At 51.5% G+C, this 71,320-nt stretch overlaps 1 protein-coding gene across 1 annotated transcript; it reads left to right on the top strand.

Annotated features, from left to right (window-relative positions):
* The first annotated feature begins 22,496 nt into the window (after positions 1 to 22,496).
* Positions 22,497 to 54,866, top strand: Muc2 (mucin 2, oligomeric mucus/gel-forming). The gene is made up of 48 exons (XM_037209050.1): positions 22,497 to 22,582; positions 23,381 to 23,642; positions 24,747 to 24,861; positions 25,240 to 25,330; positions 25,425 to 25,534; positions 25,658 to 25,868; positions 26,056 to 26,181; positions 26,424 to 26,541; positions 26,625 to 26,763; positions 26,957 to 27,067; positions 27,155 to 27,224; positions 27,419 to 27,556; positions 27,667 to 27,831; positions 28,378 to 28,472; positions 28,694 to 28,820; positions 29,169 to 29,424; positions 29,639 to 29,691; positions 29,811 to 29,911; positions 30,290 to 30,444; positions 30,715 to 30,853; positions 31,510 to 31,617; positions 31,699 to 31,878; positions 31,995 to 32,234; positions 32,914 to 33,070; positions 33,296 to 33,427; positions 33,864 to 34,011; positions 34,589 to 34,632; positions 35,070 to 35,348; positions 36,735 to 44,171; positions 44,803 to 45,081; positions 45,698 to 45,978; positions 46,299 to 46,473; positions 46,931 to 47,178; positions 47,787 to 47,970; positions 48,254 to 48,470; positions 49,216 to 49,394; positions 49,593 to 49,662; positions 49,792 to 49,889; positions 50,020 to 50,051; positions 51,240 to 51,417; positions 51,732 to 51,836; positions 52,041 to 52,081; positions 52,201 to 52,323; positions 52,591 to 52,689; positions 53,341 to 53,469; positions 53,635 to 53,674; positions 54,109 to 54,235; positions 54,498 to 54,866. The coding sequence occupies exons 1-48, from the start codon at positions 22,507 to 22,509 to the stop codon at positions 54,706 to 54,708; spliced, it is 14,199 nt and encodes a 4,732-aa protein (XP_037064945.1). The 5' UTR covers positions 22,497 to 22,506; the 3' UTR covers positions 54,709 to 54,866.
* The last annotated feature ends 16,454 nt before the right edge of the window (positions 54,867 to 71,320 follow it).

Raw genomic sequence — 71,320 nt, 5'->3', positions numbered from 1 at the left:
ATAAGAAACAAGCTGAGTAAACCAAGAAGAGCAAACCAGTCAGCATGTTGCTCCATGGCCTCTGCTTCGGTTCCTGCCTCCAGGTTCTTGCCTTGAGCTCCTGCCCTGGCTCTGCTGATGATGGCATGTAACCTCTAAGCCAAAATAAACCCTTTCCTCCTCAGCTTGCTTTTGGTCATTGTGTTTTTCACAGCAGTAGAAAGCAGACTAGGACAGGGGCAGTGCCAGAGGGACCTGTCGCACATGTTCCCACTGCAAGAGGACCCCAGAGTGGACAGTGGTGACAGTTGCAGCCATTCTCATGGTTATGAGAACTTGTACTCACCTACTCATGCACCTTACTCACCCATACAGGGGCCACATAGGCTCCTCCCTTAGTGGGCATACGTGTACACACCCATATACATGCATACACATGCAAATAGTTCCTCCTGTTACCAAGCTGTGTTATGGTTTAAATATAAAGTGTCTCCCCACAAGGCTCATGGAGCCATTTGGAAGACGCTGGAAAACTCTAGGAAGTAGAGCGTAGCTGGAGGAAGTATGGGGGAGTGGGGGGAAGTATAGGGGAGCCGAAGGAAGCATGGGGGAGGTGGAGGAAGTATGGGAGAGCTGGAGGAAGCATTGGGGAGCTAGAGGAAGCATGGGGGAGGTAGAAGTATGGGGGAGTGGAAGAAGCATGGGGGACTGGGGGATGCATGGGAGGAGCTGGAGGAAGTATGGGAGGCCAACTCTGAAGGTTACACCTGGTTTCTGGTTCCTGTTTCCTCTTTGTTTCCCAGTTTCTATGAGGGTTAGAACTTTGTTCACCACACAGTGCTGCCACCGTGAGTGGGACAAGTGACTGTGGACTGAGCCCTCTGAAGCCATAAACCAAGACAAATCTTTCTTCCTGTAAATTGTTCATCTCAGGTACTTCGTCACCGTGATTAAAAAAACAAACAAAACAGAACCCACCAACCTAATCCAAGGTATAATGTGTATAAACTGGATAGCACAGCTCTTACCCATGCAGTTCTGTGAATTTGCATATGCCCACACGTCTGTGGCCCCCTTGCCTGTCCAGCTCTGCCCAGCCAGCCCCACACTTCAGATTTCTATTATCCTAACTAGTTTGGCTTATTCTAGAATGTACCACAATGGAGCCTGTTGTGTCCAGAGGTGACTGAGACCCTTAAGACAGTTTTTCCCTTGGTCAGCACTTATGGCCCAGCCCTCCTCTGAGACGTTGTGTGGACAACAGGTGCCACCTGCTGGCAGGTGAAGGCATCTTGTCATGGCGCTCTGGCATCTTCCATGGCTCATATACCAGTAGCCTCAAGGTTGGCTAGAGCTGGCTTGGGTAGGGTAAGGAAACAGTGGATTCAGGGAGGAAAACCTGAATTAGGCGGGGAAGAAATGGGGGTAGGAGTTTGTCAAGCCCTGGTCCCCATAACCTGGCTCTGCCTGCCTCCCTTGAGCTAGGCAGGCTCATCTCCTGGGTCTTCCAGGGGCTCAGTAGGACAAGGGAGTCCAGCCAACCTGACCCAGGTCAGGCTCTCCAGTGATCTCTACCGGTCAGTTCCAGAAGAGGCCATGGCCTGGACTGGAGAAGCCCTGGCAGGAAGCTGGGGTACAGTTCCTGTGCTTCAAAGCCTTCGATCTAGCCAAGACATTGGTCCCCACACCCTGGAGGCTGAAGGTAGGGACAGGACTTCCTTAGCATCTCTGGGACTTCACAAGACATCATGGTTGTTGCTACCCACACCCCAACACAGCCTCCACCCAGGTCCATTTGCTCCCCTCCCATCTTATCTCCCTGCACAGACCAGATCACAACCCTTGTGCTAATGTTCAAGCTACCAACTGTGCCCACAGGCCCACTCCATGAGGGGCATGGAAACACTACTGTACTCCTGCTGGCCCTCAGGCCTACAGCAGGGACATTGAGGTTTCTGAGAGGCTGGGGTACTGGCCATATATGCAGATTCCCAGGTACCCCGATCAAGACTAAAAACTCAGGACTCAGCATACTTTTCAAACACCAAGATGCATCTCGGGGTGTCAGAGTGGCAAGTGAGGTGCCTTGGGCAGGTTACCTCTGCCCTTACCCTAGGCCAGCACCCTGGGCGAGCCCTCTTGCTGAGGGTGAGAGATCCTTGAAGGGTCACTGAGGTCCTGTTGGCTCTAAGCCACCAGCAGTGTCTGCTCCCCTCCCTGGCCAGTCCCAGAGGCCATGTGAGTAGTAGTGAGTGTGAAGACTGTACCACCTTACTGCAGCTGACCTGTGGCATGGAGGAAGTGGCTTTTCCAGGTACCCTTACCTGGGCAGAGAGAGATGGGCTCAGCAGTAATGTCTCAACAGTGCTTCCGGTGCCTACTGGATGTCACTGGGCAGGGCCAGGAGAGGCTACCTAGACATCTAGTACCTGCTCTGGCTGTGTTTTCAAGGTAGCTGATCTCCACTGGTGACCCTGTAGGCCCTAGTGAAGGGAGTGGACAGCTGGGTGCAGCTAGTGGCACCTGTCCAGGGAGAAGGACTAAGGGCTGAACCCACTGCCCTTCAGGCTGGGAGATAGCAGGCAGATTTCTTAGACAGTGGTATGGGACAGCCCTGCAGGTGTAGAATGGATACCCAGTTGCCCAGCTCTTGCTCTGTACCTCTCAGGATCTTGTGTCCTACATCTCTAGTGTCCAAGCATCTCCCCAGACTCCTGAACCCAAGTCCTTACTCTCACAGATCAGTCCAACTCGTGGCCTTAAAAACATCCTACATAAACTTATTGACCCCAAGACTATAGTCCTCAGGTCTACCCTGTACCCCAGGCCCTGACCCTTGATCCTTAACCTTGTCCTCAGTTCCCTGCCTAAAGTTCCCTGGCAAGTCAGGTGCGGTGGTGCACACCTTTGATAATCCCAGCACTCAGGAGGCAGGTGGATCTCTGTGAGTTAGAGACCAGCCTGGTCTATGTACTGAGTTCCAGGACAGCCGGAGCTACATAATAGAGAGACCCTGTCTCAAAAAACAAAGTAAAACAAAAAGTCCCCTGGTGATGCCCAAACTCATCCTCCCACACCTGCATCCTTTCTCCCTCTCCTATAGCAGACTACACCCTCAGGACTGATGGACAGCCATCAGTAGGGTCCCATTCCCTTTACCACTCCTGGTACGCCTGCCCTGTCCAGAAGACATCCAGGCAGCCCGGGATGGGAGGGACATGTGTTAGGGGGTTAATTTATAGTCCCCGTTCTCGTCTACATTGCCCCAGCTCTGAGGTCTGCTGAGAAATAAATTCCCTTTCCTGCCAGCCCTCCTAGCTCCCAAGCCCTGGTGCCCCGTGCCCCGTGGTTCCTGGAAGATGCCAGCAGAGAGGAAGGGTGGTGGTGCTGGACCTGTGCCTGCAACAGGACCTGGCCATAAACCTGGGTGGGGTGAAGCCCTGGTGTGGAGAGCTGACCCTCCTGGTGGACTTTCCTCCCTGCCTAGCCTGCAGCTGTCGGCCCTTGTTTGTTCCGTGAAGGAGCTGCTGGTGTCGCATGCCAGTCCTCAAGCTCCTTCATAAACCTGGGGCTGCACCTGCTTTTCTCCCTCTAGATGTGGGTACCAGCCTGGAGAAGCTGCCAGTGACTGGCAGGAAGGCTGAAGTCTAGAGATCAAAAAGGGCAGATCTCTAAGGTGGGACCAGGGGCCATCTTGGCTCATCTTGGGCATGTCTCTCCTATGGCCGGCTTAGCTTGGATGAAGTACAGGGTGGCCACCAGGGCCACTCTTTCTGGCTTCAGTTTTGAAAGGGGGCCAGTGTGGGGGAAATCACTGTTGTTTTTTTTTTTTTTCTGACTCCCTCCTGGCTGCAACTGGGCTGAGTCTCCACTTAAGGACAGACATTCACCTGGTGACACTGATTATCTTCCTGAGTGATATGCTGTCCTCACAGCTCTCTGTGGGAGTCTATCAGCCTTCAGGGGAGGTCTTATTTTCAAAGTAAGATGAGAAACTGCAGGCCTGATACCTGCACTAACCCTGTGTGTCCCCATATAGCAGATTCCTTGACCTCTCGTGGTTGTAGGGACAGGACAGAGGAAGGTGGGGTGTTTTGGCGACTCAGCCGATGCCATTGAGTTATTTTGCATTCTGCTTTGGGCCCTGGAGTGTGAGTACCATGTGCAGTGGCCTGGTGTTCATGGGACTAGGTTGGCTGGAAGAGCCTCTTGCTGTAGGAGGGGGATTGTGCATATCCTGCTTCTTGGCAGAAATCTCTCTCCCGGTGGACCAAGTGAAGACAAGTGATGGGTCCAGCAGCTATGATCAATTCATGCTTTTTGGAGAAAATCTGAACTCCACACCAAGGTGGCTTCCCAATCAGAAGACTTTCTAGGGAGGGAAGTGATGGTGAATGTTCTAAGGTGACAACTGTGAGCATTCCATAGGTGTGGTGACATTTGGAATAGCATGGGACCTCTCCCAGGCATGGGGTTCCTTGGTGACCAAGGGGGTGTTTAGGGCAGTCTTTCCCACAGCAGACCTGGATGGAGTGGACTTCCTTCTCATCCTTCCCACGAGGCCATGTGTTCTGGTGGATGGAATTGGCACCAGGAGAAGAGCCCAACTGCTTGGGTGGAGCCTGGCCTTGGAGATTCAGAACCCCCAAACAAAACAAGAGGAGTAATATTATTAGCCTCTCAGATCCTCAACATTCTTGTCTTGGAAAATAAAGTTACTGTCTTTTTTCATGAAAGTGTTAGGTGTGTTGGTGCATATTGTAGTTATTATTAGTTGAAGTGAATGACACTTATTGTAATTTTCTGTTTTAATGTCCAGTAGGGAAAATGCCAAGATCTTACCCATGTTCTCCAAAGACTCTGTACATGTGACCTAGGGTCCTGAGGTAGACCAGATTGAAGCTGCATCATCCTACTCTATCTTAGGGACGGTAAGGCCTTATAGTGCCTCAGCGACAGAACTGCCCTTCTGGATTCTTCCTGCATGTATCTCAGGTGATGGCTGGACACAGTTGCATTTTTTCCACTTTGCATTTTATGTATTTATTTGTTATTTAAAATGGTTTTTCTCTCTTTCAAATTTTTTATTTTGCAGCTTGGAGAGAAGGCTCAGTGTTTAAGAGCATGTACTGCTCTTACAGAGGACCCAAGTTTAGTTCCCAGCACCCACTTTGGGTGGATCACAACAGCCCATACATAACTTCTAGCACTGGGGGATCTGGTGTCCTCTTCTGTCCACTGCAGGTATCCACACACATGTGCATACCCACACTCAGACATGCACATAAACAAAATACTTAAATATTAAAATTTTAGCTTTTGGTAGATATGGTGACTTATACCTATAGTCTCAGCAGGGAAACAGAGGCATAAAGACTGTGAAAAAGAGGCCAGCAGTGATACACAGTTTGACATTGTCTTAAAATTTTTTGTTGTTTATCATTGTGAAGTGCACACTTCAGTAGCAAGAAGCACACCCACAATGTCATACAGCTACCTCCACCATCTTCTAAAACATTCTACCTTCCCAGGCTGAAACTCACTTCCTATTAAACACTGACCCCAGTCCCTGGTACCCCATCCTTCTCTCTCTCTCTCCTTTCTTTTATTAGGTATCATTGTAGTCTAAGCAGACCTGGAACTCACTATGTAGCCCAGGTTGGTCTCAGATTCCCAGTCATCTTTTCTCACCCTCCCCAGTGGCTGGTTTTACAGAGTGTGACCTGTGGCCTTCTAGATTGGAGTTCACCCTTGGAGGGTCCCTGGGGCTTGGCCGAGATGCCTTGGACCCCAAAGGTGGTTTGCAGATGAGGCCTTAATTGCTATCTCAACTGGAAGCCTGCACCTCAGATTTCGGCACCCACTCATCACCTATTTTATTTTTGTAGGGAGTCATGTCCCTGGACGCCATCATGTCTGAGGCACGGGGACCTACATTTTTGTCCTTAGAAGAGAACTCAAAGCCTGCTGTGAGCTCTCCAGGGCTCAGGGGTTCTATGGGCCCTGTGTCTCTGAATCAAGTCCTGAACACAACCTGGCAGTCTGGCAGGGATTTAGGGTGAGGTCTCACAATTTCACTTCAATTTCAGTTTCATGCTAGATCCAGGACCCAGGAAGCAGGACTTCCGGACCCTGTGCCATTGGGCTGGCCGGGATGTGGCAGCCATGCCAGGCCTTCAAGCAGGCATTTACCATCTTTATGGCCTTCTTCCTTTATTGTACTATTTAATTTTATTAAGTAGGACCAAGGTGTGAGATTTAGGAGTTTATGGCTGGACCTTCCCATCTTCCTTTGTGAGTGATGCCTACAGCTGAGATGCTTGGGGGCTGTTAACCCATAGAACAGGAGTAAATAGAGTTGCAAGACACAGCACTATGCTGCAGAGAAAGCTATGGATACTCATTGCAGGAGCTGGGCAACGCAGGACGTGGGGGGTGGGGTGGGGGGTGGGATGGAAGTTACCTTCTCTGCTAATTTTGGGATTGCGCTGCACCCTGATGCTCTTTATATGTAACATCACTTTCTGAATCTACAGGGTCTCAAAGGCACCAGAGCAACCTGTGGAGTACAGGAAAGTGTTAAGAAGGATGCTGCACCTTGCCATCCTGCACTGAGGTCTCAAGCCAGCAAACTGGAGTCCCCTCTGGTGGTGATGTTCTGGTCTAGTGGGATTGAGTTCTGGTGCTGCTGAGACCAACTGGGTAATATGGCTTTGTCCTGCGCAGTGGCTAATGATGCGTGCGCACGCACACCTGCCCTGGTGGCAGAGATGACTTGTGTTTGTGAATCTTTTCTCCGCTAGCGCAGAAGCCATGCTGATTATTGCCTTAGATTGCTTTATAGCCTTTTCCTCCCAACAGCAAATGCACTGGGAACATGATTTTAATGGCTCTGGAATATTCCATGGCACAGCTGCATGGCCCTTCATTCATCCAGGGCCTTTGGCTGGATGGCTGGACAGCTGGGCAGCGGCAGATTGGAAAGGCTTCAGGCCACTTCTGGTTGCTCACTTCCTAATGTGACATCCTCAGAGAGACACTGGGCACGCCCCCACTCCACAGGGTTTGGGTTCATCACTGTCATGTGACAGAGACCAGGCTTCCTTGTACCCCCAGGGAACACTCTAGAAACACCCTCCTTGAAAGTCATTGCATCTAGGCATGGCGACACATGCCTGTGAGCCTAGCACTTGGGAATCTGAAGCAGGAGAACTGTCATGAGTTTGAGACCAACCTGGGCCATGTAGTGAGTTAAAGCTAGCCTAAGCTACAGGGTAAGATACCCTCATCTTTTTTTAAAAAAAAAAAAAAAGCCACTGCAAATTGAGGGGCAAACGGGGTCTTATTTTGTGTTGTATTTTCTTGATCAAGTCTTGTGAACTTGGGGATGTGCTTTGGTGTTTGGGTAAGAGCCAGGGAGGCTGTGTGTGCATTACCTTTTCCCAGGGTGCACAGCGGGAAGGGGTGACATCCAGGGACGGCTGCTGCAGCGCGGGCCTGCACTGAGCTCCATAGAAGGCCGTGTTCCCTGGGCGACAACGGTGTGAGGTGTCCAGAGCCAGGCCTGGGCTTCAAGAGCTCTGACAACTCGAAGTTATCCTAGAGTGTTGGGGAAGACCGGGAAACACTCACAGTGTTTGCAGTGGCATTCGGGGGCCCTTCCTTGCGGGGCCCCAGCTTCCCCTCCGTCTAACTCTTGAGTTCACAATAGGAGTCCTGGGGACTCAGGCAGCGAGAGTGGAACGTTTGCTTTTTCTATTTTGTAGAGTTGCGCATCAGCTTAGATGAGAAAAGGCAAAAAAGTGGCTGGCACACTGAGGCTGGCACAAACAGAAAATTTTAAAACAGAGGTTTTAAAATTCTTATTACACTTCTCTGCACCCTGAATCCCTCACTGGCTGAGTTTTTCAGGGAGGCACGATCTTCCCAGTGTCCAGTGTTGCCCCCTCCTCAGCTCTCCACCCTGTTAGTTCAGGACACAAAGCCTTATCTGGTATATGTCCCGGGACTCAAGAGTCCTTCCTCATAGCAGACTGCCTGTGACTTTTTTTTCTCTTTCCTTTTTTCTTCTTTTTCTTTTTTCCCCTTCCCCTCCTCTCCCCTTCCCTCCTCTCCCTTTCCCTCCCCTCCCCTCCTCTCCCCTCCCCTCCTCTCTGTTTCTTTCTTTTTTGAGAGGGTCTGACTATGTAGCTCTGGCTGCCCTGGAAATCACTATGCAGACCAGGCTGGCTTTGAGATCCGCCAGCCTCTGATCTTTGTGATTAAAGGTGTGTGTCACCACACCCTGTGACTTTTCAACTCTAGGATGAACTGAGAATGTCTAGACATGCAGGCTCCAGCTGCAGGCAGGGGAGGTCGGGGGCCTAGTGCCTCCTGCTCATCTGTGCTTCTCCGCTGAGTTCTAAGTGCATCTCACACTGAAAATGGACCGTAGCTTCCTTCCTTACAATCTACAGCCACAGGGCCCGTCTACTGACAGCTGTGCTCTCTGCATCTCTCATCTGGGGTACCTGAGCGAATGGGAGGGGAGTTTGGGGCGCATCTGATACAAATACATTGTTTATATGTATGAAATGGTCAAGGAATAAATAAATAAAAGATATTCTATTTAAAAAAGAAGTCTGCAAAAATGTGTCTTGTACTGTTTGGGGTTTGCAGCCCATTTGGTCTAGTTCTGGGCCTAGCTGGATCCCTCCAGGACTCTTTCTGCTATTTGGTGCAGCCGCCAGGTTCCCCTGGGTAGCCAGGACGGTGAGGCCTCACACCGTAGCCCACACAGAGGCATTACATACATCTTGTAAATTCAGCAGCAGCCTTGGCTTCTAGTTCCACATTGCTAGCACCACTGCCTGAGTGAGTATCCCTCTGCGAGGCAAGTAGTCCTCACTGCAGTGACTGGGCAGCAGCGTTCTGTGAGCAGGTGGCAAGGGGGCTGCTGTGACCCCAGCCCTTGGCCCCCAGACCTGTGTGTCATAACCACGGAGACATCCAGTTTGACCTGAGACACCCAACGCACTTTGTGGGACAGCACCCCAGCCTTTTAGGGCTCCCACCAGCCCCATAGCTATTCTTTAGTGGTCTGCTCTCCCTTTATATCAGATCAGCTGCTCCTGGGCAATGGGTCTGGTGGCAGGAGGGTGGTGACTTGCAGACAGAGCCCTTCCCACACTCCTCTGCTTGTGAGAGGAAGTCTTTGGCAGGAGCTATGTTGGGCAGATGATGAATGAGATGCTATTGGGTCCACATGTGCAGTGCTGTACAGCTCTGTGGGCAGAGAAGCAACCTCATGTCCAGTACACTGATGGGAACCTCTCACTAGCTCTCCATGATGCAGAGGACCAGGTGGCTGGCCACCTTCTGGGAAGCCGGGTTGAGTTTCCCCAGTCAACAGTGCAGGGTCTCTATGCTGCTAGGCCAGCCTTGTCCTTAGGCTCTGTGGGCCCCACCTGTCAGGGACACTAGGTGACCAGGTGAGCTGAGAAGCTTCACCTGGGGGGTTCTCTGTCCCACCAAAGCATGGGCTACACGAATATTCCTGCCTCATTTGTCGTCGTCCCCCCCCCCCCCCCCCCCCGCTGATCTTGACACCCACAGAAAGCGCTGATCAGGTATGTGGAGACTGTCCCTTTATCTGAATTTGTGGCATGTTTGGTCATGATTAAAACTGGAGTTGTGGGCCAGGGAGGTGGCTCAGAGGGTGTGAGCACTTACTGCCAAGCCTGATGACTTGAACGTGATCCTTGGAAACTAGTAGGAGAGAATGTGTTGTGGGAATTCGAGCTGTTTTGCCAATGGTATTGGGGTGACTGACCCTATGAGGTGTGGTCTTCTCTGAGTAAATGGCCAGATGAGACCTGAAGAGGAGGGTCACACACTCTCTCTGGGATATGGAAGTTTTCCTGACTCCATCTTTCAGTGAGCTGGGACGGAGCTTTCCCCATTTTTCCCTGGCAGACAAGGAGGCTGTGACACCACTTCATTCTGTATTCGTGAGTGTGTTATTCCCTATTGCATTCTTTAATAAATAATTGACCAGACTTTGCGGGTTATCACTTCAAGCATGGATTCCCACAAGTTGTCCTCTGACCTCTATACACCTACAGTGGCATACACCCATACCCCCAGCCAATAAAATAAAAGTGAAAAATAAAAAAAAGAAGTTGTAGTTGTACAATTTTTTACAAGAGTGTGTGGGAATCATGTGCTCATCTCAGTGTCCTGTGTTAGAGTGTATGACATGACATTGTCACTCCATTGCTGGGGTATTAGCCTTGATCCCTTGGGTAAGGTGGCATCTGCCAAGATTCTCCATAGCAAAGCCATTGTTTACTTATTTTTGTGTGTGTGTAAATGTGGGTGGTATGCATATATGTTCATAGGGATGTGTGCATGTATGGGGCATGCATAAATGTGTATGTTGGTCCATGTGCTATGTGTGCATGTGGAGGTCAGGTGTCTTTCTTAACCACTATCTTTTTTTTAATTTTATTTCATTTCATCTTTTGGTTTTTCAAGATAGGGTTTCACTGTGTAGCCCTGGCTGTCCTGGAACTTGCTCTGTAGACCAGGCTGGTCTTGAGCTCACAGAGATCTCCCTGCCTCTGTCTCCTGAGTGCTGGGATTAAAGACATGGGCCATTACCACCCAGCCTCTGTCTTATTTTTAAAGATTTAAATAATTTTTTTGTTTTGTTTTTTGAGACAGTCTGCCTATGTAGCTCCTAGATGTTCTGGAGCTTGCTACATAGACCAGGCTGGCCTTGCACTCCCAGAAATCCCCCTTCCTCTGCTTCCTGACTGCTAGAATTAAAGGTGTGTGCCACCATGCCCACCTGGCTTATTTTTATTATTTTTAACGATGTGTATATGTGTATGTCTATATGTGGCTATGTACACATGAGTGCAGGGATCTTTGGAGGCCAGAAGCATCTGATCCTTAAGAGCTAGAATCATAGATGGCCATGAACTTCCTGATTTGGGTGCTAGGAACTGAACCTGGGCCCTCTGCAAGAGGCTTAACCACTGAGGCATTTCTCCAGCCCTACCATCCTATTTTTTTGAGACATAGTATCTCACTGAACTTGGAACTCACTGATTAGCTAGGCTGGCTGGCCAGTGAGCTCTCCTTCCCCAGCTGAGGATACAAATGTTCGTGATCCTGTGTGTCTTTTATGTGGATGCTGAGGATCTGAACTCAGGTCCCTAGGCTTGCCCAGCAGGCACTTAAGCTATGGAGCCATCTTTACAGCCCCTACAAACCACTATTTTGCTACTTTGTAATCAATCAATTAATTAATACCTTGGAGAAGATGTTTACATCCCTGTGAATATCTCTTTCTCTTCAAACAATGACCCACTGCTTTTAGGATCTTGCAGTAGACATCACCGAGAGCAATTGTTACTGTTAACACCAGTGATGAGTTTCTGTCCCCTTTATTTTCCAGCGTGAATCCATTGGAATTCCTATATAAAATACACCATTTCTTTTTTCAATTGTTTGTGCAATTATTTTTATCAGTATGGATTTATATGTATTTGTTTTATCCTTTGGGCTTACTTTGTTTTCGGGCTCAAGTTGTAGCTTTGGCCATTGGGAGCTCCTTCCTCTCTGTCCAGTGTTCCATTGATAGACTCCATCCAGTTTAGAGCATGTTCTCATTTTCTGGCACCATGAAATACTCCCGAGTTGTCATTTCCTTTCCCAGAGACCCAAGTGCTTGCTTCTCCAAAGAGCTCTGATTCCTCTTCCTGGAGGACAATCTGGTTCCAGGCTAGAAAACACCTGTACATATATATTTGTGCACATAGTGCACACACACTTCTGTCCACCTATTTTTCAAGTAGTTACGGCTAAATGTCTGAAACCATTGGTTCCAGATGACTGTTATGCAGTGGTAGCAGACTGATGTACATGGCTAGGACTTCACAAATTTCCAGTCTCCCTGCCACATGGCATCCTAGAAGGCAGCATTGAGTGGTGGGAAGGGAGGAATTTTGTTTTTTGACTTCTTTCAAAGTCCCTCTAGATATGAAAGGAAGCTTCTTTTGGAACTGCCTGAATTGGTTCTGCTAAACTCTCCCAGAGGCCCCTCCTCGAGGGACTTTTGTTCCTAAATTCCAGCAGCCCCTGCTTCCATTTTGTTTTCTAGGACCTGCTTTTTTGTTTTTTTTTGTTTTTTGTTTTTTTTTTTGTTTTTTTTTTGTTTTTTTTTTTTTTTTGTTTTCTAGGAGCTGCTTCCTGATGCTCATCTTGCCGGGTATCTCAGAGTCTGTTTTGCTCTTTCAGCCCGTGGGCGTCATTTTATTCACTGGCCTCCTTTGGTGAGGTTTTCTTTCCTTCTTTCTTTCTTTCTTTCTTTCTTTCTTTCTTTCTTTCTTTCTTTCTTTCTTCCTTCCTTTCTTTTTTTTTTTTTTGAGACAGGGTTTCTCTGTGTAGCTTTGGTGCCTGTCCTGGATCTCACTCTGTAGACCAGGCTGGCCTCAAACTCAGAGAGATCTGCCTGGCTCTGCCTCCTGAGTGCTGCCCAGCTTGGTGAGGTTTTCTTTCACTGACTGAAAAGCACTGGGCCCTGGGTGGGTTCTCACGACTGGGCCAAGATACCAATGCTGGAGAGGCCAGAGAACAGATGAGAGAGAAACTCAGTGTGTGCATACATTTGTGTGTAGTGTGGTGACTTGTGGGATGCCTGAGAAACAGTATTTAGGGGAAACCTACAGCACTAACTATGGCATTAGAGCAGGAGAGAGGTCTCCAGTCACTGGCCGCCTACCTTAAAAACCAGGAAAGGAAAACAATATCAAGTTACTCCAAAGTAGCAGAAAAGGATAAATCCTTGATAAACTGACAAAGCAAAACAGAAAAATCTGTGAAACCCAAATCAAGTTCCTTAAACAGATTAACAAAACTGATAAGCCTCTAACCAGACTGCTAGGAGAAGGGAGAAGATAAAGGGATGGTGACATCACTACAGACTACAGTCACTGAAGACACTAAAGGGGTAATACAAACAGCCTCATGAGTTTAGCAGCTTAGACAGAAGGGTAGAGTACTGGGAAGACACAATGTATCAAAATGCACACAATGTATCAAAGTGCACACAATGTATTAAAGTGTACACAACATATCAAAGAACCAGAATAAAGCCAGATTCTAAAGGAATTGAGTTGTGATGAAAAGCAAAGCAAAACAAAGCAAAACAAAACAACAAAAACTTCTCTGCAAGAAGAATTCCAGGCTCAGATGGTGTTGTTGATAAATTCTACTGACTATTTGAGCAAGAGATCAAACAAAAGTCAAAGACTTAAAAAAGAAGGAACCCTTCCAATTCTTTTTCTGAGGCCAGTATTACCCCAATTCTAGTAGCACACAAACATGTTATAAGAAGAAAGAGTGAGCCAGGTGGTGGCGGCACAGGCCTTTAATACCAGCACTTGAGAAGCAGAAGCAGAGGCAGGCAGATCTTCGAGTTCGAGGCCAGCCTGGTCTACAGAGTGAGCTCTAGGATAGCCAGGGCTATCCTGCTCAAAAAACAAACAACTGAAGAAGAAAGGAAGAGGAGGAGGGGGAAGAAATGAAGCTAGATGAGGGATGACACAAAGATAAAGAGTGCTCTGTGCTCTTACAGAGGACCAGAGTTCTTGTCCTAGTACCCACATAAGACAGCTCACAACTGTCTGCAACTCCAGCTCCGGGGATCTGACACCCTCTTCTGGTCTTCATGGGTACTGCAAACACATAATGCACTTACAGACAAAGAGATACACACACATATAAAAGTAAATAAAATGTAAAAGAATTAAGGTGAAAAAAAAAACTGGACCAATATCCCCCCATGAGCACAGAGGCAAAAATTCTAAATGTTGACAAATTAAATCCAACACTTAAAAATTGATGGAGGAGGGCGAGAGTGGTCAGCATGCACTGCACAGGTGTGAAATGGTCTAAAAACAAGTTCAATTAATAAAATACATTTAAAAATGTAATCAGATAGAGTTTATTCAGGAAGGCAGAATGGCTTAATGCTCACAACCAGTGTCATTCAACATACAACAGCCCATCTCAATAAAGACAGACAGGCACTCTTGAAGAAACACAATGCACATTCCTGATTAAAAAAAATCGCATGAGCTAAAAATAGAAGAGAACTTCCTTATTCAGGTAAAGGCTATCAGCAAGGCCAGAGCCGCTGTCATGTTAGAAGACTGAGTGGTTTCCCTGAAACTGGGGCAAGGCTGAGATATCGGCTTTCCTCACCTCTCATCAACACTGTGCAGGAAATCATAGCCAGTGTACCCACCGAGGGAAATAAATACAAATAACTGATTGGAAAGGATGTGAAGCCATCACTACTTACAGATGACATGATTATCCACCTTGGACAAGAGAAGTTTGGGAAAAGCCACCAGAATGAGTAGGTGACATCATCATGGTTGCGGAAATCCTAGGATCAATACACAAATACTGATTCTTGAACATGGGCAAAGAGCTTGAACAGACATTTCCACAGTGAGCTGTCTGGGAAGTGCGTGAAGAGTCAAGGTCCATGTCCAAGAAGTACAGGAAATATCCCCAGCATGTTTGTCACCAGAAACACACAAATCGGAACCAGAGTAAGCGCTGGGTCGATGACTCAGTGAGTGAGGTGCCTACTGTGCATGCTGGAGAATCTGCAGTTGGACCCAGCACCTCTGTAAAAACCGGATGTGGTGGTATGTGCCTGTAACCCTGGCACTGGGAGATATTACTGCTAACCGGCCTAGCCGAAATGGTGAGCTCCAGGCGCAGTGAGAGAGACTGTTTAGATGCTTCTTGCTTCTGTATGTGCATGCATGTGTGTACATACCTGTGCACATGTACACACGTGCATATGTCACACACAAACACAAATTAAAAAAACTATGATGAACTCCATACAGATGCCTGTTGTAAAAAGAGAGAGAGAGAGAGAGAGAGAGAGAGAGAGAGAGAGAGAGAGAGAGAAAGGAAGGAAGGAAGGAAGAAAGAAAGAAAGAAAGAAAGAAAGAAAGAAAGAAAGAAAGAAAGAAAGAAAGAAAGAAAGAAAGAAATCGGGGCCTGGGAAGTTGGCTCAGCAGTTAAGAGCGCTTGCTCCTAACCCAGGTTCAGTTCCCAGCACCCACATTGGGGCTCACAACCTCATATGTCTCCAGTGACAGGGAATCTGACACCCTTTTCTGGCCTCTGTCATAAACACACAGAGACACATAGGCACACACAGATAAAAACAAAAATCAAACCCACTGAAAAACAGCACGTGTTGGCGAGGATGTTAAAAAATTGTAACTTCCAGGCAGTAGTGACATACACCTTTAGCACCAGTGCTTGGAAAGCAGAGGCAGGTGGATCTTGGAGTTCGAGGCCAGCCTGGTCTATAAATTGAGTTCCAGGACAGCCAGGGCAAACAAACAAATACACAAATAAACAAACAAAAATAGGAAGAAAGAAAAAGAAATGGAAACTGTTTCATGCTTGGTGAGAGTATAAAATAATGATAATAGTGGTCCTTCAAAAAGTTAAGCCTAGAATCCCTCTAAAATACAGAAATTCGACTTTTTGGTTAGAAACAGAAGAATCCAAAGCAAAGCCTTGAGATATTTGTACACTGATGTTGAAAACAGCACAAGGGATGACAGCTGAACGGTGGGAACAACCCAAGTGTCCATCAGTGGGTGAAAGGATCAGAAAGATGTGGCTTATGCATACAATGGAGTGTTGGCTAGCCCTGTAAAGGGGGGCAGTCCGACATGTGTCATAGACTGGATGACTGCTAAGGCACTACAGTCGGTGAAGTAAGCCGGAAGGACAGTTAGACATCGCATGCGTGACCCCACTTACAGGAATCCCTGTAGTTGTCAAGAGAGAGGAGGCAGGGGGGAGGGTGATGGCCTGGGGTTGGTAGGAGGGGATGTGTGGAGCCTGTGTTTTGATGGAATTTGATGGAAGTGTTTCTTTTTCTTTTTCTTTTCTTTTCTTTTTTTTTTTTTTTGAGACAGGGTTTCTCTGTGTAGCTTTGTGCCTTTCCTGGAACTCACTTGGTAGTCCAGGCTGGCCTTGAACTCACAAAGATCCTCCTGGCTCTGCCTCCCGAGTGCTGGGATTAAAGGTGTGCGTCACCACCACCCGGCTTGGAAGTGTTTCTTTTAAAAAGGTAATTTACTTTTTTCTGTTTTTTTTTTTTTTGAGACAGTTTTGTTTCAGAATATTCCTTTACACTGTGTTAAGATGTGTCACTGTGACTGGCTTAATAAAGAGCTGAATGACCATTGGTTAGGCAGGAAGAGGTGAGGCTGGACTTCTGGGGACAGAGAGGACTTAGAGAGGAAGAAAGACAAAAGTCACCAGCCCGACGTGAAGGAAGCACAATAAGTCTCCGTGTTGTTATTTGTGAGCTGGTGGCCCAAAGGAAACCTGACTATAGAGTTCCTCTAAATAGCCCTGGCTATCCTACAATCACTATGTAGACCAGGCTGGCTTCAAGCACAGAGATCTGCCTACCTTTGGCTCCTGAGTGCTGGGATTAAAGGTATGTGCTACCACCTCCCAGCAAGATATTTTATTTTTATTTTTATTTGTGTGTGTGTGTGTGTGTGTGTGTATGTGTGTGTGTGTGTGTGTGTGTGTGTGTGTGTGTTAGGATGTGTACATATGTGAGTGCCCACAGAGGACAGAGGAGGGTGTCACATCCCCCAGGGCTGGAGTTACTGGTGACTGTGAGTCACTTGCTGTGGGTGCTGGGAACCCAATTCAGATCCTCTGCAAAAATAGCGCATGCTCTAACTGCTGAGCCGTTTCTCCAGAGCAGAATTTAGGTTTTTCACCATAAAAAGAGTTCTCAGTCGGGCGGTGGTGGTGCACGCCTTTAATCCCAGCACTCGGGAGGCAGAGCCAGGCAGATCTCTCTGAGTTCGAGGCTAGCCTGGTCTACAGAGTGAGATCCAGGACAGGCACCAAAGCGACACAGAGAAACCCTGTCTCGAAAAACAAACAAAACAAAACAAAATGGAAGAAAAATAGAAAAAAAGAGTTCTCAGGGTGAGTGGTGGTAACAGCCACACAGCATGGTAGGGATATTCAATACCACTGAGCTGTGTATTTAAAAAGAGCTAAGATGGAAAATGTTATGTTACATGTTTTCTATGTCAATAAAAATTGACTGTCTCTATATATTAGCACCAAGCAATTTGATACAGGAATAAAAAAATACCTATCACAAAATTACCAAAAATATGAACTACTGAGGGAAAAATCTGACAAGATGTAATACCAGCACATTGAAAATTTACAAAATATTACTGAGAGAATCCAAGACCTAAACAGAAACCCATGCAGAGTCACAGGCTAGAAGACTGATCTTTCTGGGTGTTAATTCTTCCAAATTGATCTATGTGTTCAATGCAACCTCAATCAAATTCTCTTCCAATTTAAGACATAAAAAAGTTTATGTACCCACCCACTCATCTATCCCATCTGCCTGTCTGTCCATCCATCCACCCACCCACCCATCCACCCATCCACCCATCCACCCATCCACCCATCCATCCATCCATCCATCCATCCATCCATCCATCCATCCATCCATCCATCATCTGTGCATTCTATCTACTCACCTATCTACCTACTATCTACTCAGTCATTCAGCCATCTACCCACCCCCCACCCACCCACCATCCACTCATTCATAAACCAATTCACCCATCCATATACTTTATACCCCCTGCTCCAATCCAGAAGCAAAGCTATTGAGTGCATATGTTGTGAGGGTGGCCCATGAGAACTACACATAGATTGCTATCCTTGAGATGCTCACAACAGAAATGGTCACAGAGCATGACCAGGGTGGTGAGGACAGTGGTCTCTATGAGTGTGACAACTGAACCAAGTTTTGAGGGGAGAGGAGAGGAATTGCCCCAGAATGGCTGGACTCTTGAAAGGTTGACCTGCCTGATAGATGGGGGCAGGGGAGCAGTGGCCTCCAGTAGCCTGTCCTGTATGTGCCTGCCCAGTGGGACCTACTGACTTGACCAGCCCCTCTACTGCTTCTTATCTCAGCCTTCACACCTTGCTCGGAGCTGACTTCCTTTTCAGGGAACTCAGTTAAGGGACTATGTGGCCAGGTCTGTCTGTTCCTAGTCTTCTCAAGCCTTTGAAGGTGCAGGTGGGTGACCCATTTGCCGTCTTTGAGCTTGCCTTTCTCATGTTTCAGGGGAGGGCCTGCAGAGACGGCTGTGTGACAGAGGCTTGGCTGCCTGGGCCTAGGCCCAGGACTTGCTGCTTCATCCCTGTGTGGCTGGGGCTGGGGTCTCTTTTAGGAATCCAGAAGGTCTGAGAACTGTGGCTTTTCTGGGAGTACCCTCTGTCTGCTTACCATGGCAAGATACAAGCTTCCCACTTCAATTAAGTCCAGCTGTCTGGGGCTTGCTAGCTTGGTGTTGGATGCTTGGCTAGGATGGCAAGAGGCAGGGGCAGTGGTCAGCATAGGTGTTAAGCAGCCTTGTCTCCTGTGCCGAGTGAGACTGTTGTAGCAACCGAGACACAAGATCCTCAGTCGTTCAGGTTCTGTAACAGGTGTTAGTAATCAAGCGGACTACAGAGCATCCTGGGGAATGACCTGAGACCACACATGTGGCTGACACAGTAAACGTCAGTGAGGTCACATTGAGGTCAAAACGGGGTAGGGATAGAGAAGAGCTGTCTGGGGTAGGTTCATAAAGCTGCAGTATGGATGGATGGATGGCTGCCTCCCACCCTGAGTGAGGAGGGCTTGTTCAAGTTGCATCAGCCAGGGTTCTCCAGGGAAACTGAACAGCAGAGGGTGTGTAAGCACACACAGGGGATGTGTAAATGCATACATATAGACCCTGTGCCTTAGGGTTTCTAGTGCTGCGATGAAACACCATGACTAAAAGCAAGTTGGGGAGAAAGGGGTTATTAGGCTTGCACTTCAGCATTGCTGTTCATCATTGGAAATCAGAGCAGGAACTCAAACAGGCCAGGATCCTGGAGGCAGGAGCTGATGCAGAGGCCATGGAAGGGTGCTGCTGACTGGCTTGCTTCCCCTGGCTTGCTTAGCCTGCTTTCTTATAGAACCCAGGACCACCAGCCCAGGGATGGCACCACTCACCATGGGCTGGGCCCTCCCGCATTGACCACTAATTGAGAAAATGCCTTACAGCTGGATCTCACGGAGGCATTTCCTCAACTGAGGCTCCTTCCTCTCTGATGACTCTAGCTTGTGTCAAATTGACACACAAAACCAGCCAGGACAGGCTGCAAGTCTGAAACCTGCAGGGAAAGTCAGCAAATGGGAGACCCAAAGCAGAGCTGGAGGTAGACTCCTCTCTGCCTCGTGGACCTCAGTATCTTTTTGCAAGATCTCACTACCCATTCTGGGGAGGACCATCTGCTCCCACCTGAAAACTACCTTCATGGCAATATCAAAACTAGTGTCTGACCAAACATTGGGTATTAAGACTCAGCCACGTTGATAGACAACAGAAACCACTGCAGGAGGCCACTGAGACTGGGAGTGGGGCTTGGAGGATCCCCATTTGGGGGTGGACTCCCTCTTCTCTCTTCTCTCATCTTGTCCTTTCTTCTGCCTCTCTCTCCCTTCTCCTCCTGCAGCCCTCCCCCCCCCCCCCAGCTTCCGGGTGAGTCAGTGTGTGGACAGACAGAGTGGAACATTCACGTTAAGAGCCTGTGACGTCTTTGCTGCCTCCTCCCTGCAGTCAAGGCTGTAAATTCTATGCAATCCCCAGGAACAGTGTCTTGTCCAGGTAAACAGTGCAGGGCGTGGGGTCAGCAGAAGAAGGTCCAGCGTGCCTGGGACCCTGTCCACTGTCAGTTTCAGTTCTGGTCTAACTCAAGGACTGGGAAGGCATTCTGCTCCCCGGCAGGGTCCACCTGTGGTTGGGCGGGGCTGTCATTCTCACCTTGGTCACCACATCCCTGTCGCAGACAGTGGCACTGCCCAGCAGCTTCTTCAAAGTATTGACGTCTCCTCTCCTTCATCCTAGTCTTCATGCCCTGGGGAAAAGCTACAAGGAGGTGGGGGAGGGGCCTCTGGGGCCAAGAGTGGGAAACTGAGCTTCAAGGCCCATGGCAGCTGCCCATCAGACCTCTGTATAGAGGAGGGATTGACCAGGTGGATAAAGTTATCGTCTTTGTGTTGGCCGCATTCAGTGTGGTCTGGGAATCTGTCTAAATGTGTGTTGGCCACTCAGTGCCTTCCAGTTCATGTTTATCTTGTTACAGAGCCTTGGCCCCCAACCTAGGCTGTCCTCGTCCTCATCCTTCACCACCAGAGTTGGTAGCTGATAAGCAGGCAATGAAACCATTCACAGCCGACAAAGCCCTCACGGCCATTTGCCCCTGCCTTAGCTCCCTAGACCACTGTGCCCAGCCATGTGCTCGGTTGTCTGACATCAAAGCTCACATAAGTCACTTGAGATCCTGTAATGGACCAAGAGGTCTGTTAGTGTCAGGTCACTCAGCTTGGGGTCATCACCACTGCTCCATCCAATGGGAACACAGTGTTGACCTTTTCTACCCAGGGTGATTCCAGCTCCTCCTCCCAGGGAGGACCTACTTCCTCCATCTAGGGAGGACTTACTTCTTCCAGATGCTCAGAGCTCAGCCAGAGGTCGGTGCTGGGATCATGAGTCTGGCCGGGAGTCCTCTGACTCCCCCCTATAGCAGAGAGAGCCTGGCATGGAAAACCACAGGTTCTTGGGGCCTGGTCCATCCTTGGATTTCCCCAGGGCATGGTGCCAGCCTGAGGGGCCCACATAGGGAAGTCAAACAATGGTTTCCTTGGCCCAGCTGGTTCTAGTTCCATAATCCCTGTTTTTTGGGCTCAGGCTACACTCAGGTTCTCCCACGTGCCTGAGCTGCAGTAGGGAGGAGAGACCAAAGCTCGAGCTGGTGGGCACAGTGAGATGGGAAGTGGCTTCCACCGTGTCCTGGCTGCTGGTCACTCTTACCTTGGATGTCTTTGTAGGGCATAGACCCCTTCCAGATTCTAACTGGGATGGTGTGGAGGGCCTGAGGTCTAAGGAGTGGCGTCAGAGGACAGCAGTGCTGTTTCTTTAGCCCAGGATGTGGTTTTTGTGCCTCGCCTAGAAGGGCAGCATGGTAGCCTAGGAAAGGAAATGCCATTCCCCATTTAGGGAGTCTGTGACCACCCAATGTGTTTTTTCCTCATTCACCTCTGGAACTTGGAGACTAAATTGGAGTCTGAGGTACCTTGTGACCAAATTCACAAGCCAAAGTCAGGACCTGTCCTTGTTCTCAGGAAGAGGAAAACATGAGGGGGGGGGGTTCCCTAGGTCTCAGTTTACACTCCAGCTACAGCATGGGGTAGCTGGCTACCTGTGCCTCTCCATCTTTGTGTGACCCTTGGGAACCAGTATCTCATAGGCTCTTGTTTGTGGTTTTTACCAGCTCGGACGCTGCATCCTGATTTCCGGAGCCTTTTCCAGACATTGGTGAGGCAGCCGCAGCTTTGGGTTAAGCCCAAGGGGACTGAGGATCACTGCTCTTATGGAGACAGGATCACATCCTTGGAGTAACAGCTGTGGCTAGGAAACAGGACAGGCTGCCCGAGCTTTAGGAGAAGGGGTAGCCTCAGGAGACTCTGCAGGAACAGGGCCCGCTGGGTTTGGGGCTCACCGCTCTGCTTAGACCCCGTTCTCACAGAGTGGCCACTCCAGGCCTCCAGCTACTTCCTCTTGCATCAGGGGACACGATTCCAATAAGAGTGGTTGCCTGGGCTGAGGGCTGCCCTAGTTCTAATTACATGTAATTCCAGAGACTGGCAGAGCCTGGGAAAACAAGGGGATTAGAGTGGACTTAGCTGGGCTCTGTAGGTACAGCAGGCTCTACAGAAACAGGGGGCCCCCTGTGCCCCCACTGCTCCTTGCCTTCTGGAGGTGGATCACGAACTGGGGTCAGATGCCCCCTCCTGAACTTGTCTCCCCCAGGTGACATGAACTGAGGTGTTTCAGGAGTCAGAGTTGTCTCAGCCCACACTGCTCGTGGAGAAATAGAATGGAGAAGTTGGCAGACACCCGGAAGCTCCTTCTACCTGGACCGTGTTGGAGGTTGCCGGGCTGGGTCTGGGGGCATTTAGAGGGGTATGGCAGAGCTCATGGGATGTAATTCCAGCAGGGACCTCCTGCCTCTCCCAACCTGAGATTGCCCTGGCTTGAAACTTGAAGGAATGGAGTTCACCTGGGGTGTGTGCTGGCATTGGGATAATTGAGGCTGTGACATCCTGAGGAAGGCCAAGTTTACCCAGGGAGTCATATAAAGATAAACTCAGATAACCTGAATCAATATTTCCTCACTGGGGACCCATGGAGCCCCTACAGCTGTTTTCCTGATAACTCGGCAAATGCCCCACCCACCCTTTGCACCTCCCTTGTCCTCCCGCCCTCAGATGCCTGCTAGGCATATAAGTCCTGGACCCCTGCCCTGGGATGCTCTCCTGTGCCACCCTCCTGAGCCACCATGGGGCTGCCACTAGCTCGCCTGGTGGCTGTGTGCCTAGTCCTGGCCTTAGCCAGGGCCTCGGAGCTCCAAAGAGGTAAGGGGCTGGGTGATCTGGGCAAGAGACTAGACAGAGCACCCCGAGGGTGGGGAGGCTAGGAAGCCCAGAGCAGTTAGTAAGGGATGCCTGGTATAGGAGGGGGTCCCCAGCCAGCCACTCCAGTTGGACTGGGGTCTTAGGTCTCTCACCATTATTCTGAGGTTGAAAGCTGAGGGTCCTGCACCAGGTGGATGAGAAGCTGGAATCCCTTGAGTGACCATTGTCCATGGGAGTGGGGGGAAGCTTTGCATGTCTAGGAGAAGCCAAATTTAGGACAGTTCCAGATATGGGGGATCTTCGGCAAGATAGTGCCTCTGGAGAATGGGCTGCGTGTCCACATGGGAAACTTCTGTCCCATCAGGACAAAGCTATGGATGGGGGATGTCCCAGTGGGGACTCTTAAAGACTGAGGGACACAGCCCAGCCTCTTGCTGGGTGAGGGGTGGCTAGAGGGGGGCTGACTGGAGAATCAGCATCGGTTGAGGGGGATTGGGCAGTGACAAGTAGATGTACTCTGGCCAGGCGGGCAGAGTGACCAGATTGCCTGAAGACCCTCGGCCTTACTCCCTGCTTGCATTCCACGCTAACTAGTGCTTGTCTGAGAGTCTCTGCAGAAGGGTGACCAATATTTAGCAGAGACTGCTTATGGAGGGGGTACCATCTCGGCCAGAAACCTTGGTCTGGAGCCCCAGATGGGTACCCTTGGAGGGACCTCTGGGGTTAACTTGGAGAATGGGCTCAGGAAGGCCTCCTGAGACGTGGGTGTCTCACCTTGTGTCCCCACTGCTCTCCCAGAAGCCAGAACCCGAAACCATGTCTGCAGCACCTGGGGCGACTTCCACTACAAAACCTTTGACGGTGATGTCTTTCGATTCCCCGGCCTCTGTGATTACAACTTTGCTTCCGACTGTCGAGACTCCTACAAGGAATTTGCTGTGCACCTGAAGCGGGGCTTGGACCCGGCTGGGGGTCACCCCCGGATAGAGTCCATCCTAATTACCATTAAGGACGACACCATCTACCTCACCCACAAGCTGGCAGTGGTGAATGGGGCCATGTGAGTGGGATTAATATCTGCCTCCCATGTCCCAGCAGCCAGGGGGAGGCTTCTGGCTCCTTGGAGCAAGTTTGCCCCTGAACATTTTGTATAAACTAGCCAGCCTCCAGGATACCCTCTCCTGCTCTGGCACAGGGCTAATAGGAGTGCTTTGAGGTTTGAGCTAGGCCATGGATTCACTCAACAAACACTGATGAGTCCCCTCTGTAGACCAGGGGTCTTAGGTAACATGTGAGTCCCTTGCGGACTTCCCCTGGGGGGCCATGTGGGATCGAAGAGTGGCCGCCAGAGCTACAGGTCCCCCAGGCTAAGGTTGCAGAAGCTCAGAAGGGAGAGGCTGCTCGCCCGGCCCCATTGTTCCCCGGCATTGTCTCAGTAACAATGCCCCCTCTTAAATGCATTCCTGTCTTGCAGGTTCACCCCACTGGGGATTTGCTCTTTTCCTGTTTCAGGGGTGTCTGTGTCCTGCATGGGGCTCTCCTAGTGTTCCCTTGCCTTGCCTGGTCTGCTAGCAGGACCATGCTGTCATGAGTGGGTTGGGTATGGCAGAGGTCCCTAGGGATAGAGGCTCAGGGGCTGAGGTGTGGCAGTTCCAGGCCAGTACACGAGTAGGATGGGGTCCTGGTATAAGGACAGCTCTGGGTCATGGTCTGGGCAGAGGTTGAGTGTCCCACCCTGGCAGATTTTATGAGCAAATACCTCTGAACAAAGGGCCTGGAGAGGGTTGGGGACTCAGTCCCCAACATATCCCAGACCCACTGCCTTTAGGGCTCCTGAGAAGGGCCTCTGTCCTGGACTCAAGAGGTTGTGGGAAGGAAAATAGACAGAAGGGCCTGGCCCTGCCCCAAGGAAATCCACCTAGCCCAGGACAAGGGCTCTCTGACCATTGCCCAGGCCTCTGCCCAGCTCTCTGGCCTCCTCCTGGAGCTTGGCTAAGTCTGCTTGCGGCCCCAGATGAGAACATACTGACCAAGTAAGGAACCAGGCTAGGTCTTCACCCAGATAATGCCCTCAGCACCATGTGGGCAGCAGAACCCTCAGGAAGACAAGTGGGTGGGTTCTGAGATGCTGGGTTGGTGAGTGACCCCACAGTGGTCCCCACAGGGTCAGCACCCCGCACTACAGCTCCGGGCTCCTCATTGAGAAGAATGATGCCTACACCAAGATCTACTCCCGTGCTGGCCTCTCCCTCATGTGGAACCGGGAAGACGCACTCATGGTGGGCGCCAGCATCCTGGGTTCTGAGGTGGTGGGGCTCCTTTATCTGGCCAAAGGCCTGGTGGATCCATAGAAGGGCAGGATTGGGGGATCCACACCTCACAGTTCGAGTAGGATCCTTTGTGGTGGAGAAGGCTGCTGGAGACAGTGATTGGTACTAGGGTCTTCTTTGGTCTGGCCTGGGAGGGGCTCTCTGTGCAATGAATGGTCTGTCTCCCAGACTGCATTTTGGGACCCCACCCTGAAGGACCCTTCCTGGTGGATGATTCCTGCCCTCCTCCTGCCTGGCCTTCTTGGAGAAGCTGCCTAGACGTAGGGGCTCTGGAAGCTGTGCTGGGTCCTGAGGTCTGCTCACCTGCCCTCCCTTCCCTCTCAACAGCTAGAGCTGGACAGCCGGTTCCAGAACCACACCTGTGGCCTCTGTGGGGACTTCAATGGCATGCAAACCTATAATGAGTTCCTCAGTGAAGGTGAGTGGTAAGCTGGGCTTGTGGAGAGGAAGACAGGGGTGTGGCTGTAGGCTCCCGGCTCCCGAGGACCACTGCTGACCAGCTGCATTCCTAGGCATACAATACAGTGCCATTGAGTTTGGGAACATGCAGAAGATCAACAAGCCTGAGGTTGAATGTGAGGACCCCGCGGTGGAGCAAGAGCCAGAGTCCTGCTCTGAGCACGTGAGTCACTGCTGGGGAACCCCAGGCTCTCAGGAAAACCTGCACTTGCTGGCCTTTGTTGGGAATCCCTAGGCTCTAAGGGGAGGTGTGAACAGGGCTTCATGTCTATGTCCTTGTCTTCAGCGAGCTGAGTGTGAGAGGCTGCTGACCTCCACAGCCTTCGAGGACTGCCAGGCCCGGGTGCCCGTGGAGTTGTATGTGCGCGCCTGCATGCAGGACCGCTGCCAGTGTCCTCAGGGCGGCGCCTGCGAGTGCAGCACCCTTGCTGAGTTCTCCCGCCAGTGCTCCCACGCAGGCGGCCGACCTGAGAACTGGAGGACTGCCTCACTCTGCCGTAAGTAGCTGGCGACCCCTGCGGTACCCCGGGGCCACCCACATGGTGCTCAGTGTCAGTGTCCCTGGGTTTAAGGAGACCCCGTGGGAGCTGTGTCTGTGCCAAACACCCAGGCACTATCTGCCAGTGGCCTTGACCCTCTGTTAGCTCCTTATTTGTGGATTGATGGAGCTGACTTTGCTTCTAGCCAAGAAGTGCCCTGGTAACATGGTGTACCTGGAGAGCAGCTCTCCCTGCGTGGATACCTGCTCACATCTGGAGGTCAGCAGCTTGTGCGAGGAGCACTACATGGATGGCTGTTTCTGCCCAGAAGGTACATGCTCTGGAAGATCCTTGTCCCGGAGACTGGGTGGGGAGCAGGCAGGGAGGGGTGGGAGAACCCTGAGGGCGGATGGGAACCTCCCAAGAACCCTAAGGGCTGGGAGATGAACATCTCCATTGACAGAGCAGGGGTCCTGATGTCTGTGGGTGGAGGTTTGGCTGGCAGACTCTCCTTGGGGGAAACTGGCCCTTCCTAAGGCTTCCGGGGTAAGTTTACATCTCCGGCTACCCCAGGCACTGTATATGATGACATCACGGGCAGTGGCTGTGTCCCTGTGAGCCAGTGCCACTGCAAGCTGCATGGGCACCTCTATATGCCAGGCCAGGAGATTACCAATGACTGTGAGCAGTGGTAAGTCTCAGAGCATAGAGCTTGGGGGTCAGACAGGCTGGGGTGTCACTGAGTCTTGACCTTGTGGCCCTGCTTCCCGGCAGTGTCTGCAATGCTGGTCGCTGGGTGTGTGAAGACCTGCCTTGCCCTGAGACCTGTGCCCTGGAAGGTGGCTCCCACATCACCACCTTTGATGGAAAAAAGTTTACCTTTCATGGGGACTGCTACTATGTCCTGACCAAGGTAGGCAGGCCAGTCTACCTGGATGGAGCTGGGGGCCCTCTGTCTTCTGGGGAAGGAGGAAAGACAGGTTCTGGAGAAGGCTGTCCCTGGGGTGGTGGGTGGTGCTGCTCTTAGAAACAGGATGAAAAGTAGTGGGTCTAGGCTGCAGGAGGCTGCTGGATCCTCAGTGATTGTACCACCCTTCCCCATTCAGGGCAGCCACAATGACTCCTATGCCCTCCTGGGTGAGCTGGCCCCCTGCGGCTCTACAGACAAGCAGACCTGCCTGAAGACTGTGGTGCTGCTGACTGACAACAAGAAGAACGTGAGTCAGTCCTCTCTCCCTTCCCAGCATGCCTGGGTCCTGCACGCAGGCCCTCTCTGCTCTATGCACCTGTGACATTTCTTGCAGGTGGTGGCCTTCAAATCAGGTGGCAGCGTGTTACTCAACGAGCTGGAGGTGACCCTGCCCCATGTGGCAGGTGAGTGGCTCAGGGAGGGGTCCTGAACTGCTGCGGGGCAACAGAGCCAGCTGGGCTTTGGACAGCCTAGGAGGCTGGGCCTCCGGCAGGCTCTATCCTTGGGTCCCTGCTGGTGGTAGGGGGATGGGATGCCACCCAACAGTAAGGTGGAACCCAGGAGCCCTGCTGCCTTTCACCGTGGTCTTGTTTTGCAGCGAGCTTCTCCATCTTCCAACCCTCCTCCTACCACATTGTTGTGAACACGGTGTTCGGGCTGCGGCTACAGGTTCAGCTGGTCCCAGTCATGCAGCTTTTTGTGACTCTGGACCAGGCTGCCCAGGGACAGGTGCAGGGTGAGTGGTCTCTTCTGTCTTGTCCCTGAAAAAGCCCCATGAGGGTCCTGCTGCCCCCAAGACCCCACCCCTCAACCCCCATCTTTCCTAATCCTGTTCTGGCCCTTTAGGTCTCTGTGGGAACTTCAACGGCCTGGAAAGTGATGACTTCATGACGTCTGGTGGGCTGGTGGAGGCCACGGGTGCCGGCTTCGCCAACACCTGGAAGGCCCAATCAAGTTGCCATGACAAGCTAGACTGGCTAGATGACCCCTGTTCCCTCAACATTGAGAGCGGTGAGGCTCAGGGGAAGCTGGCCGCCGTCCACCGGTTTGTCTAGGACACACAGTCCTGGCCAGTACCGCCTCAGAGCAGATGGGGCTTCTGATGAGGACACAGTGTGTGGGTAGAGGGGTGGGTGGAGGTCACATGGTCCATGGTGCTGGGGAACTGCACATTCACCTGCTGTTCAGTTAGTTTATAGTGGCCTCATGGTGGCAGCTTTCCAAATGACAAAATAGATGGGTTGGTCAGTCTACCTGTTGGGCGGTGGCTGTCATCCAGGCTTGGCCTAGTGCTAGGACGACATGCCCTCCTACCCACTTCTCAATCATGTTTGAAGATTTCTAGCCCTGTGGGGTTGAGAAAGGGAGGTGGTGGGTGTTAGGTAAAAAGGTCTCATTTTGCTCATAGCTGCCTGGACTTAATGACGAGAGGGAGGAAGGGATCTGGCTTTGGTCACACAGGAGACCATGTCACCTCCATCCTGGGTGATCAGAATTTTAGGCTCAGGGTATGTGAAGGGAGCCTGGCCATGCTAAGGTTCTGACCCACTCCCCCAGCCAATTATGCTGAGCACTGGTGTTCCCTGCTGAAGAGGTCGGAGACGCCTTTTGCCAGGTGCCACTTGGCTGTGGATCCCACTGAATACTACAAGGTGAGGTCATCCCCCAACCTTACATACTCAATGCTGCATGCAGCGTCCCCAGAGCCAGCAAAGTGTGCTCGGGCCACCTGGCTGAGCCTGGGAGTGGCTGGGTATGCGTGTGTGCCTGAGTGGTGGTATGTGTGCGCACGCGTGTGTTCACTTGAGTGCACAGGGTGCTGGGGCCATGGGCCTGGCCTCCTCACCTCACTGGTCCTTTGTTCACCTTCTAGAGGTGCAAATATGACACGTGCAACTGTCAGAACAACGAGGACTGCATGTGCGCGGCTCTGTCTTCCTACGCCCGTGCCTGTGCCGCCAAGGGTGTCATGCTGTGGGGCTGGCGTGAGCGTGTCTGCAGTGAGTACTTCCCCACTGGCTGCTTCCTAGGATGGTGATCCAGCTCTCCCTGGGCTGGGGCTGGGAGCCCTGAGAATAGTCAGTCCAGAGAGAGAGGGGCCAGCTCCTTGTAGCTGCCTCCCAGCATCTGCCAGAAGCAGCAGATTTTCCTGACCTTTTAGGCTCTGCAGAGATGGGCTATGGGATGGCCACAGCTGTGGCAGCTGAGTTCAGGAGCCTGGGAGGGGTTCCCAGGGTGGCTGCCCTCCATCTGTGGTCCTGGTGGAGGGAGAAGCTCAGGGACAGCCGACAGGGACAGTAGTTGGAGTCCAGTGCCATTGCCCCTCACTCCTGTGGTTTCCTCCGCAGACAAAGACCTGCATGCTTGCCCCAGCTCACAGATCTTCCTGTACAACCTGACCACTTGCCAGCAGACCTGCCGCTCGCTCTCAGAGGGTGACACCCACTGCCTCAAGGGATTTGCACCTGTGGAAGGCTGTGGCTGCCCTGACCATACCTTCATGGATGAGAAGGGCCGCTGTGTGCCCTTGGCTAAGTGTTCCTGCTACCACCATGGTCTTTACCTGGAGGCAGGAGATGTGATCCTGAGGCAAGAGGAGCGCTGGTGAGTGCCCTGGACTCAGCAAGGGGCCCAGAGAGTCGGGGAGGGGGCTGCTCTTGAATCTCTACCCCAAGTGCAAAAATGAGAGACTCTAAGCGGGACCTCCTGAGGCTCTCAAATGGTGCAGAGGTGCCTGGGGTGAGATTCTGAGAGTGGCCTGGCTGGCATACGTCCTGTGTGGGGACCCTAGTCATCCTGTCCCACTTCTCTCTCATAGCATTTGCCGGAACGGGAGGCTGCAGTGCTCTCAGGTCAAACTGATCGGCCACAGTAAGTTTTACGGATGCTGCCCATGTATGGCCGCCAGTCGTTGGAGTCTTGTTTCCCTTCCCTTCTTACCTGGTACCCTGCATTCATCTTGAGCTAAGACAGACTTCTTGACCCCACAGGCTGTCAGGCCCCCAAAATCCTTGTGGATTGCAACAATTTGACTGCCCTGGCCACCCGGAAACCCCGCGCCACCAGCTGCCAGACACTGGTGGCTGGTTATGTGAGTGCCAGGGAGGGCTGCTGTGGCTGGGCTGGTTGGGGGCATGCTGGATGCCTGAGTCCATTGTATGGACTAGGGCAGACTCCCACGCTGCCAGTTCACTGGGCTGGGGCCCGAGTCTTATAAACACCTGGGTCTGTGGATACTCCCTGTGACCCTGGAAGAGAAGTGGCAGCCTACGGCAATGCGGGAGTCAGTCTAGGGGCCTTGATCAGCAACCCTACCTGGTCTCCCTGACCAGGATGAGCTTGAAGGGAGGGGTTTTAGGAGAGAGGAGAAGGAGTTGGGGGTCCAGGACACTGTTAGATCTTCTCGTGTGGGCACTTGACCCCTCAAAGGAGGGCCTGGGCCTCATTTGAGCCCTTTTTCTTATTCCAGTACCACACAGAGTGCATCAGTGGCTGTGTGTGTCCCGATGGGCTGCTGGATGATGGCCGTGGTGACTGTGTGAAGGAGGAGGAGTGTCCTTGCATCCATAACAAAGACCTATACAATCCTGGGAAGAGCATCAAACTGGACTGTAACAACACCTGGTGAGCTGGCCCAGTCAGGATGCATTGAAGGGGCTGGGCTGGTTTTGTGGGGATACAAGAAGGTCCCCACTCTGTTAACAGAGCAAGTCTTGTGTCTGCCCTTTGCCCTAGAGGTTACTTTTAGGCCAGTATAGGTGCTTGTAGATTTCCTATATGGGCTGCCTCAGGAGCTATTGCCATGGTGTCCAGGACCTTGCCTCGGTTGCTCTCCGAGGGCAGGTGGGAGTCTTGGCCTCAGGCCTCATCAGGCTCCTCTACCTTTCTCCTCAGTACCTGCCAGAAAGGACGATGGGAGTGCACCCGGTATGCATGCCACAGCACCTGCTCTATCTATGGCAGTGGCCACTACATCACCTTCGATGGAAAGCACTATGACTTTGACGGACACTGCTCCTATGTGGCTGTCCAGGTGCGACTGTGAACCTCTCCAGGAAGGGGTCTGCCCTGAGATATGGAAGAGGGTCCTTGAGGTGGGAAGGGCTAACCCTTCCTCACCCTGGAAACCATACTGCCAGGATCTGGCTCCCAGCAATGAATAGAGAGGATGTGGTAAACCCTCTCCTCCCTCCAGTGCCCTACCCATGCATGGGCATGGGGGGTGTTGGGAAAGCCTGCACTCTCTGTCTCTCCTCTCTGTCTATCTGTCTGTCTGTCTGTCTGTCTGTTTCTCTCTCTGTGTAGACAGGCCCAGCTACTATCCCTGTGCCTTTTTAAAAAAAGATTTATTATGTATACAGCATGTGTGACTGCAGGCCAGAAGAGGGCACCAGATCTCATTACAGATGGTTGTGAGCCACCATGTGGGTGCTGGGAATTGAACTCAGGACCTCTGGAAGAGCAGTCAGTTCTCTTAACCTCTGAGCCATCTCTCCAGCCCCCACTTGTATGGCATCATTATTCCCAGACAACAGAAGATCTGGCTGCGTGAGATTTGAGTCAGGGCCCTGAATCCTGGATGGGGAAAGGCAGAGCATTTTCTACTCAGATGGGTGGGTTTGCCTTGCCAGCTGGGGTAGGCACCTGTGTCCTAGCTTCCTTGGCTGACGCCATCTTTCTGGACCCCAGGACTACTGTGGCCAGAACTCTACCGGCTCCTTCAGCATTATCACGGAGAACGTCCCCTGTGGCACCACAGGTGTTACCTGCTCCAAGGCCATAAAGATCTTTATAGGGGTGAGTGCTGCTGGTTCCTGGGACAGGAGATCTCTTGGGAACCCTTGGACACAGTCAGTGACCATCTTTTTCTCTGGATAGGGAACAGAGCTGAAGTTGGTGGATAAACATCGCGTCATAAAGCAGTTGGAGGAGGGGCACCATGTGCCCTTCATCACACGGGAAGTGGGCCTGTACCTGGTGGTGGAGGCCAGCTCTGGCATTATCGTTATCTGGGACAAGAGGACCACCATCTTCATCAAACTGGCCCCTTCTTACAAGGTGGGCCACCAAGATGCCAGCCATGTCCTGGGCTACCCCAAGCATAGACCCTGTGGATGTTGCTCTCACTTACCTCAAGAACTTCTCAAACTGGAGACTCGTCTTTCTTCCTGCAGGGCACTGTATGTGGTCTGTGTGGGAACTTTGATGACCAGACCAAAAATGACTTCACCACTCGGGACCACATGGTGGTGACCAGTGAGCTGGACTTTGGGAATAGTTGGAAGGAAGCTTCCACGTGCCCAGATGTGACCCACACTCCAGACCCCTGCAGCCTGAACCCACATCGTCGCTCCTGGGCAGAGAAGCAGTGTAGCATTATCAAGAGTGGTGTATTCAAAGGGTGTCACAGCAAGGTAGGATGGCTGCAGGCACGGGAGGGCCCCAAGGGTGAGCAGGGGCACAGGTATGGGTGGACCTTGGGCATGCGCAAACAAGTGTGGGCAGGGGCACAGATGTGTGCCGACTGTGGGCATGGACAAAGGGCTGAGTCCCACTGTAAGTGTGTTGTGTTTGTGGTCACGGCCATGGTTGGGGCCACTGAAAGAGATTGGTGAGCACGACTGTGGCCATGAGAGGGGTGTGGCCTATTAGTCTTGCTGTATTTGTTTTTCGGGCTCCTGGCCTCTCGGTGTAGGCTTAGGATACTTGGAGGTACATTGCTGTACCACCATGGGGCATTTGTTCTTCAATTCTGTACACTTGGTAAGAAGTCGGTAATTAGATGATCAACTTTTCTCTCTGCGATTCCTGGGTAGACTCTGACCTCCTTTGCCCTGACTACATGCTCATCAGGGAGGGAGAGACATGACTTATTTTGTTAGTGCCTAGAAGATAGCGGGGGGGGGGGCAGTTTTAGGATTGCCATCTTGAGGCACTCAGGGGATAGGTGACAGATCTGTTGGCCAGGGTGGCCTGAAGGTGAGTGCCCTCCCTCCATCAGCTACTCTGGGGCCCTGGGCCAGCTTCAGTGTCCTGCGTTCCAGGCTCTCTAAGGGCAGTGCGGGCCGAGGCACATTGAAGTCTTCTTCCTAGGTGGACCCCACGGTCTTCTATGAGGCCTGTGTGCATGACTCCTGCTCCTGTGACACAGGGGGTGACTGTGAGTGTTTCTGCTCTGCTGTGGCCTCCTACGCTCAGGAGTGCACCAAGGCAGAGGCCTGTGTGTTCTGGAGGACGCCGGACCTGTGCCGTGAGTACCCATGGCAGGCGGCATCTTCCTTCCCCTCCCGAGTCATGACTGAATGTCACTCATCCCATACTTGTCCCCAGGCATCCTTTCTTGGGGCAGAGTGAGACTCGCGTTGGTAGGAGCTGACTGGACCCGGTCTCGCTCACATCCCCTGATGCTGGCTCACTTGGGTACCCCCTTGGATGCTCCCAAGCCTGACCGTGTCCCCATCCTCTCTCCCTCTAGCTGTATTCTGTGATTACTACAACCCCCCAGATGAGTGTGAATGGCACTACGAACCATGTGGGAACCGCACCTTTGAGACCTGTAGGACCATCAATGGCATCCACTCTAACATCTCTGTGTCCTACCTGGAGGGTGAGCCGGCAGGGCCCTTCAGGGAGGGAGTCACCAAGGGGTAGGCCCCTGTCGGGCTGAGGGCTGCCATTAGCTGGAGACACACGGGGATGTTTGAGAGGTGCCCAAGGGCTAAGAGGCTTGGGAACAAGGTTCGTTTCGCTGCAGTCTGTTCACTGAACTGGGTCCATGGCCCCCAGCTAAGGCCCTGGCTCCTGAAGAGGTGTCAGAGGAGCACGCTAACTCATGGGTGGGAACCACGGAGCAGAACACCCTAATGGCAGGGGAGACACAAACCCTGTCTTCTGACTCTTGGTCTTCATAGATGAACATCTCCAAGCAAAACACCGCATGGGGTGGGGCTGATGAGGAAGGTCTGGCGGAGCAGGGGATGTACAGGGGTTGTACAGGGGGTGTCCTCTGTGGTGGTCTGAGCCCCATTTCCTATACCCACTAGGTTGCTACCCTCGGTGCCCTAAGGACAGGCCCATCTATGATGAGGACCTGAAGAGATGTGTGACTGAGGACAAGTGTGGCTGCTATATTGAGGACACTCGCTACCCACCCAATGCATCTGTTCCCACTGAGGAGATCTGCAAGTCTTGGTACTGAGCCTACATTGCACAGGGTCTGGGAAAGGTTGGCACACACACACACACACACGCACGCACGCACGCACGCACGCACGCGCGCGCACACACACACACACACACACACACACACACACACACACACCATGTTCAGACACATGGAAATGGGAAATGTGGTCACTCTGGTCAGGTGCATATGTACATGCAAGCACACATATATGACTCATAGCCACACTCACATGCGTGCACAGCCCATTCAATGTGCTTACATACATGGACACAGCCACACCCAGTTGCATACCCAGTCACACTTGTACACATATCATAGGAGCTAGGATACAGAGGTGCTAGTTCCTGTTCTTGGGGTTATGGAGGCCTTTTGATCTCACCCCATCCTCTTGGCCCGGCTTTTCTTAGCTTGCGTCACCTCATCTGGCTGGCCATATTTAGAACCCAATGGGTGGGGTTTCTTTGTAGCTTGTGTTTGGGGAAGTACTCTGGGGCTTTGGGTCAGAGCACAGGGAGATGGGCATGGGGTGTCTGTGAGCAGGGAAGTATGGGGGGACCTGTAGCATCTATACTTGCTTTGCAGTATATGCACCAACACCTCAGAAATCATCTGCTATCCAGACGAAGGTAAGCTGCCCTCTGCTGGGGTCCTGGAGGTGGAGGGTTCAAGGTCCCAACCCAGGAAGCCTGTGGGCTTCTTGTACATGGGACCTGGCCTCGGGTAGGGATTGGTTTCCTCCTGGGCTCTGTGTCTTGGTTGCCCAGGTCCTTTCCAGCCCCAACTTGCTGAGCTGTACAGCAAGCCTGAGAGGCCCACACTACACATCTTTGTTTCCTTTCCCCAATGGGAGTGGTACCCTATGGGGAATTTCTAGTGCATCTCTCACCTGGGTTCTGGGCTCATCGCCTCTGGGTTTCAATGAGGCTCCTTCTTCAAAGCGAGAGGTTCTGGGGAGGCAGTCCTGCTGGAATGTATACCATTCTTCCCTCACCTGTGATAAATTGGGGAAGCCTTGAAAGTCTGTCTTTCTTGTTGATTTAATGATCCCATACCCTCTGTGCAGGGAAGATTCTTAACCAGACCCAGGATGGTATCTTCTGCTACTGGGAGTTCTGCGGCCCCAATGGGACAGTGGAGAAACACTTCAATATTTGTGTCTCTTCCACGCCACCCCCATCCACCCTGACAAGCTTCACCACAATCTCCACCCCTACCCCCATCTCCACCACCACCACCACAACCACCATCACTGCCAGTACCCCCACTGCCACCGCCAGTACCCCCACTGCCACTGCCAGTACCGCCACTGCCACTACCACAGTCACGATGACCACTACTGAAGGTGAGGCTTATTCTGGGGATTTTTGTTTTCTTGAGAATCCAGCATGGTTTCTTATTCTGGGAGCCAGAGCCAGGTCTGTGTATTCAGCCTCCATTCAGCAAACCAACTGGGAACTTAGGTGGCATTGACATTTCTCTGAACTCAGGACATTGGAGGAGGATGTCCTTACATTGCTCTGCATTTGTTCCAGTTCACACCATATCTATGATGAGTGAACTGTCAGGGGTATGACAGACACAGGAGAGAACACCTGTAATTTTGGGGACCTGGGCTGGGCTTGGGGCTCAGTTGACAAAACACTTGCTTCACAAACATGGGGACATGGATTTGATCCCCAAAGCCCTTGTAAAAATGCAAGACTTGGGGGTACACATTTGTAATCCCATTGTTGGGGACATGGGGAGAGCAAGATTCTTGGGACTCACTGGCAAGTCAGTATAATTTAATTGCCAAGTTCTAGGCCAGTGGGAGACCTTGTCTGAAAGGAAGTAGATGGCATTCTTGAGGATGACACTGGAGATTGTCCTCTGGCCTCTGCATTCACATATATACATGTTCACATCTGCAAACACACATACACACACAAACATGCACACACACAGATGTTCACACACACATACAATGCAGGCTAAGCATGGTGATGCTCACTTACAACCAGCACCTGGGAGGCAGAAGCAGGATGATTGCCATAAGTTTGAGGCCTATGGTCTATGTAGAGAGTTCCAGGCTGGCTAGGGCTGGGTAGCAAGACCATTTTTTTTTAAAAATACTTAAACTGTGCAGTAATATCCTTCTTTTTTCATTGATTGAAGCTACATCCACAATGCCTAGTAAGTGACATTACAATACTTTTCTATGATAGGTAGGGCCAAGAAGAGAAAAAATTTCCAAATTCCTCCCAGGCTTCCTTCAGAAGCAGAAGTGAGGGCAGGCTGCACTTATCTCCCTGTGGATCACAGGTGGATTTGCTCACTGTTTGTCAAGTCCATGGACACAGAGGAGGGATCTGGCCTGTGTGGATGAGTGTGTTCTTGGTCAGGAATAGACAAAGCCCCTTCCACATTATTCCTAGGGAAGACCCCCTTGTTGGTCTTTTTTTCTCTCTCACAACATTGCCAAAGAAGGGGTACTGAGCTGGAGCTCTAAAACCAGGATGTGTCCCACCTAGACATGGCTTTGGATGGTCCCTTCTCTCTGGGCCACAGTCTTTCAGCTGCAAAAAGGTGGAAATGAGTCTATTCTGATCTCTGACCCTATAAACATGGTCCCTTGGTGGTGATGGGGTGGGCAAGTGTATCTGTGGGGCGGCTGAGGAAGTCACTGAGGACTCAATCACCTTAGCCTCTCTCGAGCATGAATGGCTTATATGTAATTTTGCTTCCCTAGTACCATGCTGCTACTGGTCTGACTGGATCAACAACAACAGTCCTAGCGATAGCAATGATGGTGATCGAGAGACCTTCGACAGCGTCTGTAGTGCTCCTAAGGACATTCAATGCAGGTCAGCCACAGAGCCCAAACTCAGCTGGGAGCAGCTGGGCCAGAAGGTACAGTGTAATGCCTCAGTTGGGTTCATTTGCCATAATGAAGACCAGTATGGAAACGGAGACGGAGTATTTGGACGTTGCTATGACTATGAGATACGAGTCTACTGTTGCTATCCAAGGGAGTACTGTACTACTCCAACCACCTCACCTACAACTTCACCAACAACTCTATCTACCTCTTCCCCAACCACCTTACCTACAACTTCCCCACTCACTTCATCTACTACTTCACCAACATCCTCACCTATCACTTCAACAGTTTCACCAAGTACCTCAACTTCCACATCACCAACAAGCTTGCCGACCACTACATCAATCATTTCACCAACCACTTCCCTGACCACTACACCAACCATCTCATCTACCACCTCTCCTAGCAGTTCACCAACCACCTCTGTAACAACTTCACCAACCACATCACCAAGCACCATTTCATCAACCTTGCCTACCACATTCACCACCACACCAGAACCCACTACATGCATTGAAGATTGCAAGTGGACAGGCTGGAAAGATTCTGGCAAACCCACCCATGATATAGAAAGTGGAGATTTTGAACTGATTGGAGATGCCTGTGAACCAGGCTGGAGAGTAGACAACATCTCCTGCAGAGCTGTGATGTATTCCAACAAACCACTTGATCAGCTAGGACAGAAAGTGATTTGTGACAAAAAAGTTGGGCTAGTGTGCAGAAATGCAGAACAGGAAATAGGAGGGATCATACCAATGCGTGTGTGTCTCAACTATGAAATCAATGTTCAGTGCTGTAGTATAGAATGTACAACAACCACACAAACTTCAACCACCACTACAGTGACTTCTATCCCAACATCTACCAGCACAGTGACTCCAACCACACCTTCTACCACCACAGAGACCTCAACTGCAACATCTACCACACAGACCACAACACCAACACCCCGCACAAGCACCTCAACTCCAACATCTACCACCACACATACAACAACACCAACACCCCACACAAGCACCTCAACTCCAACATCTACTACCACACAGACCACAACACCAACACCCCACACAAGCACCTCAATTCCAACATCTACTACCACACAGACCACAACACCAAAACCCCACACAAGTACCTCCACCCCAACATCTACCACCACACAGACACCTAGTCCAACCCCCTCTACTACAGTGAGTCCAACCCCAACACCTACCACCACAGAGACCTCACCTTCAACATCTACCACCACCCAGACCACAACACCAACACCCCACACAAGCACCTCCACCTCAACATCTACCACCACACAGACACCAATTACAACTCCCACCACCACATTGACTCAAACACCAACTGCTACCACCACAGAGACCTCAACCTCAACATCTACCACCACCCAAACCACAACACCAACACCCCACACAAGCACCTCTACTCCAACATCTAACACCACTGGGACACCTAGTCCAACCCCCTCTACTACAGTGACTCCAACCCCAACTGCTACCCCCACAGAGACCTCACCTGCAACATCTACCACTACACAGACCACAACACCAACAACCTCCCCAAGCACCTCCACCTCAACATCTACCACCACACAGACACCAATCACAACACCAAGTACCACAATGACTCCAACTCCAACAGCTACCACCACAGAGACCTCAACCTCAACATCTACCACCACACAGACCACAACACCAACACCCTCCCCAAGTACCTCCACCTCAACATCTACCACCACACAGACACCAATTACAACCCCCACTACCACAGTGACTCCAACCCCAACTACTACCACCACAGAGACCTCAACCACAACATCTACCACTACACAGACCACAACACCAACACCCCAGACAAGCACCACAACTCCAACATCTACTACCACACATACAACAACATCAACACCCCACACAAGCACCTCAATTCAAACATCTACTACCACACAGACCACAACACCAACACCCCACACAAGTACCTCCACCCCAAAATCTACCACCACACAGACACCTAGTCCAACCCCCTCTACTACAGTGAGTCCAACCCCAACACCTACCACCACAGAGACCTCACCTTCAACATCTACCACCACCCAGACCACAACACCAACACCCCACACAAGCACCCCCACCTCAACATCTACCACCACACAGACACCAATCACAACACCCACTACCACAGTGACTCCTACACCAACTGCTACCACCACAGAGACCTCAACGTCTACCACCACCCAGACCACAATGCCAACACCCTCGCCAAGCACCTCCACTCCAACATCTACCACCACACAGATCCCAACACCAACACCCTCCCCAAGCACCTCCACTTCAACATCTACCACCACTGGGACACCTAGTACAACCCCCTCTTCTACAGTGACTCCAACACCACCACGGACCACCACAGAGTCCTCAACCTCAACATCTACCACCACCCAGACCACAACACCAACACCCTCGCCAAGCACCTCCATTCCCACATCTACCACCACTGAGACACCTAGTCCAACCCCCTCTACTACAGTGACTCCAACCCCAACACCGACCACCACAGAGACCTCAACTTCCACATCTACTATCACAGAGACCACAACACCAACACCTTCCCCAAGCACCTCCACCTCAACATCTACCACCACACAGACACCAATCACAACCCCCACTACCACAGTGACTCCAACCCCAACTGCTACCACCACAGAGACTTCAATCTCAACATCTACCACCACCCAGACCACAACACCAACACCCTCCCCAAGCACCTCCACTCCAACATCTACCACCACTGGGACACCTAGTCCAAACCCCACTACCACAGTGACTCCAACCCCAACTGCTACCACCACAGAGACCTCAACCTCAACATCTACCACCACACAGATCACAACACCAACACCCTCCCCAAGCACCTCCACCTCAACATCTACCACCACTGGGACACCTAGTCCAACCCCCTCTACTACAGTGACTCCAACACCAACATCGACCACCACAGAGACCTCAACTTCCACATCTACTATCACAGAGACCACAACACCAACACCTTCCCCAAGCACCCCCACCTCAACGTCTACCACCACACAGACACCAATTACAACCCCCACCACCACAGTGACTCCAACCCCAACTGCTACCACCACAGAGACTTCAACCTCAACATCTACCACCACACAGACACCAATCACAACACCAAGTACCACAATGACTCCAACAGTTACCACCACACAGACCACAACACCAACACCCCACACAAGCACCTCCACCTCAACATCTACCACCACACAGACACCAATCACAACCCCCACTACCACAGTGACTCCTACACCAACTGCTACCACGACAGAGACCTCACCCTCAACATCTACCACCACCCAGACCACAACACCAACACCTTCCACAAGCACCTCTACTCCAACATCTACCACCACTGGGACACCTAGTCCAACCCCCTCTACTACAGTGACTCCAACCCCAACACCGACCACCACAGAGACCTCAACTTCCACATCTACTATCACAGAGACCACAACACCAACAACCTCCCCAAGCACCTCCACCTCAACATCTACCACCACACAGACACCAATTACAACCCCCACCACCACAGTGACTCCAACCCCAACACCTACCACCACAGAGACCTCACCTGCAACATCTACCACCACACAGACCACAACACCAACAACCTCCCCAAGCACCTCCACCTCAACATCTACCACCACACAGACACCAATCACAACCCCCACCACCACAGTGACTCCAACCCCAACTGGTACCACCACAGAGACCTCAACTTCAACACCCCACACAAGCACCTCCATTCAAACATCTACCACCACACAGACCACAACACCAACACCCTCGCCAAGCACCTCCACTCCAACATCTACCACCACTGGGACACCTAGTCCAACCCCCTCTACTACAGTGACTCCAACCCCAACTGGTACCACCACAGAGACCTCAACTTCCACATCTACTACCACAGAGACCACAACACCAACAACCTCCCCAAGCATCCCCACCTCAACATCTACCACCACACAGACACCAATCACAACCCCCACCACCACAGTGACTCCAACCCCAACTGCTACCACCACAGAGTCCTCAACTTCCACATCTACTATCACAGAGACCACAACACCAACACCCTCCCCAAGCACCTCCACCTCAACATCTACCACCACACAGACACCAATTACAACCCCCACTACCACAGTGACTCCAACCCCAACTGCTACCACCACAGAGACCTCAACCTCAACATCTACCACCACACAGATCACAACACCAACACCCTCCCCAAGCACCTCCACCTCAACATCTACCACCACTGGGACACCTAGTCCAACCCCCTCTACTACAGTGACTCCAACCCCAACACCTACCACCACAGAGACCTCAACTTCCACATCTACTATCACAGAGACCACAACACCAACACCCTCCCCAAGCATCCCCACCTCAACATCTACCACCACACAGACACCAATCACAACCCCCACCACCACAGTGACTCCAACCCCAACTGCTACCACCACAGAGACTTCAACCTCAACATCTACCACCACACAGACACCAATCACAACACCAAGTACCACAATGACTCCAACAGTTACCACCACACAGACCACAACTCCAACACCCTCCCCAAGCACCTCCACCTCAATATCTACCACCACACAGACACCAATCACAACCCCCACTACCACAGTGACTCCTACACCAACTGCTACCACAACAGAGACCTCACCCTCAACATCTACCACCACCCAGACCACAACACCAACACCCTCCACAAGCACCTCCACTCCAACATCTACCACCACTGGGACACCTAGTCCAACCCCCTCTACTACAGTGACTCCAACCCCAACACCGACCACCACAGAGACCTCAACTTCCACATCTACTATCACAGAGACCACAACACCAACAACCTCCCCAAGCACCTCCACCTCAACATCTACCACCACACAGACACCAATTACGACCCCCACCACCACAGTGACTCCAACCCCAACACCTACCACCACAGAGACCTCACCTGCAACATCTACCACCACACAGACCACAACACCAACACCCTCCCCAAGCACCTCCACCTCAACATCTACCACCACACAGACACCAATCACAACCCCCACCACCACAGTGACTCCAACCCCAACTGGTACCACCACAGAGACCTCAACTTCAACACCCCACACAAGCACCTCCATTCAAACATCTACCACCACACAGACCACAACACCAACACCCTCCCCAAGCACCTCCACCTCAACATCTACCACCACTGGGACACCTAGTCCAACCCCCTCTACTACAGTGACTCCAACCCCAACACCGACCACCACAGAGACCTCAACTTCCACATCTACTATCACAGAGACCACAACACCAACACCCTCCCCAAGCACCTCCACCTCAACATCTACCACCACACAGACACCAATCACAACCCCCACCACCACAGTGACTCCAACCCCAACTGGTACCACCACAGAGACCTCAACTTCAACACCCCACACAAGCACCTCCATTCAAACATCTACCACCACCCAGACCACAACACCAACACCCTCGCCAAGCACCTCCACTCCAACATCTACCACCACTGGGACACCTAGTCCAACCCCCTCTACTACAGTGACTCCAACCCCAACTGGTACCACCACAGAGACCTCACCTGCAACATCTACCACCACACAGACCACAACACCAACAACCTCCCCAAGCACCTCCACCTCAACATCTACCACCACACAGACACCAATCACAACCCCCACCACCACAGTGACTCCAACCCCAACTGCTACCACCACAGAGACTTCAACCTCAACATCTACCACCACACAGACACCAATCACAACACCAAGTACCACAATGACTCCAACAGTTACCACCACACAGACCACAACTCCAACACCCTCCCCAAGCACCTCCACCTCAACATCTACCACCACACAGACACCAATCACAACCCCCACCACCACAGTGACTCCTACACCTACTGCTACCACCACAGAGACCTCACCCTCAACATCTACCACCACCCAGACCACAACACCAACACCCTCGCCAAGCACCTCCATTTCCACATCTACCACCACTGAGACACCTAGTCCAACCTCCTCTACTACAGTGACTCCAACCCCAACACCGACCACCACAGAGACCTCAACTTCCACATCTACTATCACAGAGACCACAACATTGACAACCTCCCCAAGCACCTCCACCTCAACATCTACCACCACACAGACACCAATTATAACCCCCACCACCACAGTGACTCCAACCCCAACTGGTACCACCACAGAGACCTCAACTTCAACACCCCACACAAGCACCTCCATTCAAACATCTATCACCACACAGACCACAACACCAACACCGTCCCCAAGCAGCTCCACCTCAACATCTACCACTACACAGACACCAAGTCCAACCCCAAGTACCACAGTGATTCCAACTCCAACATCTACCACCACAGAAACTTCAACCTCAACATCTACCACCACACAGACGACAACACCAACACCCTCCCCAAGCACCTCCATTCCAACATCTACCACCACTGGGACACCTAGTCCAAACCCCACCACCATTGTGACTCCAACCCCAACACCGACCACCACAGAGACCTCAACATCCACATCTACCACTCCCCAGACGACAACACCAACACCCAACACGAGCACTTCCACCTCAACATCTACTACCACACAGACACCTAGTACAACCCCCACTACCACAGTGACTCCAACTCCAACCTCTACCATCCCAGGGACACCAACTCCAGCCTCTACTACCACACCAATCCCACCCTCATCCTCTACTTTGACTACCACCACCACTACCACCACACATTACACAACCCCAACAGCCACTGTCATAATCACAGAGACTCCAACCCCATCTCCCACCCCTTCAGAAACCCCAACTCCACCCTCTACCTCTACTGAAAGCACAACCCCAACATCTTCTACTAGTCAAACCCCAACCCCCAAACCCACCACAACCAAAGAGATCTTTACTTCTACAAACACAGTACCTACTACAGGACCAACTTCTTCCAAACCTCCAACCAAGCCATCAACGCCTGTGACCACTGTGTCCACTTCTCCCCCACCCTCGGAGGGGGTCGTCACCGTTCAAAGCACCCCTGTAACTACCATAGCAACATCTAGCACAGCATCGTCACCTGGAACAACATCACCATTCATCACTCCATCAGTGGGCAGCACACCCTCTTCACCTCCAGGATCAACACCAGGACCTACCACAACTCCTGGTAAGCACATATGTAAAGTCATCCATTTTCCTCCTCTCTTAGAATAGCTTCCTTTTGTCAGGGAAGCTTTGTGGTCTCAAGATCCGAGCCTTGGGTCAGCATTTCGTGCTTCATGACCATGTTCTTGCCCAAGGAGGCTAGTCTTCTGGAAGGTTTGAGGCAGGCTAAGAGGGCCTTCTCTGTCCCCTGAGTCAGATCCCTGGGAGTGATGAATTGGCTGGAAACAAAGATCACTGTCTTTCTGTAGATAGGCTTTCCTCAGAAAGAGCTACTTCAGCATAAACTTTGTCGCCCAACACTGATGGGGCCCTATGGGGAAAGCTCTCCCAGGGAAGTCTAGGCTGCACCAGGCCAGGGCTGGTGTAAGGCAGAGGACCACTCTGTGTCTGGGCATGGCACAAGAGGCCTTGGAGGGTAGCTAGTCTGGCACTGTCAGATGTCCAGTGTGTAGCGTGACAGTCACACAGTGTGCATGGTGATGTCAAGTCCTGGTGAGTGGATATAAGGCTTTGACACCTCCCCATGGTTTTTTGAGTCAGCTGTTCTCTCTCTGTGGTGGGGCTTGCAGGTTGAGCTCTGCAGCATCTGAGATGAATGGTGCCATCGGTCCACAATGTAACTGTTCTTACAGGTGTGTCTACCTCCTCAAAGACCACAACAGTGCCAACTTCAACCACCACCAGACCACCCTCCACATCCACCCCTACATCCCCCACTGTGCCAGTGTCTACCACGGAAACCGTCACCCAGACAAGGCTCTCATCAACCACACCAACTACTTTGGAGACCACCAGGACCTCCTCTTGGGGGACAGTCTCAGTCTCCCCAATCACCTCTCCCAGCACCGCCTGGGTCAGCACTGCCACCGTGGTTACCTGCTGTGTTTTGAATGGAACATTCTATGGCCCAGGTATCCATGGTGTTCATTTCTAATGTTCACAAAGCTCAAGCTGGTCCTGTTCTTTCCAATGAGTAGAACCAGGGTCAGATCCCAACATGGAACTTCCTCAGGAAGCTGGATGCTGGTCATGGGCGGATGCTTTTGTGGTCAGCTTTACCTTGCTGGGAACATGAACCAGAAGTCAAGGCTCTTCCAAGTTCAGGAGAACAAATAGGGGTGGTCTTAGTCTGTTTTCTGTTATAACAAAATACTTGAGGCCAGGTGATTTATAGATAATAGAAGGTCATTCAGCTGACAGTTTTGGAGTTAGGAAGTACAGGAACATGGCACTGGCACCTGATGAGTTCCTCATTCTGCATCAAAACATGATGCAGGTATCAGGTGTTGAGGTGGCACAAATGTGCCAGCTCTGGTCTCTCTTCCTCTTCTTGTAATGCCACTAATGCCATGCTAGGGGGCTCACCCTCATACCTCATTTAAGCCTGGTCATCTCTCCTAGGGACCCTCCCCCAGTACAGTAAGCCCCTCCCCATGGCCTCCAAAGAGTCTATCAGTGTGTTCTAGTGTCCAGCTATGCCTTTGGATGGTGTAAAGACTACATTCTTCTCTTTCCTTCTCTTCTTAGGTGAACTGGTCTACAACAATACCCTTGGGGACACGTGTTATTATGTGAACTGCTCTTTGGATTGCATAGTCCAGTTCTTCAATTGGTCCTGTCCATCTACTCCCTCAACTTCTACACCCTCAACACCCACATCCCCTCTGACGACCACACCTTCCACACCATCTACCACGTCTTCAAAGTCGACACCCTCCACGCCAAAATCCACAACATCCAAGTCAACAACCAGCACTCCAACCACAACCCCCATCTTTGAGTGCCAAGACTTTGATCCTCCTAGACAGGTCAGTGGGCAGTATGTGGCTTGTTACCCTGGCACTGAACAGGTCCACATCCAGGCACCCACCATCTGAATGACACGCTTCCTCATTGTTCAAGATGCTCGTATCCCCACACCCTGTACCTTCTCCAGTAGAACTGATGCTTCCCCAAACATTGTGGGCACAGGGTCTGCTGGCCCTCTCTCTTTTCACCATATCCAGCCTTTCTTGTTCTTATCCTAGCTTCCCTCAGCTCCATCCCTGAGTGGGTCCTATCCTCCTGTGTAGACTGGAGGGGCTAAGCTAGGCTGCCTGCTAACTGTTCCACACCCTCCATCCTGCAGGTGAATGAGACCTGGTGGCTGTGTAACTGTACCATGGCCATTTGCAAGTATGACAACGTGGTAGAGATTGTGGAAAAGGAGTGCAACCCCCCACCCATGCCCACCTGTTCCAACGGCCTCAAGCCCGTGCGCGTCACTGATCCTGATGGCTGCTGCTGGCACTGGGAGTGTGACTGTAAGGCCCTTAGTTATCTGGGGATACACCTGCCAGGGCCCTTTCTTCTTTGGTCCCAGTGGCTGCAGGGCCAGCCTCTGGGGACAGACCTTGATTGCTAAGTGCCTGCTGTAGGCTGTGCACACAGTCTTAGGGACTTCTCAATACCCTTTATGTCTCCCCGGGTAGGTAGAAGCCTTGACTGGTGGGGCAGAGGCACCTTTCTGAGCAAGGATGCTTCTGAGGTTAGGAATGACCTTCTGGCTCTAAAGTAAGGTCTCACCCTGCAGAAGAGGGGGTGTCTCTGGACCAACTGGGAAGATGTTTTTAAAAGATTTTAGTGGCTCAGCCTAGGGACCAGGTTTTTCAGATTCCTTTAGTTACTGCTGGCTTTTCAGCCTATCCCTTGAATCCTGACCATGATTTGATTCCAGTGGTTCTGGTTTGGTGACATCAACTTACAGAGCTTTTTCCACAGGCTACTGTACCGGCTGGGGAGACCCGCACTTTGTCACCTTCGATGGGCTCTACTACAGTTACCAGGGTAACTGTACCTACGTGCTGGTGGAGGAGATTATCTCCAAAGTGGACAACTTTGGGGTCTATATTGACAACTACCATTGCGATGTCAATGACCAAGTGTCCTGTCCCCGCACACTAATTGTGCGCCATGAGACCCAGGAAGTGCAAATCAAGACTGTGCACATGATGCCCATTGAGGTGCAGGTATGTGGCTGGGGCTGGCTGGGCATCCACAGTGTGTCTCTCATGGCCTTATACTGTAGGCCCCAGGCAACAGAGGACTAAGCTGCAGGTCCATTGGACCAGCCTGGAGCCATGGCACATGTAGGGCCTCCTTGGTGTCATGTCAGCCCTTCTCATGGGCTCTCTAAGTGAGCACAAACACTCCCTCTCTGAGGATATGTGAACAGGAAGTGACTGTGTCTAGCCGAGTCTTCTCTATCCTCTGGGGTTATTGGGGATGGTGACTGAAACATCTGAGGAGCCCTGAGGCATCACAGTGGCTCAGAGTCTCTGGGAAGAGCCTTCTTTGGCTTCTCCTGGGATGAGCTGGGACAAAGGTCTGCCCCAGTGTGGTGGAAAAGAAGCAAGAAGGGAAGAGAAAGAGGTGAGGGACAGGAAAAGATCCCCTTTTAGATAGGGATAGAGATATCCCAGGTGCTATCCCAAGGTGCAACTTGGCCTCTTTGATCAGCTATATGGCTTCCAGAGGACAATGGTGGGACAGGACAGAGCAGGGCAAGCCTCTGGCCAGTGGCAGGCTCTTGCTCCTGTCTCTGAGGCCCTCCCTGACTTGGACATGTTGACCACAGGTGCAGGTGAACAAGCAGGTAGTGGCTCTGCCCTACAAGAAGTATGGGCTGCAGGTATACGAATCTGGCATCAACTTTATGGTGGACATCCCCGAGCTGGGTGCCCAGATCTCCTACAACGGTCTGTCTTTCTCCATCCGGCTGCCCTACCGCATGTTTGGCAACAACACAAAGGGCCAGTGTGGTGAGTCCCCCCGCTGCTTTCCTTGGAGGGCAAGACTGGGTGTGTGAGCACCTGTCGCCTAGCTGTGGGTTCTCTGCTCCTCTGTGGACGGGCACTGTGGCAATGTCTTGTGTTTGGTCCCTGTGAGAAGCCAGCAGATGTTAGCTTGGCTTTGACTTTTCCCTCTTGCCTGACCAGTGGGATACAGGGAACCTGGACCGGAGAAGGAGAGCCCCCAGGGCTTGACCTGAGTCTGATAGTGTGGTCTTGGTGCTGGCTTGATGGGTGGTTTCTCTGTCTATAGGCACCTGCACCAACAATACTGCAGATGACTGTATCCTACCCAGCGGGGAGATCATCTCCGACTGTGAAGCTGCAGCTGACCAGTGGTTGGTGATTGACCCCTCCAAGCCACGCTGTCCTCACAATGACTTCACCACCAAGCGCCCAGCCATCACGACAGCAGGGCTCTTGCCCAAGAACTGCACTGCGTCTCCTATCTGCCAGCTCATCAAGGACAGGTGACCTGTGGGAAGTGGAGGCAAGAGGGTCAGGACAAGCCTAGGCTATTGAGATCTTGTCTTAGAAAAAAAAAAAAAAGCAGGATCTCAAGAGGTCTCATCTTTCTGTTGTCCCTGCTGTCTCCCAAGTAGGCAGAGCAGCCTGAGCAGCCCCTGTGTGGGCCTGGAAGAGCTGGGGTATCACTGTGGATGGGCGTTGGGTCACAGGGGGCCCCAGGACTTGGCTTCTGTTGTCCCAGGCCCTAGCTATCTTCTCTGTCATCCCCCACCCCAGCACTTTTCTTTGCTCTCAGACATCTCTCACCTCATGGCCAGCTGCAGGCTCAGGGGAGCTGGAGACCCTGGGCAGATCAGCTGACCAGAGGACATTAACATATCAGGGGGGCAGGTGTGAGCTTGGACACAGGTCAGGAACCCCTCAATCTGGCAGCCACAGGAGGACGTTCCCTGTCCCTGGGAGGGGTTTGAAGTCCAAGCTAGGTGATTCTCCGCCAGGATTGTTGGAAGGGGACATCCTGACAACCAGTGACCATTCAGGTGTGCAGAGTACATCTCTATACGCCTGATGGCACAGGCACCTGTCCTTCCTTTTCTGGAAGCCAGAACTTTCTGTCTTCTGTTGCTGTAGCCATTGTGCCTCTTTGGCGGGTGCCTCTGAGCAGGCTCCAGTAGGGAAGGGGGGCCCGGGAAGCATGTGACGAGGCCGGGGTGCTGACCAGAGTGTGACCCCTCTTTCCCTGCGTAGCCTGTTTTCCGAGTGCCATCCTTTCGTGCCTCCCAAGCACTACTACGAAGCCTGCCTGTTTGATAGCTGCTATGTGCCTGGCTCTGGTATGGAGTGTGCCAGTGTACAGGCCTACGCAGCCCTCTGTGCCAAGGAAGGTGCCTGCATTGACTGGCGGAACCATACCCAGGGGGCCTGCTGTAAGTACCACTCATCTCTCTCCATGTGCTCCCCGGTGCTGGGGACCTGTGGGTCGGCAAGGGAACTGGGCAGCTCCCCATCCTCTGCTGGCATGGGGTGAGGTCCTGTGTAGGAAGGGATGGGTAGCTCTGTCACTGCAGGGAGGGGCAACCTTCCCTCTCTGGATACGACCTTCCTGATCTTGCACCCCTCTGCAGCTGTGGAGTGTCCATCTCACAGGGTGTACCAGGCCTGTGGCCCTGCAGAAGAACCCACTTGCCAGTCCAGGTATGCCGCCTGAAGACTCCTGCTGGTTCCCTAGTCCTGCTCCTGCAGTCCAGTCAGCTTTAGCCCCGCCCCCGAGCTGAGCCGCAGCCTGTCACTCCTTCCTTCTGAGCTTGTGTCTTGCCATTCCAGCCCCTCCCAGAATTCCACACTCTTGGTGGAAGGCTGCTTCTGTCCTGAAGGCACCACCAAGTTTGCCCCTGGCTATGACGTCTGTGTGAAGACTTGTGGTATGTCTCCTACCTCTGCTGCCTCCCTCCTGTTTCCTCTGTGTCTACAGAGGCAGGGGCAGGAAGTGCATCCCAGTTCCCTATAATGCCATGACAGTGTTAACAGAGTTTGTCTCCTCTCTCTTCCTAGGCTGTGTGGGACCCGACTATGTGCCCAGAGAGGTAAGTTCTCCCGTGTGCTGGGGTAATTCTCCCTAAAATCCTGAGCTCTGGGGAATGAGTGGGGTGAAGTGATATGACAGCCCGGGAGTCCAAAGACTGAGTCATGAGCCCATGTAAGTCCTGGGTGAGATTCACTCACTCACCCATCTGTCCATCAGTCCATTACCTTGAGCTGTCTGTCATCCATTTAACCATCTGCTATCATCCATTTATCCACCCACACATCTATCTACTCACCTATCCATTATCTGTCCAACCACCCATCAATCTATCCAATACCTATCCATGATCCTTTCATCTATCCAAACTATCCATCTTACATCCATCTATTAGCCATCCATGTTATCACCCACTCATTCATCTATCTTTCATCTCATCTATCACCCATTTGTTATCCATTCATCCATCCATCCAACCAACCAACCATCATCCACCTATCCATATTCACTAGCTTATCCTTTCTTCATCCATCCATTCTCCATTCATTCATTCATCATTCACCTACCTATTCCACATCCATCAGTCTATCCAACCACCCATCCATCTGAACCATTCATCCTCCATCTACCCATCTGCTATCTATTCATTCAACCACCCATCTATCATCTATCTATCTATCTTTCATTCATTCATCTACTTACCCAGCCTCGACCTATCCATCATCCACCCATTCATCTATCTATCCATTATCCACCAATCTAAAAACCTACCCATCACCCATCCATCCTTTACCCAAGCACCCACTCATCTATCATCTATCCATCCATCTATCCATCCAACTACCTACATACTATTCATCCATGCAACCAACCACCAATCCATCATCCATCCATCCTTCTATCTTTCCAGTCATCAACTCATCCATCAGGCCATCCATTCATCTATCCACCCATCCACTCACCAGTCATATACTCTGACTAAATGTGAGATATGTATGGTGTGTCATTGCATACCAGGAGGATGTTGGTGGGTGCTGATGAGCAAGTCATATCTGTGTGATATCAGTGATCTTGAACAGGTGCTGGCCTGTCCCTAAACCTTCCCTATGAGCTCAGAGATGGTGGGGGATATGGCTTTCTCACTTGACCCCTCCTCTGGCTACCTGCTCTAGCTCTTTTCTCCCCAGTTAGCCATGGAAGTGCCATAGTAGGGCTAGCCTGGTGTTAATCTGATCTTTCCTCTTTGCAGTTTGGAGAGCGCTTTGAGTTTGACTGCAAGGAGTGTGTTTGCCTAGAGGGTGGCAGTGGCATTGTCTGCCAGGCCAAGAAATGTGCTGGGGAGACCCAGACCACATGCGAGGAGGATGGCACCTACCTTGTCGAGGAGGTCAACCCAGATGACAAGTGCTGCAACATTACTTCATGCAGTAAGGACACCCCTGGGGCACGGGAGCCGTTCTCAGACCCCTGGGGCCATGTCCTGCTGGGGCTCCTAGTGTAACCAAGCTTGCCTGCTGTAGGTGAGGCTTTCTGCCATTTCCTCACCGGTGAGCTCAGGTTCCACTCACTTGAGAGGGCAGTGGCAGCGGCTTTTGGATCAGACCAGGAGCTCCTGCTCCTAAGTACTTCCAGTACTGGTCTTGGTGGGCTCCACAGGGGCCTGGACCCATGCTATGCAGTGGGAGGTGGTGCTCTGCCGGTGTGATCCATCCTGGTCACCACACTCTTGCTCTGCCTTCAGAATGCGACCCCAAATTGTGCAAAGCAGAACGCCCCTCATGCTTGCTGGGATTCGAAGCGAAGAGCCAGCATGTGCCTGGAAAGTGCTGTCCAGTTTACTCCTGTGGTAAGTGAGGCCAGCCGGGCAAGAGAAGGCCACAGGCAGGGCAGGCTGTGAACAAGGGGTCAGTGGAGGGAGCATGCTTTCTCCTTGTGCTTCTTTAACATGGCTTCGGCTGTGTATCCACCCAGACCTAAGCCTACTTAGATGTGCGTGGGAGGCTGAGGCTCAGGATGGCCTCTGATGGCTTTTCCCACTCTTTCTTCCAAGAACCCAAGGGTGTGTGTGTGCACCAGAACGCTGAATACCAGGTGAGTTCTGAACTGGGAGGGGACAGGGAGGATGGTGGCATTGTCTGTCTCCTGACAATGGAGTATGCATGGGTGATGGTGTGTGCGGCTCCCTTACTTACTTCTGCCTGCTCCTGCAGCCTGGATCTCCAGTGCATTCCACCAAGTGCCAGGACTGTGTATGCACCGACACCATGGACAACGACACTCAGGTCAACATCATCTCCTGCACCCATGTGCCCTGCAACATCTCCTGCAGCTCCGTAAGTGCGGCTCCTTGCTTCTCTCCCTCTTCCTGCCTCAGTTTACCCTCTTCCTGTCTTCTAAGAGGCCATGGTTCCATGTTCATTTCCATGATTTGCCTTCAATTTTTTTTTAAAAAACCTCTTCCTTGCCAAATGGTGCCTCCCACCATAGTACTTGTTCCATGTGTAGCCTCCCCGCAGGTGAGGTATTCCAGTGATCCCAGGACCTGCTTGGTTGCAGGGACAAGTCTTTGATCTCAACCTTGTCCCCTCCTGTGTCCACAGGGCTTTGAACTTGTGGAGGTCCCCGGGGAGTGCTGCAGGAAGTGCCAACAGACCCACTGCATCATCGAGGGGCCCAACCAGCAGTACCTCATCCTGAAGGTGTGTGTTCACAGGCAATGGCCAGTGCTCCAGGCCCCCCCCCCTCCCCCCCCCCCCCCCGTGAGCTTGTCAGTCACTGGCCTGGAGTCATCCCGGGTCCCACATGGCTTGGTATGAGTGACCATATTTGGGTGGCTAAAAACAACATGTATGGCTGTTCCACTTCTGGAGCTCTGAAGTCCAGGATTAAGGCTGGCAGAAGCTGTGAGGAGTCCTTCCTGCCTCCTCTTCTTTGGACTTCAGGCGACACTGGTTGTGTTTGCATCATCTCCGACTTGGTCTCCATGTAGCAGCCTCTCTTCTATCTGAGCCTATGTCTCCTCTTACAAGGATGCTCATCCCCGGAGTTAGGACCATCTTGGCGTAGGATGACCTCATCTCCAGATTCTTTCCTTGAGATTTTCAAAGACCCTTTCCCTGTTCAGAGTCACTTCCTAGTTCACAGGCTAGACCTAGGTTAGAGATTTTTGTGTTTTGCAACCACAAACAGGTAAGTTCCTGTCTCCAAGACTCTTATGGGTGTCACTTGCCCAGTGACTCTGGACCTAAGGGCCAGCCTCCTGTCTGTGAAGCTGTACCCCCTACATCTTCCTGGGCTGGCCTCTGGAGGGGCACTCGCTTAACCTCGTTCTAACTGTGTTGTGTCCACAGCCTGGGGACTTAGAGAAAAACCCCAACGACAAGTGTTCCTTCTTCAGCTGCATAAAAATCAACAACCAGCTCATCTCCTCTGTCTCCAACATCACCTGCCCAGACTTCAACCCCAGTGATTGTGTTCCGGTGAGTGGGACCCCTATGGCACTGGCCATGTGTCCTCTGCCTGATGTACCAGCTGCCTGGTTTCCGGGAGGCTTGTTCCATACCCTCCTATAGGACAGCTCTCATGCACCCCACTCACCTGCTGGGGGTGCTCTGGGCTTCCTCCTCATTCCTCTTTCCCTTCAGGGTTCCATCACGTACATGCCTAACGGCTGCTGTCAGACATGTGAGTACAGCTGGAGATGGGTGTGGGGGGGGTGGGCTTCACCAGAACCTTGGGCAGGAAGACGCAAGGGCAGAGTGCTTCAGGACTCCTGTTCCTGCTGTGTCTCCTTCGCTTGTGTGGATGTATAAGGATCTGAGTCCCCTTCCAGGAAGGGGCTGGGTGGGACCCGGCTGCAAGCTGGAGCTCATTTCCTGAAAGAGCAGTGAGACTGGGAGTTAAGGACTAGGCATGCTTGGAAAAGGGAGAGGAAACAGTACAATAGAGGGAGGGGGGAGGGAAGGAGAGAGGGGGAAGAGGAGGAGGAAGAGGAGGAAAGGAGGAGGGGGAAGGAGGGAGGGAGGGAGGGAGGGAGGGAGAGAGAGAGAGAGAGAGAGAGAGAGAGAGAGAGAGAGAGAGAGTCCTGACGGCCCCTACACTTGCGTCTCCTTCCACAGGCATCCCTAAAAACCACACCGCAGCCCCTTGCTCCACCACCCCTGTCATGAAGGAGATTTCTCATAATGGCTGCACCAAGAACGTCTCCATGAACTACTGTTCCGGCTCCTGCGGGACCTTTGCCATGTGAGTCCCAGGCAGCAAGTGGGAGGTGGAGGGCGGAGGAGCTCAAGGACAGAAGCAGCTTTTCACCAAGAGTGTGGGATTCTGGAGGAGCTGGAATGGCCAGGCACAGGCTCAGAAGGAAGGAGTAACATAGGTTAGGGCTCAGCTCGGGGCGGGGGCTAAAGCTGACTGGACTGCAGGAGTAGGACTAGGGAACTAGTGAGGGAGGCTGCTGATGCTGTTCCCAGGGAGCTGGCATTCATTCTGCCCTTCATGTCCCCAGGTACTCCACCCATTTCCAGGATCTGGATCACAAATGTTCTTGCTGCAAGGAAGAAAGGACCAGCCAGCGCCAGGTGACCCTGGAATGTCCAGACGGCAGTGAGCTGAGCCATACCTACACACACATTGAGAGCTGTCTGTGCCAGGACACCGTCTGTGGGCTCCCGCAGCGAGTCCGGCGTTCCAGTCCCCGATTTCTGGGAAGGAAGTGAATGGGTTCTACTGTACACATCCCTTCCCATCCTGTGCCATCCTGCTGACTCTCTGAGCTTCCTCCACTTCTAGCTTGGCTTCTTCTCTGCAGATATTTATTTTCAGAGTTTCTGTTCCATTCTTTGCTTTCTGATAATAAACTCAGGCATAGCCACTCTGGTCGTGTGGTGTAAGTTGGTTCTGCTGGCCACCGTGTGGATGGCTTTTGGGAATTGGGCGGGGCTTGATGGTTTGGAGAGGGTTCCTCAGGGACCCCCAGGGTCCAGTTATTGGTTTTTGCACACCAGACACAATGTGACCCTGCCCCCTGTATTGCTTTCCCTTGGGCTCTGGGCTCTGTCTGTTCAGAGCACTGGCTGAGCAAAGTCCCGTATGTTCCTTTCCAGGGTTCCCCGCTATGGGTGAGACTTTTGTCCACATGCTCTGGGGACAGTGTGTGTTCAGGTGTGAGTGCACAGGTGTGCATGCACATAAGTGTATTTCCATGGGTTTGTGCCTATGGAGTATGTGTGTGTGTCACTGAAGAGGCCTCGGGCCACAGACTGGGGGGCAGGGCACTGGCTTCTGCTGCAACTGAAGGAAAAACAATGCTAGCTTTGTGGACTGTATTGTTTAGGTCTGCGTCACTGTGATAAATATACCCAACTAGAAACAGTGTCAAGGAAGGAAGGTTTATTTGGCTCAGGATTTTGAGGGGTCAGCCCAAGATTGCTTGACCCCATGCATTTAAAAAGAACAGCAAAGCAGCAGCAACATGTGGCAGAGACAAGCTGTTCACAGCATGGTTGGCCAGAACCTGACTGAGCAGGTCTGGAAAAGGCCAGGGGTAATATCCTGCAAGGACTCAGCCCCTTGTCACTGTTAGCCAGGTCTCACCCTCCATTGAGTCTCCCCAAATAACACTGTTACCTTGGAATCTATGAGCCTTTTTTTGGGGGGTAGGGGGTGGGAATACTCCATACACCAACTATAACAAGTCTTTTCAAAGACTGCTGTCAAACCCCATGGACCTACCAGCATATGCTTGTGTGGTCCTTTGAAAATATGTCAATTCCCTTAGCTTGCTCTTGTATTGGTTCAAACATGGTGTGTGTGTGTGTGTGTGTGTGTGTGTGTGTGTGTGTGTGTGTGTGTTTTCACATAGAGACTAGAAGGGAGTATTGAATCTCCTGGAGCTGGAGTTACAGGCAGTTATATGTATGTGTTTGTGTTGTGTGTATGTGTGTGCACACGTGTGTTGGTGCACTTAGAGGGCAGTGGTCAACCTTGGGTACCATTCTTTTTTCTAAATTTATTTTCAAAAAGTTTTTTTTTCATTTTACATACCAATCCCAGTTCCCCCTTTCTCTCCCTTTTTCCCGTCCTCCCCCTCCCCCTATTCTACCCACCATCCACTCCTCAGAGAGGGTAAGGCCTCCTGCGGGAAGTCAACTAAGTCTGGCATACTAAGTTGAGGCAGGACCAAGCCCCTTCCCCCTAGGGAATGTGCTCCAAAAAGCCATTTCATGCACCTGGGATAAGTCCTGGTTCCACTGCCAAGGGCTCCCCAAACAGATCTAGCTACGCAACTGTCATTGGGTGCCATTCTTTAGGTGCCGTTCACCTTGTTTTGGAGACAGAGTCTCTGCTGAACTTGGGGTGTACTGATTAGGCTGGGCTAGCTGGCCAGCAAGCTGCAGGGATCTCCTGTCTCTTCCTCTCCAGCTGTGTGCACATGTTTTCTGGGGATTAAATATAGATCTTCATGCTTTATCTACTAGTACCTTACTGACCGAGCCATCTCTCCAGGGTTGCTGGTGTCTGTGAGTTTCTACAAATGCAAACCAATACATATTACTTGAATATTTGCAAATGCAATAAACAAAACATTTGAGGTCCAGTAAGATCATTTGGGGTTAAAGACAACTGCCACCAAGCCTGTAAACCTGAGTTCAATCACATAGGGGAAGGAAAGGACTGATTTCCAGGAGTTGTCCTCTGACTTTGACACATGTGTTGTGGCACACACGCACCCCCCCACATAAACAAGCAAACAAATGAATGTGATAAACACTTGAGAAGCACTAGATTCAGGATTATGGTTGTATCTGTGAAGGGATTGAGAGGAGGCAACTCTGACTGTACTGTCGTATTCCCTCGGGGAAGGACATTTGAAAGCAAAACTTGCTACATGCTAACTTGAGGGGTCGTGGGGTTGCTCTTGCTGTCCTTTGTCCTTAATGTTTAAAGTCACTCATCATAAAAACAACTGGGGCACCAGAGAATGTGTACTGGGCCACCAGCAGGGGGAGCCAGAGAGTGTGTACAGGGCCACCAGCAGGGGGAGCCAGAGAGTGTGTACAGGGCCACCAGCAGGGGATCCTGAGGCCACATGGTCTCGAGCTACTTGCTTTTTTTCTCTGCTTGACCAGGTCTTGTCACTCTGGTTCTTCTGCCCCTGTGACAACTCCTCCACGGCCTGGGCTGTGTAGACTGAGTCTAACATCAATGGTCAGAAACCAGAGCTACGTAGGACCTGTGTGAAGGGAATGGGCTCTGAAAACTTCACAGTGCTGGCAGACCATGGAGAGAACCCCAGAATGTGCAGAAGGAATGGTGTGCAGTCAGATCCAGTCTGCAGGATTCTGTCAGTCACACTAGCAGCCCACCCTCTTTCTGAGCCCTGGAGAGGAGCTAGGTTTGTCCTGAGACCTCAAACCCTTTCTCTGCTTTGGCTCCTGTCCGCTTTGGGCTGAATCGTGTGTACTGTGGAAAAGTCATGCATCGAAGCCTTAGCTTCTAACGCCTCTGAATGACTGCTTAGAAAGAGAGTCCTTTTCTTTGGGATTTATTTATTTTTTATTTTATGTGTATGAGTGTTTTGCCTGTGTATGTATGTGCACTCTTTTGTGTGCCTGGTGCCCTCAAAAGTCAGAAGAGGACATTGGAACGTGTTGTCTGTTTTTTTATTCTTACTGTTTGGGGGCCTGCCACCCAACTCCCAAATAAATGCACTCAGTTACTTATAAATGTCCAGCCATAGCTTGGCTTATTTCTAGCACATTTTTCTCAACTTAAATTATCCCATCTACCTTTTGCCTCTGGGCTTTTTTCCTTTCCTTGCTTCTGTAATCTTACTTTCATGCTTACTCATTGGCTGCCCCCCCTTTTTTTTTCACTCCTTGGTCTCTCCTTCTCTAGCCCTCTTTTTCTCCTATTTATTCTCTCTGCCTGCCAGCCCCGCCTGTCCTTTCTCCTGCCTTGCTATTGGCTGTTCAGCTCTTTATTAGACCAATCAGGTATTTTAAACAGGCAAAGTAACACAGCTTCACAGAGTTAAACAAATGCAACATGAAGGAATGCAACACATCTTTGCATCATTAAACAAATGTTCCACAGCATTAACAAATGTATCCCATCTTAAATTAATTTTCTACAACAAGAACTAGAGTAACAGACGGTTGTGAGCCACCATGTGTGTGATGGAGCTGAACCCCTGATCCTCTGCAAGAACAAGTGCTCTTAACCATTGAGCCATTTATTCATCCTCTGAAGACATGGAATTTAAAAAGATGATTAAATCACAATGAGATCATTAGGGTGGGGCCTAATCTAATTGGCTATGGATTAAGAGGAGTTCAGGACATGGACACACAGTATGATCACATGAGGACACTGTAAGCCAAGGAAAGAAGCCTCAGGAAGAGCCAGCCTTGTGACTGCACCCTGGCTGGTGCTTTGCCACAGTGTCCTGAGCTGATGACGCTCACACACTCAACTATTCCACAGCAGGCAACCCGGGTGCATGGAGCATGGCCCCTAAGCAGTCATGGAGATGTCTAGCTGATGCCATCAGCATTTCTATAGGAAACTGTACCCTTGAGGATCTAGAGGGGCACCAGGAGTGGTCTTTAGTAGGGACCGTTTCCAGAGCTTATGCTGAAGGTGCAATACTCAGTCTTCACTGCCTTCTCAGTGACAGTGTCCAGGGGGTTGTCACAGATGTAAGACTGGATGAATCAGCAACCCATGAGACCTTGGCAACGAGCTAGAATATGGAAGGGACTGCCTGGCCACCCTGGCTCATGGGCCCCTATTATTACTCCCAAGCCCTCACGGTCCTTGCGACTCTGGATGTGTTGTGAAAGTTATTCTACTGTTCATAGCTTTAGATTAGTCCTTGGTCTTTGGGACATCCAGCTAGCTCAGGATGCTCTTCCCCCTCCCCACCTTGCAGATGGGGTTGTGATCAGAACCTTGCCCACCTCATGAATCTAGGGGTCTTTTCACTGTTTCAAGCCCAAAGCCAAGTCTGACCCTGGCCTGTCTTGGCATGCAGGCCCTTTCCACACAGCCTCTTTCTCTCCATAGGCTTATCTAACATGGCCCAACAAGAGAGCTTCCATTGCCCATTGTTGAAAGGTGTCCTTTTGGTGGAAAGCCTTGTGGCATCCTCTCATCTCAGGGCCTGTGACCAGTACTCAAAATGCGGCTTATCAAGACATGGTGGTTTCCTGGGTCAGTGAGTCATCTAATTGTCTTCACACTTCCTGTGCAGAGGAGGGTGGCTCCTACTAGCCCAGGGATGCAGATACTGGCTTGGCTGTTATTCTGCACCTGTGGTCCTTGCTCTCCAACTTTAGAGGTCTCCAGGGAGCTACAGGGTTCCAAGGTCATCTGCCTCCTTGGTCCTGGGCTCTGTGGTTTGCTCCCAGGCTAAGGCAGTTATAACCAGGGCCCCCTCCTTCACTGCTGACTCCACTGACCTAGCTTCAGCCTCAGGGTAGAGGGACAATGTTGGTCAGTGTCCACAAGCACAGTGCCTCCGACAATTGCTCCTTCACAGGAGCTGAGGCAGGCTCTGCACGTGGACACTGGGAACTGCAGTCACAGGACGAATGTGTGGCCAGTCCTGCAGGAGGGCACCTGAGACCAGTTTAGGCCAGGTTAACAGAGGGAAGATAGAGCCTTCCTTCTGGCCTATCTGGTTGGCCGTGGTGGCCTTCCTGTCTTGCACTGGGCACTGCTGGATACACTGACCCTACACTGGCCTCTCTGCTAATGTGTCATGGCCTCAGCTTAGAGGGGCTTTCATTTCACAGAAAGCCCTAGGGAAATTTGGATCATGACCTAGTCAGCCACCCTATACTACCCAGACTGTCCCCACTCTGTCAGGACAGAGGGCCCCAATGCAAACTGAACTTGAGTCTGCTTGCAGGGGCTGCACTGTGGCTCTCCTTTATGATGAGATCCTTCCCCGATGAGACCAGGTCATGGGTGGCAGGCAGAGGCATATGCTGTACTGGACATCAGCATTCCACAGAGGCTCCTGTCCACGAGGCCAGGGCCTAAATAGAACACACCCAAAACAACAGAACTCAGCCAAACTACAGGACCTCACAGCTCTGGCTAGGTGCAGGTGTGTGTGTGTGTGTGTGTGTGTGTGTGTGTGTGTGTGTGTGTGTGTGTGTGTAGGGGTCGTGGGCCATGCTCCAGGCCACAGAAGTTTACCTAAGAACAGAGAGGGCTTCCTGAGTGATAAGCTGGGTCAGAGTCCAAAGGGAGTACCCAGGGTACCTGGTTCACTCTTGGAACCCACAAGTCCCTCTTCTGGGTCCATTCCTGCTCTTCTGACTTGAGAGGAGTGAGGCCATCACTTAGTACCATGTGGCCAAGCCAAGGAAGTGCTAACTCCACAGAGGACCATGTGGTTGTGCTATCCAGAACCCCGGTGGTACCCTTGCACACAGAGCAGGTGGAGAGTCTCAAGGGCTGCATGTGGGTCCCAGGAGCAGCAGCCAAAGAAGTCTGGGGATAGCACATTGCTTTCTTCCCTTGAAAGAAGTGTTCCAAGCCCTTTGACCCACTTTTACTGTCTCTGAGAAGCTGATGCATCAGGAGTTCTGGTTTCAGCTCTCCCAGGTCTCCCTCTTCAGACCAAATGGCAACAGGTTGTGGAGACTTATTTTCTATTTTGCCTGCAACATGTCTGCAAGCTGTCAGGGCGTGATCCTGTACTGACTGCAACCACATGACTCTGTAACCCTCTGCCCAACCCTCCTCAGCCTCAGAGTCAAGGGGTCAGTTTTGTGTCTTGTGTGGTGAACACAGCTGGGCTGATGTGTGTTGGTTGTGAAATGTCCCCCACAGACTCACGAGTTCGGTCCTTAGTTTGTGGCTCTATTTTAGGAGGCTGTGGAACTTTTAGGACCTACCAGAAATGACTCACTGGGGGTGGGTGTTAAAGGTGAATCTTCTTCTGGTTCCTGAGCTCTCTGCTTCCCCAAGATTCGAACAAGCTGAGTCATAAACTTCTGCCAGTGTGGCTGGAGCTATTCCAGCAACCATGCCCTCCCTGCCGTGATGAGATGCATCACTGAAACAATGAAAAAACCCTCCTCCCTGAAGTTGCTTCTGTCAGGTATTCTGTCCCAGCAATGAGAAAACAAAACAAAACAAAACAAAACAAAACAAAACAAAACAAAACAAAACAAAATAAAACCAATTCATCTGATTTTGGAATGCTAGTATCAATTTCTTTTCTTTCTTTTTTTTTTCTGCTTATAAGAGTTTATTAGAGATAAAGGGATAGAGTGCGCAGGCCTGTGGGAGAGACACGTGCATGGAGAAGAGGAAGAGAGAAGAGAGAACCGGGAATATGGCACTCCACTTTAAAACTGTTTGGGGGTGTGGCCAGGTCACGTCACTACTCCACGCGTGTGCGTAGATCACATGGTCACGTTGCAATTTCTTTTCTTTCAGTACGTGAAGAACATTGCCCCTTGTCTCCCCTGGCCATAGAGACCCCGAGTTGATCATGTTGATAGGTCTCCATGGTGGTTGGCTTCAACTGTCAACTAAATAATGTAGAATCACCTGAGAGAAGAGTTTTCATGAGGGATTGTCTAAATTCGATTAGCCCGTGGGCATGTCTGTGGGTGGTTGTCTTAATGGATGTGGGAAGATTCAGCCACCGTGGGCAGCACCATTCCCTAGGCAGGGCCTCAATCAGGAAGTGTATGAGTGAGGAAATGGAGCTGAGCACAAACAAGCAAGTGAGCACACGTGGATTCATGACTCTTGACTGCGGATGGGATAGGACCAGCTGTTTGAAGTTCCTGCCTTGATTTTCTCAATTGTGAACTGTAACTTGAGATTATAAGCTGAAATGAACCATTTTATTCCCTCAGTTGCTTTTTGTCAGGGTATTTTTTTTTTAAATCACAGTAACAAAAATGAAGCTATAGCAATCTCTCTGAGTTGAATTGAGCTCAGTAATTCACAGGTACATGGCCTGGTGAGTGTCCACACAGGTACACATGTGTGACCAGCTCCTGGAGAGACCCAGAACATTCCCAGTACCCAGATTCCTGCTGAAGTCACCCTGGTTCTTTTCCTTTTGTATATTTCCTGTTTTCTGAATCTTAAGTGCAGGCCCCTTTGGGATCAGCTTTGCCTGGGAACCTTGCACATGTGGACTTTAGAAGCCCTGCCACTTCTTGTTGTTGCTGGTAGCATCACATTGTACGCCTGTACCATGGTTATTTAGTCTTTCAACTGTTGATATTTTTGTTATTCCCACTATGACACTCAAACTATTTCCTTTCCCCACATTCATATATTGGTGGGGGAATCCTCAGGGCCTCAGAATGTGACTGTATTTGGAGACAGATCTTTATGGAGGTCAACATATTAAAATAAGGCCAGGAGGTTGAGTCCTAATCCAGTTTGTCTGTGCATTGACTTTTTTGTTGTTGTTGACTTGACACAAGCTAGAGTCATCTGAGATGAGCAAACCTCAACTAAGAAAATGCCTCCATAAGATCAGATGTATGCAAGCCTGTGGAGTGTTTTCTTAATTAGTGATTGATATGGGAGGACCCAGACCATTATGGGTGATGCCACCCCTGGGTAGGTGGTCCTGGGGTGCGTAAGAAAGCAGGCTGATTAAGCCATGAACAAACCAGTAAGCATTCTTCCATGGCCTCTGCATCTGCTCCCGCCTCCAGGTTCCTGCCTTGAGTTCCTCCCCTTACTTCCCTGGACTACAAGCTGTAAACTGAAAAAACCCCTTTCTCCCTGAGTTGCTTTTGGTCTTGGTCATAATAGGAACCCCAAGACAGACTGGCATCTTCATAAAAAGGGAAATAACAGAGTCATGCTCAAGGAGAGTGCCATGGGAAGAGGAAGGCAGAGGACAGTTATGTTTCCATGACAAGGATGGCTAGCAGCCACAAGAGCTGGAATAGGCTGAACATACTCCCTCACAGCCTGGGAAGGACCAGCCCCACCCATCTGGAGCTCAGGCTCCTGCCTGCCACCTGAGAGCACCAATTTCTAAGGTTGAAGGCATGGGTCCGAGGCACCATGTCTCATGGCCCTGGCAGATAGACAGTTCTTGGTTGTTATGGTCATGGTGGCTATAACGTCTACATATGTGGTTTGAGTGGATTGAATTGCTTCCTCAAAGAACTCGGGAGTGAGGAGTAGGGTCCTATGTAGGCCAAATGCTTTTATGAACAGCTGTGCCCACACATTTGTACACATAGAATGCAGTCTGGACTGCTGGTAGGAGCCCTCTCCTGGCTCCTGGAGTCTCAGTGTGGTGTCAGTCATGGGTGTCTCTCTTCTGCTTACCTTTCTGAACCCCTCATTGGAGCCCTTTTGCCCTTAAATATGGGAAAACTACCTCCGTTATGACTTTAATACTCCACTAAAACTGGACAATGTAGAACTGTGGTAAAATGCAATGGAAGTTCCCATTGCCACCGTTTGGGGAAAGCCGTGTTGTGTGGGGCCAACATGTCCTTCCCAGAACCCTGCTCATCTTGCAGAACTCCGGGAGAGACACAGTTCTCTCGATTGCTTCTTCCTGCTGCGCTCTGCCATTATGTTGGTGTGAGTAGCGGGGATCAGCTGCCATGTCTTGGTCTGTATCTCTCTGTCTCCTTTTTCTTTGACTTTGTCTATCTGCTTCTGTGTCTCTATGCCCCTCTTTGTTTTTCCGTCTTTCTCTCTCTCTTTCCTTTTGTCTCTCTGTCTCTGGATCCTCACCACTCTCTCTGACTCTATGTGTCTCATTTGTGTCTGTCCCTGTGTCTGTCTGTCTCTCTGTGCTACTCTGCCTCCATGTCTCCCTAGCTTTCTGTCTCTGTGTCGGTCTGTCTCTGTGTCCCTCTTCTCTGTACCTCCCTGTATCCCTGTCTCTGTCTTCTGTGTTTTTGTCTCTTTCACTGTGTCTGTCTGTCTGTCTCTGTACCTCTGTTTGTGCACTCCTGGAGCTTGTCTTACTCCACACCACTCCTTCCTAAAGTGTAGGCATGGCGGAGGGCCAAGGGTGTTCTTCGGTGGTTTTTTTCCATAGACAAAGAAGCCCTTCCACCCCCACCATGGAGGGGACAGAGTCTCAGTAGGCCTAGTCTCAGGCTCCAGGACTCAGCTTCCTTGAGGAACCCCTAATTGTGTAGGACAGCACAGCTACTGAGTTGTGGGGGTTTCCTACCTTCCCTCCTTATATGATCCTGAGCCCCAGACCATTCTGGAGCCCTGGAGTGGGCTGCAGGCTCCAAGCTGCAGGCTGTGGCCTCTGCAAACCACAGCAGCTCAACAGCTCTGGCTCTCATGGTGCCAGAGGCCTCCAGCATGGCCCTAGGGTCTCAAGACCCTTCTCTCCTAGGTACAGACAGGTTTAGTCTTCCTTCTCTGTCCTTCTAAGGCCGACAGAGAGTATGGTAAGGCCAAAGAGCCAGTCTTTTTAACTTTGGGGAGTTAAGTCCCTTGACAATTTCAGCCAGGCTCCTGGTGTGGGAGCCTACCCAGGATTGCCAGTCATCAACCTCCTGCAGGATTCTGTGGGTTCCTGGGAGTCAGAGCCAGACAGCCTCTCCTCTGATCACACAGGGCCTTGAGTGCTTGCGTTTCTGGGGTGAGGCTCACTGTAGGCTCTGCTAACTTCTCTGGCCTCTCAGGTGCAGGGGTTGCCAGGGTGGAAATCGGTTGTCAGCCATCTCACACTACTATCTACACTGAGCCACAGAAAAGACAAACAGTCTGAGTCACATTCAAGGGAGCCACCAGGGTGATACCCACATGGCCAGCAAGGAGTCCGCCATCTTTGGGTTGTCTTAGTGCCATGTCCTCTTCTGACTGGTGGGTAGAACTGTGGGGATGGGCAGGTTGCCAGATGTGCCACAGGGCCCCTTCAATGCCAAGTGTGCCTAGTGGGAGACCAAGCCCAGCTGACTCTTGTTCTTGCCTTGCGAGGGAATAGCCTAGACAAGATCTGTGTTTGTGGTTTTTTAGGGCATAGGTCAGTGTGGCCAGCCTATTCCTTATCTTTAATGGGCAACTTCATGGGGAACTCCCCTCCCAGGCTAACCCCAGATCAGTCCAAACAGTCTAACCACTCACCTCTGGCCAGTGGGTCTGACAGCAAGATAAGGATGTGTGGTGGCTGAGGGGCAAGGGTTCCAGTCTGCAATTGTCACTGGTCTTGATCAGAGTCCCCTTGCCTCCCTAGGTGGGCAGGCCTGGTGATGCAGGGGCCTGAAGGATCAGGAAGGGCTTTCTGGACTGCCCTCAGGTCTGGGGCAGACCTTGCCAGGAAAGCAGAGGGTTGGTATTGGAGGAAGGGGGTAGTAAAAAGGTTCATGGGAAGAGGAAGGTGGGCATTAGGGTGAGGGCCACTGGCTGTCCAGCTGGGCTAGGCCAGATGAAGGGCCAATTAGTGAAGTGGAAGTGGGGGCATGTTTCTGGGAGAATCTTCCAGAGGCTGAGAGAAGGTGGGTGGGATTTTTGAGTGTGTGTATGGCAGGGGCAGGGGGTGGCAGGAGAAGAGGCCTAGACACCTGGAACCTTTGAAAGGCCCTGCTGAGTAGCACTCAGGGGACCTGTCAGTAGGTGAAAGATACTGTGGGTCCAGCCTTGGTTCTAGAGGGCTAGAATCCTGACACATGGAGGCTTGCTGGGTCATTGGAGCTTCCAGGGAATGGAGGATCACCCCCCCCCACACACACACACATCACCACCACCATGCCGAGCATCTAGTGGTGATGGCACCATTACACATGGCTTAATTAAAACTGGACAAATCTTACAGCTAAAGAAGGTAGCTGGTCTAACCCTGAGTACAGACCCGGGACATCCGTGTGGCCTTATCCCAGTGTTTGTGAGGATCTCCCCTCCTTCCTTGGCTGCCTCAGTCCCTAGAATTCTGGCACTTTCCCTTCAAGCCATGTGCTGACACTGTCTGGTTCTGAGAGTCCTTTCCGAACTGAAGAGTGACAGTGTCCCTCAGTGCTAGCTCCTAGCTGCTCCGCCAGGCTAGGAGAGGGTCTGTGTCACCAGACGTGGACATAACTCAGTGGAGAATGAAGGGCAGCATGGGAGAGGACTGGGTTCCAGGCTTAAGGAGCCCCGAAGCGTATGTGAATCTGGGGGCCCCACAGCAGGGTCACATACTCCAGACCTGCACTGTGATTTCAGGTCCTTGGTTGGGGCCTGGCCTGGCTCTCAGGAGTCCTATCTTCAGGTTGTGACTCTACTCCTGTTGGGCTGTGAATGTGGAGTACATACCTAGGTAGCTTGAATTAACGGTGTGGCAGCCACATAGGGTGACAGGTGGCAAGGTGTGAGTGGACCAACAGCCTGGGGATTTATGGGTATTTATGGCATCCACACTGAATTCCCACCCAGGTATGGTGGGTGGTGTAAGAGGCTGTGGGAGCACCGTGAGCCTTAGAGGAGTATTGTGGGGGCTGTGAGACCACTGTGGGCCGATTACAAACCCTCAGCTCACACAGCCTTGGACATGGCCCCAGCCAGAGCTCCAGAGTAAGGGGTCAGGCTCTTCCCCCAAGGAGGATCCTGTCTATGGCCCAGGACCTGTTCCTGCTTGGGTGTCTCAGCTGCTTCGTATTTCCTGCTCTCCACACTTGGCCTTCTTCTCTTACACTGTGGTGGACACAGTTATGCCCTCCACCTCCCTGAGCCAGACAGATTCCCCTCCACCCTCCACTTCCTCCTCACACTCCTCACCTTGTGTGGTATCTAGATTTGCTGGCCAGCCCCTCCTGTGAACTGAGACCTGGTTCACCTCTCATACCTGCAATCCCGCCCCCTCCCCCACTCCAGGCATAGTCCTAACACTGCAGCATGTTTTAGGGTCAGGCAGATGTTAATGATACCAGGATGTCCCCAGGCAGTCAAGCAGAGCCACCCAGTCTCTAGTCCAGGACACAGCTGAGGATGATCCTGTCTGGTCCACGCTCTCTAGCCCGAGGGTGGTGACCATTGTTTTCCCAGGCTTTGACTGGCATTGCTAAGAGACTGTGAGTGTGAGTACTTTCTCTCTTTCCTGGGCCCAGAAGAGGCCTTAGACTCCCCAGAGAGGCTGGGTAAGGAGCTGGAGTTGTGTCCCGGAGTTCACTTCAAGAAGGTATCAGATTAAGGAGGCCTCATGGGGGTCCTGGTGTCCTTTCTGAGGGTGTCCTTCAGTGTGGGTTTCTTTTTTTTTTTTTTTTTTTTTTGGTTTTTCGAGACAGGGTTTCTCTGTGTAGCTTTGCGCCTTTCCTGGAACTCACTTGGTAGACCAGGCTGGCCTTGAACTCATAGAGATCCGCCTGGCTCTGCCTCCCGAGTGCTGGGATTAAAGGCGTGCGCCACCACCGCTCGGCCAGTGTGGGTTTCTAATGCCCTCTGCTATCCCCCTCTCTTCCCTCTTGGCCTGAAGTGGGGTCAGGGGCTGAGCATGGCTGTAGAGTCATCTGGTCCACTCGGTGGCAGGTGTTGCTCTTGTTCTGGGACCTTGCTCCGAGCCAGTCTGTCCATTGTCTGAGGAATAGACTCCCCACCCAATGCTGGTTCCCATGCCTCAAGAAAAGATAAACCCACAGTTTGTTTTCTGAAGGAGGAGGGTGGCAGGAGAAGATATTTTCTATGAATAAAAGTGTCTTTTGCTAGTATGCATGCCAAGGTACACGGCTCATAGGCCCTGGAACCTGGCTGGGCTGTAGCCCATGACTCAGGCTTCCCTAGGGAACCTGGAACCACCCATCTCAGCCGGAAGAAATCCTAGGCTAGCCCCAACAGCAGTCCTACACCTTCATCATCCACAGGGTGTCTTCCAAGTACCTGATGACCCGCTAACAACCACCAGTGGTGGCCCGGGCTAGTCTTCCCCCAGGTGCCCCATGTAAAGCTGTTCAGACAGGCTTGAACAGACCGAACTTCCCACAATGAATGAGCCTTGCAGGGGCACAGTGGCCAGTGGCCCAAGGTCATGCCTTGGTCAATATTGGCTGAGTCACAGGAGGAATGACTAGTTCAAATCTCTGCCAGCTGCACGTGTGTCCACCGCAGGCCCACAGAAAGGCCCCAGGCTCCTTATTCAAGTGTTCTCAGGTTGAGTCCTGTGGTGAAGAGTGAGCTGGACCAGGAAGTCTCAGGAACCCTGTCTCGTTCCCTCTGCCCTCTCCTTCCCCTTCTCCCCTTTCCATCAGGTCTTTACTGGCCTCTCAGTGGTAAGCACATTTGATACAATGTCAGGCAGGGGGATGATACTTCGTCTGTCTCCTCACTCAACCCCTCCACACCTTTGTACATCGGACATTTTTATCCTGTGCTGACTGTGAGTGGCCAGTACCACTATAGCCCAAATCCAGCCTCGGTTTCCACAGGGGACACACAGCAGAGCTTTGTGGATGAATATGTGACAGTCACACAGCTGTGTGAATGTACTCAGTGCCACAGAATTGTGCACTTAACATGGTGACAAGGTGTATTTCGTACTCTGTGTTTCACCACATTACAGAACATGATATTAGAGAAAAAAAAAGGGGGGGCCCAGGGAAGCAGCTTCCCACTGTGCCCATGTCTAAGTGCACACTCCGGTGGTATAAATCCCACTCACACTGTTGTACAACTGTCAACATCATCCACTTCCAGAACTTTCCATTTTTTTTAAAGTTGAGATCCTGTTCCTGTCAAGCATGGATTCCCCAGCACCCAGCACCCTATCTGTTTTTCTGTTTCTATGAATCTGACAACTACAGGGACTGACATAGAATCCTGCTAGATTCAATGCAGCATCCTTGATGGTCATCCCTGGTGAATGTCCTTCTAAAGACTGAGGAGTGTCCTCCCATGGGGATGACCACACATGAGACAAGAGTATTGCTTTGCTTGTCCAGTTATCTGTTGGATACTTGGTCATCCACCTCTTGGCTCTAGGAAGTAAAGCCATATGAATATGGGCATGCAAAAACTGGCTCATTGTTAGAATCAAGTGTGTGTGTGTGCGCGTGTGCATGTGTGCGCGCGTGCATGTGCGTGTGCGTGTGCGTGTGCGTGTGTGTGTGTGTGTGTGTGTGTGTGTGTGTGTGTGTGTGTGTGTAGTGCCCACCAGGTAGGTAGTCTGACCAAAGCAGGATTCTCCAGATGCCTGTGTCCAAAGCTCTAGTAGAGGAACTAAGCTGTTCTGACTCTACTCATCTTGGTCCAGCTCAGAAGCATGAGGGTACAATTGTCATTCCATGTGGCTAGTTCCCTCCTGGTGACAGTGGCTACTGCTCCAAGTGTCCAGCTCACTTCAGACCCCCTCCGCAGGTGCATCTTGGAGGGAGGCACAAGAGGATAATGATATATAATTGGATACATATAACTGAGTATATGATTGCCCCACTCCTGTGGCCAGGTTGCCGAGACCATCAGCACCATAGATCTGCATAATCCTGGAATGAGGCTTCCCTGTTGTGGTGGTTGGTATTGATGTCGGCTTGATAGGAGTTAAAATCACATAGGAGACAAACCTCTGGGCATGTCTGTGAGGGAATTTCTAGATTAGGTTAACTGAGGTGGGGCAGCCCACCTTGAATGTGGGCTGCACCGCTCCGTGGGCTGGGGTCCTAGACTGAAAAAGGAGAAAGTGAGCTGAGCATCAGTGTTCATCTCTCTCTTTTTCCCTAGCTGCAGATGCGATGTGCCCAGCCGCCTAACACTCTTACTGCTCTGTCTTCTCTGTCATGATGAACTGTACCCTTAAATTGTCAGCCCAGATGAACCTTTCCTTAAGTGGCTTTTGCCAAATATTTTGTCTTAGCAACGGGAAAAGCAGCATGTTCAGGAACCTCTGTCCTGCTTCCTCGTGGATGCTCTGTCCTTTTCCTGCCCTTTGCAGGACGAGCCTGGCAGTGAGGACTCTTGTCTGGCCAGGCCCCCATGCTATACACAGCAGAACAGCTGGTGGAGTCACCCAGTTGTCTTCAGATCTTGTTGCACGCGCCCCATCCACATAGTGCACCTCCTCACAGCTTGGCTACATCTCACAGCCCCTCGTCTGGCCAGCAGGAGGGGTGCCAGAATGGAAGAGAGAGTTCTATGGATCCTAAGCCCAAGGAACACCTCAAGCCTTCTGCATAAAGGGAGAAAGGAGTGGCTAAGGGGACAAGCCAGAACAATATGGAAAGACAACTGTCAAGCAGGTCCCAAATCAAGTCAATGAGATGTGTAATTAACCATGTGCCCTCAGGAGGTCAGGAAGAGGGGAGGGAGGTGTGAGGTTGGGGCAGGGGCATGAGCAGGACTGGTGACAGGTTTCTGAGTACAGGGAGGGCTGGGACGCCTGGTTCCCCCACCCCATCCTCCCACTGTAGGCCTCAGAGGAGTGAAGCTGTACCTTCTGCCCCATGACCCACTTCCTCAGTCAAGGCCACTATCCACCACACCCTCCTTCATGCAAAGGCTTCTTACTTGGTCTACCTGTGCCTACCCAGGCACCAAGGACACCAGGGTGGAGCTCAGCCCAGAGGGGGGCTCATGCATCATGTATTTTTTCCTATAGCAGCACAATATCCCATTCTCCATAGTACCTTCGGGTAGGACCGTGAAGTTTGTGGGCAGGGGTTCATGGGACACTTTTAGGATGTTACCCTTGGAACCAGGAATAAAGTAAGCTGTGGAGTCCAGCACTGGCCTTGTGTCTTCCTTTCAGCAGGCTGCTGGAGATGGAATATGACCTTGGACAAGGCAGTTCCCAGGGAAAGTCAGCCCTGCCACTGGCAATGGTAGGCCTTGATCCTGGTGGAGGCTGAGTACTGTCCACCATGCAAGGCCATTGGTAGCCAAGGAAGCCCACTTTCTCCAACTCCCTCTCCCTACCCGACTGCTGGAGTCTCAAGCTCATTTCAGCTTAGGCATGCAGGGGGTGGGGTGGGGTGGGGTGGGTGGTGGTGGTGACGACACTCCCTGGCCTTGAAGGGACATCAGAGGACTTTATGGTGCTACCTCAACATCGTCATTGTGGCTGCAGAAACCAGGGCCTAAAGATACAGAGCTGGACTCATACCTACCACCTCACTGCCCTGCTTAGAGCCATCTGCCCGCTGTGGCCTGGCCAGGGAACACAGACAGTCGAAAGTCTAAGAGGGGACAATTGTTCAAGAATACAATCAAGACACCATGTGATTCTCTCTGGAAGAGGGTACCCCTAGGCTCAGCCATTCCCATGAGTAGTGGGCCATCCCTCAGGGCAGCTGTTCGGCATCTGATACAGCTCCAAGATGATCCCTAGAGGTGTGGGGTGCAGGGAAAAAAGGGATTGAAACCTGAGGCTTCCCCCACAAGGAGGCAGAGGGG

This window comes from Peromyscus leucopus, chromosome 1 (genome assembly GCF_004664715.2).
Source record: "Peromyscus leucopus breed LL Stock chromosome 1, UCI_PerLeu_2.1, whole genome shotgun sequence".
Classification (NCBI taxonomy): domain Eukaryota; kingdom Metazoa; phylum Chordata; class Mammalia; order Rodentia; family Cricetidae; genus Peromyscus; species Peromyscus leucopus.
This window is presented reverse-complemented; position numbering and strand designations above follow the sequence as displayed.

What these genes read in the sequence shown, in the direction of transcription:
- Muc2 (XM_037209050.1), top strand. Translation starts at nt 22,507, where the DNA reads ATGGGGCTGCCACTAGCTCGCCTGGTGGCTGTGTGCCTAGTCCTGGCC. An exon ending in AACTGGCCCCTTCTTACAAG is followed by an intron (nt 31,879 to 31,994) that starts GTGGGCCACCAA and finishes TTCTTCCTGCAG; the next exon opens with GGCACTGTATGTGGTCTGTG. An exon ending in TCAAAGGGTGTCACAGCAAG is followed by an intron (nt 32,235 to 32,913) that starts GTAGGATGGCTG and finishes TCTTCTTCCTAG; the next exon opens with GTGGACCCCACGGTCTTCTA.